Source organism: Emydura macquarii, unplaced genomic scaffold (genome assembly GCF_026122565.2).
Source record: "Emydura macquarii macquarii isolate MOO-44397 ecotype Brisbane River unplaced genomic scaffold, CSIRO-AGI_Emac_v2 contig_1604, whole genome shotgun sequence".
NCBI lineage: Eukaryota > Metazoa > Chordata > Testudines > Chelidae > Emydura > Emydura macquarii.
In genome coordinates, this window is record NW_027131741.1 from 218,145 (window position 1) to 279,645 (window position 61,501).

Consider the following 61,501-nt stretch of genomic DNA (forward strand, 5'->3'; position numbering starts at 1 on the left):
TCAGGCCAGGGGAGGAATATATCACAAAGCTCCTACTTGGAAATTTCAGTGATCCCCTGATAACCAGGCCTTCTGACGCACAAATGCTGTCTCCACAACTGCTCTAGGACTCTCTCCAGCTTCCTGGGAGCACAGGTTCATCGGAGATGTGTTATCGGGTCTTCTCAGAGTAGCCACTGGCCATGGGATCTGCTGAAGGGGCCATTGTAGAGGGTGGAGGCAGCTGGACTGAGAAGGGAAGGGTGGTTAGAGTAGCTGGTGAGCCACAAAACCAGTCACATACTGGATGCGAGGTTTAGACTTTTCCATACCCGGAGTGCAGCCAAAGACTCAGACAGTGCCACTTTCATTCCTGTTATGAGGAAGAGGTAGACAAAATGGCTCCAGTTTCTCTTGGGGATCGAGGCAGCTGCATCTGGACACACACGTAAACCCATTGTTTCCCCTCTGATCTTCCTTCAGAGATGATTTCTCAGGTTAGAGGGGGACCAAAAACGTAGCGTGTGTCATCTGGATTTCTTGAGAAATTGAAAAGATTGCAGTGTCTGGGCCCTCATTCAGTCCCCTGTCAGCAAACGAAAGTCTGGGGAATTCTTTGCAGCTGGTAGCTTTTCTATCCTTGGGTTAGTAGCTGACTGATTCTCTTTACACTCTGTGATGTCAATCTGCAGCCTTTCTCCGGAGTGATACAGGAACTGGGACCAGCCTATACAATATTCATTGCCTGGTCTCTCACTTTCTGGTACAGTACAGTACAGTAGTGGTTTTCAACCTTTTCTTATTTGTGGACACCTACTAAATTTCAAATGCAGCTGTGACTACCTTTGGAAATTTTACACATAGTCTGCAGACCCCCAGGAGTCCCTGGACCACAGGTTGAAAACCACTTGTTTAGTACAGAATAACCCCAGCTCCTGTTATTCAGCTAAAATGGGGGTTTCAAGGTCAAATGTGTAGGAGAGTAAAGAGTTAAAAGCTGGACAAGTAATCAGGCCTCATCCACACAGAATGGAGTCATGGCACAGGCAAAACCTTGTTTCTGTTACTTGGTGTGAATTTTAGCTAGAGTCTGTTCTCTCTCTTCTTTCCCTCTCTTCCTAGCCATCTGCACAAGGAATGAAACTAACAAATAACTCTTCTCCCTTCTGTTCAAGGTCTTTGGTGGGAATATAGCATTATCTTCTTTCACTCCCTTGCATACAGTATATTTTATGAATGTTAGTAAGTTTCAAGGTAATGTGTCTGCTCTCTGTATGGTAATCCTGTAAACAACAAACAGGGGCAGGTATAATTCTATTTATTACGGAGCTGTTAATATTTATTTTTTAGGTGTCCACGTAACCAACTAAGTGTCTATAGGGAGTTGCTAAAAATGTATACATTTACATACTGTTATGGATAAAGAATTGTAAAGTAACCTCCTCATTGCTCACTCGCAGCGTCGAGGTGGAATGAGCAGGCAATAAAGGGTTCCGTCTCCTCAATCGACCCCTGGGACACCCTGTTTGGTTATTTCTAACAAAATGCATGACTATTCATGGACTTCACATTGCATTTCAAACGTAAAAGTTTGACCTCCTGGGCAAGCCCTGAATGACTCATTGATATTTCATGGGTCTTTTCCAGCCCAGAGCACACTGCACCTCTTGAAATGGGACCCATTGAGAAATCCTGACTCAGGGCATTCGGGTTTTCACATTCCGAGCTCGCTTTCTATCTAGGATTTCAATAGACCTGGAATGATACCGCATTGGCCATGAGCACATGGAATGGGGGATCCTCCAGCTACATAGTGCTGCCTGCTGTCTAGCCCCTGTCACTGCATCACACCCACAGCCCAGCAGAGTCAGCTGCTGCTGCACAGAACATCTGCCCATTTCAATAGCAGGCAGCCTTTACCCTTCCCTTGGCGTTTGAAAGATTTAAAGACACAGAAACCTGCCAACGTACCCAATGCCTGTGAGAAGAGTAGCAGCTGCCAACAGAGATCTGCACCCCAACGGAGAAGGAGTCAGCAGAGAGCTTGCACGGGCAGCAGGCAGTGTCTGCTCAGACAAGCTGCAACTGTCCTTATGAAGTGTGTTTGCCCATTTCCTTGGGGTCCACTTGGCCACCTGGGACTCTTAGCTGATTGGTTCAGTGTGTGCCAGCTTTAACCCCGTCACGGCCAATGGCAAACTGCAGGAAGCCCAATCACAGGGGATGCACGGTGAAGCCACCAAACTAGACAGCAGCAGAACCCCTGCCGAAGGCTCTATTCCTGCAGCGCTGTGCGTACGGCTCAGACGAGTCACAGGACTCCCTCGAGGGAGGCTGAGTGATTCCGATGATGCTGTTACAGCAGTAATCTTGCTGAAATGCAGTAAATCAGACTAATAATATTTATGTAGGGTCAGATTTCTCCCGGACAGCCTCCTTTCCTGCATTACTAATCCAGCGTGCAAACCGAGGAGAAAGATTCCACACAGCTCCTACCTGGAAATTTCCTTCAGTTTGTTCCAGTAGGGAATGTCCCTTCTCTTCTGCCTGAGGAATAAAGGGGGGGAACCAGCGTCCATGGATCCCCAAATTATGCACAGATCTCAGTGATCCCCTGATAACCAGCCCTCCCACTCACAATCTCTTTGTCTCCACAACTGCTCTAGGACCCTCTCCAACTCACTGGTATCACAGGTTGATCGGCGATGTTCTACCATGGCCTGTCACAGTAGCCACTGCCCACAGGATCTGCTGAGGGGGGCATTGTAGGGGTGAAGGAGGCTGCATGGAGATGGGAAGGCTGGCTAGAGTAGCTGGTGAGGTATAGACTGGACGGGAGGTTTAGACCTTTGCCTACCCAGAATGCAGCCATAGACTCAGTCAGTGCCACCTTCATTCATGAGACGAGGGAGATGAATAGCTTCCAATTTCTCTTCCTGGAGCTTGGCAGTGCCATGGCAACTGAAATTTCTATGAAAAGCCACCCAAGTGGGAGAAATTCTGTAGGCTCTGAAGTACAGGAGGTCAGACTGGATGGTCTAATCATCGCTTCTGGCCTTAAATTTTATGAATCTATGAATTATTGCCTTGAGCAGATCAATATCTGGGATGCAATTTCAAAATGTTGTTACTCTGAATGCTTAAATGCACTGAACAGGAAGATACGCTGACCAAGAAGAATCGGGATTATCTCAGTAAAAGCAGAACATATAGTCTCTTTATCCTCTAAACCAGGTATTTTCCTGCCTTGAGGTGGAATCTCACAATTCTCCCATTCTTTCAGCTGGGTACAACACCTTGTCTATGCCAAATGCTTATCACGATGCAAGTCAAACTGGACACCTGAGTCTCTTCCCTTTGGTTGCTTGAGACCAGAGCTATACAGTCACCACCAGCCTCCATCAAACATATGGGTTTATTGGCAGACAGCACAAAGCATTAGAGAAAATGGTTATAAAATAACAAGCAGCTGTCATTGTCTGCACTGTGTCTCTGAGAGAGCACCTTCCCATTTGTTTGCCCCTTTCTGGAGGAAGCAGCCTTTTCTCAAAGCCTCCCTGGGTGAGCCTGGGCCCAGTCACCATCGTACTCAGCTCTGTCTGTGTTACGGGGACAAGGTGTGAAGCTGACCTTTGCCCTGAGGCTGCTCTCTCCATGCCAGGCCATATAAGATTACGCCCCCATGGCCTTTGCTCCATTGTTTAGCAGTTAGACCCATTCAGCCCCAATGGCTTGAACCTGGTGTGTGGCCTGAAACCCTTGGCTTCCCCGTGACACTCCAACCCTCCCCTCAGAGATCCAGCACCTAAACCTTACTGTGGGAAGCAGATCAACAGTCACCCACGAGCACCCCCACATCTGCCCATGACACCCACATGCTGGAATCACTCGGATTCCCAGAGGCCAGCTGTCACGGGAGGCTGTGGTAAGAAGTCTGGGACAGCAAAATATCAGGGTTGTTGCTATTTGGAACCCTTGCAGACCTGAACTTAGGGTCTCTCCTGCCCCGCTCAGCAGAGTATCTGAGCACCTTGAACATATTCATCCTCCCACACCTCTGTGAGGCAGGGCAGGGCAGGGCAGGGCAGGGATGTTATCTGCTTGTGCAGAAGCTCAGAAACACTCAGTGGCTTGTCCACAGGCACACAGGGCAAGAGAATCAAACCCAGCTCTTCTGAACGGCACAGCAGTGCCCAAACCACAGGACCAACCAGCTAGCTGGACAAGCTGAATTCTCCCTGACCCAGAGCTGTCCCACTGCCAACATCATCTGCAAATCCATCTCCCTGAGTTCTCATCAAAGGGAAGTACCAGAAGGGAAGGGAGACCTTTTGGGGTTTCCTCCATTTGCTCCCATACTGGTGGAGGACATTATTTGAAGGACAGTATTGCCTGGGAAAGTGGAACTTTAAGGAAATCTGGCTGGAGGGACATGTCCTGAATTCAGGAGAGTTGGAAAAATACACAAGGGGTGCTCTGGATGAAGGATGGAAGAATCCCATTCACTGATATAGGCTAGGGACCAACTGGCTAGGCAGCAGATCGGCAGAGAAGGACCTGAGGGTTACAGTGGACAAGAAGCTGAATGTGAGTCAGCAGTGTGTCCTTTTTGCCAAGAAGCCTAATGGCATATTGGCCTGGTAGAAGCATTGTCAGCAGATCAAGGGAAGTGATTATTTCCCTGTATTTGGCACTGGTGAGGCCATGTTTGGAGTACTATGTCCAGTTTTGGGCCCCCCACTACAGGAAGGATGTGGACGAATTGGAGAGAGAGCAAAAAAAAAAACCGATTAGGGGGCTGGAGCACATGATTTATGAGGAGAGGCTGAGGGAACTAGGCTTCTTTAGTTTTCGGAAGAGAAGAATGAGGGGGGATTTGATAGTAGATTTCACTACCTGAAGGGAGGTTCCTAGGAGGATGGAAGAAGACTGTTTTCAGTGGTAGTAGATGACAGAACCATGAGCAATGGTCTGAAGTTGTAGTGGAGGTGGGGAGTCTAGGCTGGATATTAGGAAAAACTTTTTCACTAGAAGGGTGGTGAAGCATTGGAATGGGTTACCTACAAAAGTTGTGGAATCTCCATTCTTAAAGATTTTTAAGGTGAGGTTTGACAAAGCCCTGGCTGGGATGATTTATTTGGGGTTGGTCCTGCTTTGAGGAAAGAGTTGGACTAGATAACCTTCTGAGGTCCCTTCCAGTACTAATTTTCTATGATTCTATGATTTGCAGATTGCTCCAAATTATTTAGGCATAGTCCAGTCCAGAGATGTCCTCAGAGGGAGCTAATCAACACAATGAACAAGCAGCTTAATGGGAGATGATGTTCGATGCCCATTGGAGGGAAAAACTTGAACTCCTCAGACACCTTACAAGATTCTAATTTAACTGTATGAACTCAAGACGGGGACCTGGTATCATGGTACACAGCTCTGTGAAACCCTGCTCAAAGTGCAAGCATGGACAAAAATGAAGCAAAACCAAAAATACAATGCCATGAGATCAATCAGTCAATGTTTCACCCTCCTCTGGACTCCTCAGTGCAGTACTGAGCACCCTTCTCAAACACAATGTTGCAAAAGCGGGGATCAGGGAAGGGTAACGAGAATGATGAAGGGCCTGGGTAACTCACATAGGGAGAGAGGTTGAAAAGACTGGGGTTGTTACCTTAGAACGGAAAGGAATAAGAGGAGATTTGAGAAGAGTCTATAAAATACTGACTGGTAGAGAGGATATCAAGAATGTGTTCTTCCTTCTCATAACACAAGTCAAGAGGACATTCAATTAAACTGAAACATGGCAAATTCAAAGCAGATTATAAAAAAGGAAACTTTCTTCACTAAGTGCATAATTAGACAGAGGAACCCATTGCAACAAGATGAAGTTGAGGTCAGGAGCGAAGCAAGAATCTTTTGTTACAATAGTTACAGCTAAATAAATATCTTGGAAAGCCTGTACACCTGCGTGTTTCAGGAACAACCCAATCTGTGGCTGTTGGGCATTAAGGTGACACCCTCATGATGGTCAGGTTATTCCCCCAACATCTTCTTCGACATCCCATGGCTTTGTCACTGTGACACAGAGGACACTGGACTAGATGGACCCTGCAATTCCTCTGTTGTAAAGGAGCCAACTTTTCCCCATGGAAAGAGCCATTATCATGTCAGGGTGGCAGTTTGTGCTCTGTTACGTCCCTTGTTTCTTTTGGTGATGCACTTTCTTGCAGGCATCCAGTTTTCTCTGAGATATAAAAAAGGTACAGTGTTTTCGTCATTCTGCCTTGTTAACTGACAAGGGTAAGCAGAGATACCCATCAGCAACCCACCTGCTTACCCTTCACATGCTTGAATACTGATAATGTTTGCAGATGCCACAAAAATTGGTGGATTGTAAATAAGGAAAAGGACAGGTCACTGATTCACAGAGATCTAGACTGGTTGGTAAAGTGGCTCGAAGCAAACAATATGTGTTCTAATATTGCTCTGTAGATGTATGTCTCTATGAACAAAGAAGGTAGGTGATGCTTTTGCAATGGGGGACTCTATGGTGGGAACCAGTGACTCTGAATAAGATTTTTGGGGGTGTGAAGGGATAATTAGCTAAACATGAGCTCCCAGTGTGACCCTGTGGCCAAAAGAGCTAAAGTGACCCTGGGACGATAAACAGGGAAATCCCAAGGAGAGGTAGAGAAGTTATTTTACCTTTTTCTTTGTCACTGGTGCAATTCCTGCTGGAATAATGTGTCCAGTTCTGGTGCCAACAATTAAAGTTGGATGTTGATTCACTGAAGAGGGGTCAGAGAAGAGCCACAAGAATGTTTAAAAGATTATAAATCCTGCCTTACAGTGATAGACTGAAATAATTCAATTTAGTTAATTTACAGAGATGGTTAAGGGGTGACTTGATAACAGTCTACAAGTACCACATAGGGGACAAATATTGAATAATGGGCTTTTCAGGCTAGCATAGAAAGGTCTAACACCATCCAATGCCTGGAAGTTGAAGGTAGACAAATTCTGACTATAAATAAGATGTGCACCATTTAAATATAGAGAGTAATTAACCATTGGAGAAATTCACTATGAGTCATGGTACTTCTCCTTCACTAAGAATTTCTAAACACAGGTTGGATGTTTCTCTATAAGCTCTGCTCTAGGAATTCTTATGGGGCAGGTCTCTGGCCTGTGCTATACAGGAGATCAGACTAGATGATCACAATGGTCCCTTCTGACCTGGGGCTTTGTGAACACGTCCCTGCAGAACATATAGGAGTCAGCTGGACGTATTTTGCCTGCAAGCTGGGGCCTGACATTACTGAAGGCTTTTAACTCATGACAGTGCTGAATTTAGCTCCACGGGGGAAAAAGTCTGATATGACTTTGGAATTTTGAGACCGACACTCTAGGTTTTTTTTTTTTTCAGACGGCTGAAGCATCCCGTGAGACACGGAATGGATGAACATTTCAGATGAGAAAAATATTGACGTGACCCCATAAAATCTCCACCCTGAGGAATGCATCTAAAACTGTCCCCATTAATGGCTAACAGAGCTGACTAAAAAATTATCCCAGAAAGTCTCAGATTTAGCGTCTGTGTCCCAGTGGCTCACTGTGTCAGCCAGCGGCCAGCGTGTCACCTGCACCTGGCAGCTGTATTTACCTAACTTACATGACCCAGCATTCCCAGCTCTCATTATATACTGTGCACACTTCTCAGCTTGCTCGTTGTACCTGTGTAGCAGACTCCAAATCCCCACACGGTATCTGCGGGAGCAACAAGAGCAGCGGCACAGCACAGGTGCCTTGGCATCTGCTACTCAGAGTGTCACATTTCTCACCGGAGAGAAACAGTCACTTTTGTCCCCCTAGCCAAGGGAGCAGGTGGGACGGGGGCACCTCACCCCTGCAGAGAAAGAGTTGTGGGGAGCTTCGGGCAGCTCGGAGGTTGTGCAGGCCACGGGTGACTGGGAAGCCAGGAGAAGACGCTGTTGCCCAGCGTAGCGTTGGAATCAGAACAGCTTGAGAGGGGGAAGGAGATTATAGACAGGCTCTCAGATCCAATGGGAGATGGAACCAGCTACATAGCAAAGATCAATGGTTCTTTCCAGTGGGGAAATGACTCAAGTTCTGTAATTAACATTCAACAACCATAAAAAAACCTGAAAACATAAATAAGTAAAGGTTGTGACACCCAGGCTGCAATTCTCTGGCTCACCAGGGGAAAGAGGCCCTGAGACCTGCCCAGACACACTCAGGGCCAGGAATGCTCCCAGCACTGGCCTGGGACCAACAATAATAAAGAAAAATTGAATTTCAGCACTGCTGCCCACCTGTCCGTGTGCACCTCCCTCCCCTCCCCGATAACCCACTGCCCTGCCACACAGTCATCCCACTCACCCAGGACCAACACCAGGTACCTGACACACCACACAGTGACAGCTCACAGAAATATCGACACAGCTTAGTTTCAACTTTGTGTCTGCCTGTGCTGGAGAAAGGGGGGATGGAGGAGGAGCTGCCTGAACAGCCTGTCTGGGGGTGGAGGGAACCCCAGAGTAGCTCACGTGTGCAGGGAAGAGGAGAGGGACAGACCCGAGGGGAGGGGAGAGAGGACATGGAGACTAAAAGGAGCCAATGCGAGTAACTCTCCTGAAAACCACACAAAGCTTTAGTGTATACCCGCCAGTTAGAAACCCAGACACAACTTCCTGATGTTGTTCTCCATGCTGGCAATTGCTGAAGTTTCCATGAGGCTGTTGTAGGACTGGTCACAGGAGGAGGGATGGGCTGGATGGGGACAACCAGAGACAATCTACTACAGTGTGTCCACATTACCTTACAGTCTGAGACACGCCCCTGCCCTGGGATATTGCAGGAGTCCTAGTTACACCTCTTTGGTGTGTGAATTAGGCAGGTTGTCCATTCCCTATTTCGGCCTGTTTCAGGACTCCGCGCCACTGCGATCTGGATACTGCACGTCCCACCCCACACACACACACACTGTGTGTGCCTGGATCTCCCCCAGCCAGATTTCCAACATTGCCTGGTTTCCTGTAAGACATAAATATACTTTTATTTTTACTGTATTTTGTTACTTCTCGTCCTCTACAGAACCCAAGACACAAGGGAACAGACAGAGCAGCTGGCCCCCTCCCCCACATTGTTACCTAATTATTTTGAACTTCTAACCTGTGAATTTAAGACTGTAAGCTACTCTCCTGTCAGTTCTTCTTTAGTCCAGATGAGCTCACCCATCCTTAGAGGCCGCCGGATGACTCCAGTTCGAATCACTGGAGGCACATGGCCGGTGAAAATCAGGCCTTTTATTTTAGTCTCTAAATGTGCATTTGCGGTGAAATCCTGGCCCTGATGGAAGTTTTGCCATTGATCTGAATGGGACCAAGATTTCACCCTTAGTGTGGAACTTTAGGCTCCCTGCTGTGAAGATCCTGGCTTCAGGTCCTGCAGCAGCGAGAGCTATTCTGTTAAGGTGCTGAAAGAGTCTGAAGGAAGATTCCCAGTTTATGTGGCTTCCTGAGACGGCATGAAAGATGGGGATTTCAAAACACTGGGGCTCTGATTTTGCCCTCAGTGATGCCAGTGTCAATCTGCAGTGAGCCACTGAAGGCAGAATGTGAGAGCAGAATCTGGCCAGTCTCTAAAACCCTGTGTGACCCATTCATGTTGTGAAATCATGATACCGACTGCAGAGGCTTTGTGTACACTTCTTAACATGTCAGTGAAGTTGCTGAATTGGAAAACTTCAGAGAACCAGAGGAAACCAGAGAACTTCAGAGAACCAGAGGAAAAAACACAGACCAAAAAAAGGCAGATACTGAGACAGATAGATGAGGACAGTAAAAGAGAAAGAAATGAACTTAAAAACAAATATTTGTCTAAACTATTTACAATAAATCTTTATTTCCAACTTGACCAGGTAAATCCTTTGCTGTTTCTGACAATACTAAACAGTTCAATTCTTTGTGATGGAGATTTCCTGCCCAGATTGTTCATGAGCTGAACCGTTCCTGAACGCCTGGCACTAACTTTATTGCAGAAACAGGCAACTCACTGGAATCTCACACAGCAGAGTTTTGTGTATTTTGTGTCTTGCCTAATAGCCTAGGTTGCCGTAGCAATAGAGTCAGACTATTAGGGGATAGCTCAGCCAGTCCTGGATGGTGTTAGTGTTAGTTCAATAAAGACCCTCCGTGTGTCTAACACGGTTATCCTGTGCTGTTTCTATCTCTGAATACAAGCTATTAAAAGGAACTCAGCATAACAGAGAGGACATGTCCCATCTGTGACCTGAGAATGAGTATATGAATCTCACGTCTCACACTCGCAATGCTGAACAGGGACTTTTATAATGCCACTGTAGAGCACATAGCCAAAAAGCGCACAGGACCCACGGAAGAGCAGACCAGGCCACCCTTGCCACACTGGTGTCAGAAGTGGGATTAGTGCACAGCGGCTAAGAAAGAGAGAAAAAAAAGGGGAGAGGGGAATTTTCTTCCCCTCCTTCCGCCATAATGGAAGAGGTAGTAAAGGCCCTCATAGAGGCCACGGCAGCCCAGCAGGAGACCAACCACTTGCTGATCAACCAGGCCAACTAGGATCGGGCTCTCTTGCAAGAGGTAGTGCCCCAGCTGAAGACCCTGACCCCCAGACCCCAGAGCCTGACGGAACACAGCCACTACAGGCCACCAGTTATTTACAAAAGATGACGGCTGAGGATGATGTCAAGGCGTACCTCCTTACTTTTGAGAGGATAGCTGCACGCAAGGCTTGGCCCCTGGCCCAGTGGGCTGGTATTCTCGCCCTCTTTCTATGTGAAGAAGCCCAAAAAGCCTATTATGACCTACCTTCAGCAGCGGCAGCCAACTATCGCCAACTGAAAACGGAGATCCTGGCTCGATCAGGAGTGACTGCGGCTGTGCGGGCCCAGAAGTACCATGACTGGAGGTATCAGGAAAGCAAGGCCCCACAGTCACAGCTGTTCGATCTTGCCCAGAAGTGGCTGCAGACGGAGATCCACCGACCAGAGAAAATCCTAGAAATTCTCATCATCGACCGGTACATGAGGGGGTTGTGATACGACCCGTGCCCAGGGTAGCCAGCTGATAATGCCAAGGTCAGGGCAGGCTGCAAAAGGAGAGCGGATTCTCCTCACGCTGGTGGGTGACACTGAAGCCCGGCTTCCCAACCAGCCACGAACTGCTTCTGATTACCCCTCACTGGATATCAAGAAGCCAGTCCACGAATGCCCACAGCCCCCTTTACTGCATTTCAGCTCCAGGCTCCCAAATCAGCACCAGGTCCAGTAAAGAGACCAGTTACTAGAACGCTCTGCTCTTTACTAAAAAGGTTCCCTCTGACCCCAAAGGGTCAGCCACAGCACCAGTTCAATATAAGTTTGGATCTTACCTAAAATACCACGCTGTAAGCCAATCCTTTAGTATCTAAACTAAAGGTTTATTGTAAAAAGAAAGAAATAAACCATGAGAGAAATGTTAAAGGGTTAAAGTAAATCACAGATATACAAATGATTAAAAGTCCATATACTTCAGGTTTCTGGAAGAAATGTGGATTTGCAGGCTTGTATAGTTTCCTCTGGTTCACATCCAGTACCTGGATGGGTCTAAGTCCTTCGGTTCATCTGCAAGATGAATTGATCCAGAGATAGGTGTATGTCTTCAGACTGGACAGGAACAAAGACAAAGATGGATCCTGTGGTTTGATCTTATAAACCCCCTCCCCTGGCCATGCGGCCTGTGGGCAGTCACAAGTCCCAAAATGGAGTCCATAGTCACATGGGCCAGTCCTGGTGACTCCTCCGGTGTGCCTGGGGTCCATAGTCACATGGGCCAGTCCTGATGCTTCATCAGGTAGGCTGCCTGCAATAGAGTCCAGAGTCACGTAAGCAGGTTCTGGTGACTCAGTGGTGATGCTGGCCTCTCCCTCAGGGCCCCTTGCACCTGGGAATGCCTTAATGGGCCATTATGTAGACCATTGTTCTGCAGCCTTCCTATCTGGGGTGTTGCCCAGGCAGAGCAATTTGAAATACAGATATCTCAAATACATCTATAACTTCCATTTCACATATTACACATGAACATAAGTATTATCATCTTATTTAGCACATTATAACCTTCCTAACAGTACCTGACATGGCATATCCCACATGGATTATTATGATTCTGCCATGCTGATGTCACACAATATACTGAATGCCCCCCCACTCAAGCCAGCCCGCATGACAGGGGTTACCATCAGACTTCCGTGCTTGGGTAGGTCAGAATGATCCCTCTTCCTACGATGAGTTGGTTGCCCTAATATAACGATGGGTAATGGCCAGAGAGGACTTGCCCCGTGGCAAATGACCTATCCCAGTTCCTGGAGCCTGGACCACTGAGAGCCCGGGGAAGACCAGGTGGAGGACGAGAGAGACGGAGGGCCCACCGAAGGCTACTAAGAGATGGGGCCACTTGGGAAGGCAGAACGGGGGCAGACCCCCTAGCCCAAAGGACAAAGTGGTACCCTGAGCTCCCTACCGGTGCTATGCATATGGGGAGTGGGGGCACATAGCAGCCCCAATGTCCCAATGCGGAGGAGCCCATGCAGTGTAACCTGGGACATAGGGCAGACTCCTGAAGCCTAATCCACCTTGTGGGGATAGCATTAACCCCACATAGATATACAAAGCCCGTAAAAGTAAACGGAGTCGAGACTCTGGCATTGGTGGACTCTGGGAGCGCCATCACCCTCATTTCAGGGAAATTTGTGAAGCGTAGCCAACTGTTACAGGCTAAGAGCACGGGGGTGACAGGTGTCCATGGGGCGGTTAGCTATTACCCGATCGTCCCAGTGAATATTGAGGTTCAGGAAGGGGTCACAAGGGTGACAGAGGGGGTGGTTCCCTGGCTCCCGTATCCTGTCCTCATAGGAAGAGATTTCCTGGGGTTTGGAACTCTACTTCCGCCGGAGGGCTCGGAAGAAGGGGAGGGCCCTGAAACTACTGGGCTAGCTCCCCTCGATAGACACCCACCGATACTCTCCGAGATTGCCCAAGATCTATTCCTGGCCCCTGGGGCGGGCCGAAAGGAGGGCCACTAAGGCTCTGGGTACCAGGATTTTGTCCCAGGGCATAAAACCCGCTTTGGTAGGTAGACAGACCCAGGCCGCAGTTAGAGAAGCTGCCTCAAGAGAGGAAGGGCCTGAAGCAGGCCCCGAGCCAGGTCTCCCCACCCCAGAGGAAAGGGCGGAGACGGGCCTACCGGAGCGGGACAACTTGGCCCGGTACAAGAGAACTTCGGCCGAGATCAGACCACGGACCCAAGATATGACAATGCCTGGGTGGAAGTGGCAGAGATAGATGGGGTGCCCATAGAGGGAAAAACCCGCAGACTGGGTCCATACTTTATGATGAGGAGGGCCTTGCTGTATCGGGTCATGGAGGTGAATGGAGAGAGGGTGCCACAGCTCCTGATGCCCCGGAAGCACCAACGGGCTGTGCTGAACTTGGCCCACAGACACTTCTTTGGAGGACACTTAGGCATGGAAAAAACCCTAGTTTGGATCCTGAGGCAGTTCTTTTGGCCTGGTGTACATGAATAAGTTCGGCGCTATTGTGCGAGCTACCCTGAGTGCCAGTTACACAGGTCCGCTTCAGGGCCACTCTAGTGCCCCTCCCCATCATCGAAGTCCCGTTCGAGCAGATTGCCATGGATCTAGTGGGTCCCTTGGAAAAGACGACCAGGGGGCACCAATACATCCTCGTCATCCTCGACTATGCAACCAGGTATCTGGAAGCCGTTCACCTGCGGAATACTACCTCTAAGGTGATCGTGATGGAGTTGGTGAGGATTTTTGCTCGAGTGGGGCTACCCAAGGAAATATTGATGGACCAGGGGACCCCGTTATTGTCCATACTGATGAGGGACTTATGCACTCTGCTACATGTACGGACCCTACGAACTTCTGTTTACCACCCTCAGATAGACGGCCTTGTGGAGAGGTTCAATAGGACTCTCAAGGCCATGATAAAGAAGGTGGTGAGTCGAGATGGGAAAGACTGGGATGCCTTGCTGCCATATCTCATGTTCGCCATCTGGGAGGTTCCCCAGGCCTCCACAGGGTTCTCCCCCTTTGAACTCCAGTATGGATGCCACCCCCAGGGCATCCTGGACATCGCCAGGGAAATTTGGGAAGGAGAGGCCACCCCAGGGCAAAATGTAATTGATCATGTGCTTCAGATGAGGGACCGGATAGCTCGAGTCACCCCCATTGTACGGGAACATTTAGAGAAATCCCAAGGGGCCCAGCGGGTCTACCATAACTGCCAAGCAGTGATTCGGCAATTTTAGCCATGAGACCAGGTGATGATACTGGTACCCACTGCAGAAAGTAAGCTACTGGCACAGTGGCAGGGGCCCTATGAAGTGAGTGAGCCCGTGGGGGAAACCAACTATAAGGTATGAAACCAGGGCGCCGCAAGCAGGAGTAAGTCTACCATATCAACTTATCGAAGCCCTGGAAGGCCTGAGAAGTATACATGGCCCTACCCCAGGCAGTAGAACCACTAGAGCAAGTAAGGATATCCCCTGATCTAATGCTGAATCAAAGGTCCAAGGCGACAGAGACGATAGAAAGGAACCAAGATGTATTTTTGACTAAGCCGGGTCAGACAACGGAGGTTTTTCACCAGATCATCACAACCCCCTGGGCCAGGGTCACGATGAGGCCCTACAGAGTTCCTGAGGCTAAGAGAAAGGAAATTAAGGCAGAGGTAGAAAATATGGTGGAGCTGGGGGTCATAGAAGAATCTCATAGCTAGGGGGCTAGCTCAATCGTGCTGGTGCCTAAGCCCGACGGCACTACAAGGTTCTTCAGTGACTTTCGCCTACTGAATGAGGTTTCTCAGTTCGATGCATACCCCATGCCCCATATAAATGAACTCGTGGACCGATTGGGCAAGGCCCGGTTCCTGACCACCCTTGTTTTGACCAAGGGGTATTGGCAAATCCCTCTAGCTAAGGAGGCAAAGGAAAAGACTGCTTTCTCCACACCAGATGGGCTGTTCCAATACACTGTCCTCCCGTTCGGACTACATGGGGCCCTGGCCACCTTCCAGTGCCTAATGGATAAGCTGCTACGGCCCCATACTGAATATGCCACGGCATACCTGAACGATGTGGTCATCCACACCCCAGACTGGGAAACCCACCTGAGGAAGGTGGAAGGGATTTTGAACACCCTGAGACAGGCTGGCCTCACTGCAAATTCTGCCAAGTGTGCCATAAGTCTTTCCGAGGCTAGGTACCTCGGATACGTCATAGGGTGGGGTGTGGTATGGCCTCAACTAAGCAAGCTGGAAGCAATCCAGAACTGAATCCGAAAGAAGCAGGTCCAGACCTTCTTAGGGGTGGTGGGATACTACGGGTGGTTTATCCCCCACTTCCCCTCCAGAGCCAGTCCTCTGACTGACCTGATTAAAGGCCTGAGGCCCAGACATGGTGCGATGGACCCCTGAGGCGGAAGAAGCCTTCAGAGACTTATGGATGGCCCTCTGCAGTGTCCCCATACTCCTCGCCCCAGACTTTACAAAAGAATTTATATTTCAAACCGATGCCTCTGAAGTAGGCCTGGGGGTGGTCTTGTCACAGATGGTAGGGGACGAGGAGCACACGATAATGTACCTCAGCAGAAAACTTCTCCTGAGAGAGCAGGGATATGCAGGTGTAGAAAGTGAATGCCTTGCCGTCAAGTGGGCTATGGAAGCCCTCCGTTATTACCTGTTGGGACACCACTTTACCCTCATGACTGACCTTGCGCCCTTCCAACAGAACAGGGAGAAAAATGCACGGGTAACCAGATGTTTCTTGTCCCTCCAGCCCTTCCGATTCATAATACAACACAGGGCTGGAAGTCACCATAGAAATGCGGATGGCTTGTCCCGGGTTCGCTGCATGATGTCCCATGTTGCCCAACCCGGTGGGATTGAGCTCAGGGCAGGGGGGATGTGTGAAAGGGCTACAGGAGAGTAGTCTATTTGCAGACCAGGAAGTGGGCGGAAGGTGTCGAGGGAGCCAGCGGATGCCACCCAGAAGAACTCTGCCCGGATATGCGAGTGAACAAGGGAACAGAAGTAGGCCCCACAGTCACAGGGCGCCTCCCCAGCCAATCTCCCCTCCCTGGTGTTATAGATGGCGACTTTGGCCAGGGCCAGGAGGAGGTTGACGAGGAGGTCCCGCAACTTCGTGGGGCCACGGATGGGGTGCACATAAACGAACAGGTGTGGGGAGAAGTGCAGCCAGAACCTCAGCAGGAGGTTCTGGAGGAGCCGGAACAGGGGCTGCAACGTGGCGCACTCAAGGTAAATGTGCACCAGGGTCTCCCTCACGCCACAATAGGGGCAGGTGTCGGGGCAAGGGGTGAACCGCACCAAGTACACTCCCATGCTCACGGCTCCATGAAGGAGCCGCCAGCTGATGTCCCCGGTCGGCCATGGGGTCAGGGTGGAATACAGACTGGCCCACCGGGGGTCCTCGCCCTCCAAAGGTGGTAACAGGTCCCGTCACTTTGTGTCAGGGCGGGACACAAGGGCGAGGAAGTGAAGGGTGTGGAACACGAGCGTGTACAGATGGGCCCGTGGCACGGTTCGGAAGGGGACCAGCTGCAAGTCGTGCAGCTGGATCGGGGCGTGGGGAAGGGACAGCTGGGGGGGCTCGCGGGGCAAGGGTCTGATGGAGAACGCTGGAGGGCTGGGACTGGGGGTGGGGTGGGGAGCACCCTCTCGCAGGACCCGCTCGAGGTGAGCCCGAGCGGCAGGGGGCAAGGCTGCCTTCACCTCCTGGAGTACGCGCCGTGGGGTTCGGAGGGTGGAGAGCCCCATGCACCAAGCCAGCACCTGGGGGTCCACCCAGTCCCCCTGGTCATAGTCCTGGAGGTCTCCGATCTTGGTGACCCTCACCAGGACCAGCTTCCGTCACACCGAGGGGGCCTCTGCCACCTGCACACCGAGTTGGGGGTTGCGTAGCATGGGCTCCGCGAGGAGATCTGCCCCCTCGGGGACAGAAGGGGGCCTGGAGTCCTAGAGCAGCCTCCAGGTCCGGAGGAGGTCCTGGTAGAAGACCAGCAGCTCGGAGAGGTCTCGTGGAAGACCCCTTGAATGGAGATAAAAGAGCTGCTAGTCGTATCAGAGCCCTCAGAGGCGGCGGAGGAAGGCGTGAGCCAAGTGGCTCCACGCCGGACTACTTGCACCTTAAAGGAGTCTCTTCAGGGCCTGGAGACGGAAGGTGTGGACCTGGCTGTGGATGCAGCACAGGCCCTGCCCTCCCTCCTCCAGGGAGAGACTCAGGATCCCTGCAGAGACCCAGTGCAGTCCTGGCCAAAAGATCTCCAGAACTATCTTCTGGAGGTAGGCCAGGAAGCTCAGGGTCAGGACCAGGTTGTTGATCCAGTGCCAGAGCATGGACAGGACTAGCTGGTTAATCACCAGTGCCCTCCCCCGAAGGGAGAGGCACCGGAGTAGTCCCGTCCATCTCCGCAGCCGCCTAGACACCCTGTCCTCCAAATCCTGCTAGTTCTCTGCCGGGGAAGGGTGGGTGACAGAAAGGTAAACGCCCAGATAGAACAGCGGACTCGCACTCCACTGGATGGCTTGAAGCACGGGTGGGAGGAGCTCGCCCACCACCTGGCCCCTACCATCAGGCCAGAACTCTTGGCCCAGTTGACCTGGGCGGAGGAGGCCGCCGAGTAGATGACCAGGCAGGCCTCCAGCCGCGCCAAGTCGCCCGTGTCCTGGACCATGAGGAGCATGTTGTCGGCATACGCTGACAGGACCAGCCTCAGCGCTGGCTCATGGAGCACCAACTCCATCAGCCTCAGAGAAAGGGCTTGATGTCCAGAGTGTACAGCTGGCCCGAAAGTGGACAGCCTTGATGCATGCCACGCCCGAAGCTGACCGGTGCGATCAGGGTCCAGTTGAGCTTGACCAGGCACTCCGCGGAGGCATTCAGCACCCGGAGAAAACCCACAAAGCTGGGCCCGAAGCCGAATGCCCGCAGGGTGCCCAGGAGATACCCGTGGTCCATCCTGTCTAACGCCTTCTCCTGATCCAGAGACAGGAGGGCGAACACCAGACCATCCCTACACCCCAGCTCCAAGAGATCCCGGACCAGATACAGGTTGTTGAAGATGGTGCAGCCCGGGACGGTGTAGGTCTGGTCTGAATGGACCACATCCTGCAGCACGGACCCCAGCCTCAGCGAGATGGCTTTGGCCACGATTTTGTAGTCCATGCAGAGGAGCGAGATGGGACACCAGTTATTGAGGTTGCAGAGGTCCCCCTTCTTGGGCAGCAGGGCAAGCCCGGCTCACCTGCATGAGAGGGGGAGCACTCCGCTGTCCTTGGACTCGGCCCAGACGGTGGCGAGGTCCGGGCTGAGGACATCCCAGAACACGCAATAGAACTCCACAGTCTGCCTGTCCAGGCCCGGGGATTTGTTGGTGGGCATGAGGTGGAGGGCTTCCGAGAACTCAGCCAGAGTGAGAGGTAGTTCCAGCTGGTCCCGGGCGCCCGCGCCGACCGTGGGAAATTTGGTCTAGAGCATCCTGCGGGCAGCGGCGGCGGTCGGATCCAGGAAGAAGAGGCCAGCGTAAAAGGCCCGGGCCCTTCTGCACATCTCCCCCGGATCCGTGAGGGGGGCACCGTCCTCTGCCAGGAGGCAGGTGACGTGCTTCCGGGGTCCCTGTCTTTTCTCCAGGGTGTAGAACCTTTGTGACCGACCATGCGACCCTCCAGTGGATGCAACAGAACAGGGAGAAAAATGCACGGGTGACCAGATGGTTCTTGTCCCTTCAGCCCTTCCGATTCATAATACAACACAGGGCTGGAAGTCGCCATAGGCAAGTAGGCAAGGCAATTAGGCCAGCTGAGGCCAATCAAGGAACTTGCCCCAGCAGTCAAATGCCTCCCTGTCAGGCAAATGGGAGCAGCTGACAGGGAGTTAAGAGGAGGAGCAGAGCTGCTACAGGGCTTAGAGCAAATGCTGTTGCTACCACAACCCAAAAGGTACCAGAGGCAAGGGGGCACCTGTCCAGACATGGCCAGGGATCCTAGGCACACAGGACTGAGGGAGAACCCCCACCCCCTGGTTCCAGGAAGTGGACCATGAGCAGTGGGGGCGAGGACAGGCGACCCAGGGAAGGGAGTAGCTCATGGACTGAGCAGTTTTGAGACTACTCCGCACAGGGTCCCTCGGTCGGGGCCCGGGGCAGAGGGCGGGATTGGGCTCCCCTCTTCCCCCACCCAGGCATATCACCAGCATAGCTGAAAAGGGTGCAGGACCCACGAAGAGCAGAACAGGCTGCCCTCGCCACACTGGTGTTAGCAGTGAGATTAGTGCACAGCGGCTAAGAAAGAGACAAAAAAAGAGGGAGAGGGGAATTTTCTTTCCCTCCTTCCGCCATAATAGAAGACGTGGTAAAGACCCTCATAGAGGCCACAACAGCCCAGCAGGAGACCAACCAGAACAGGACGCCCTCGACACAATGTCCAGAGTGCAGCCATAGACTCAATAAGTGCAACCTTAATTGATGTTATGATGAAAAGGCAGATGAAAAGGATCCCATTTCTCTTAGGGATCCAGGCAGCTGCAGCTGGGCAGTGCCATGGCAATGGAGTTTTCCATGAAAAACGATCAGTTTTCTGTGAAAACCCACCCCCAAAAGTGGATGAAGAGAAACATTTTTATTTAGGTCAAAATTTCATGCACTCCCAGCTTCTGACAGCCAGAGGTTGAGGGACCCCAGAGCATGGGGTTGCCTCCCTGACCATCTTGGCTAATAGCCATTGATGGACCTCTCCTCCATGGACTTACCTAGTTCTTTTTTGAATCCCCATTATGGTTTTGGCCAACGACTTTCACAGGTTGGCTGTGCGTTGTGTGAAGAAGTGCTGCCTTTTATTTGTCTTTAGCCTGCTGCCTATTAAATTTATATGGTGACCCCTATTTCTCATTCATTTCTCCATGTGGAAGCAGTTCCATACCCCAATTCTTTTTAGTTGCCCTTTTCAGTACCTTTTCTAACTGCAATATATCTTTTTGAGATGAGGCGACTAGATCTGCTCGCAGTAATCAAGATGTGGGTGTACTCTGGATTTATAAGCAGGCAATAACATATTTTCTGTCTTATTATCTATCCCTTTCCTAATGATTCCCAACAGTCTGTTAGCTTTTTTGGTTGCCACTGCACACTGAGAGGATGTTTTCAGAGAATTATCCACAATGACTCCAAGATCTCTTTCTTGAATGTTAACGGCTACTTCAGATGCCATCATTTTATTTGTTTAGTTGGGATTCTCTTGTCCAATGTGTATTACTTTGCATTTATCAACATTGAATTTCATCTGCCATTTTGTTGCCCAGTCACCCAGTTTTATGGGATCCCTTTGTAAGTCTTAGCAGTCTGCTTTGGAGTTGACTATTGTGAGTAGTTTTGCATCATCTGCAAATTTTGCAACCTCACTGTTTACCCCTTTTTCCAGATCATTTATGAATATACTGAACAGTACTGGTCCCAGGACAGACCCCTGGGGAACACCACTAATATCTCTATCCATTCTGAAAATGGCCATTTATTCCTATCCATTTTTTCCTATCTTTTAACCAGTTACTGATCCAGGAGAGGATCTTCCCTCTTATTCCATGACTGCTTACTTTGCTTAAGAGTCATTGGTGAGAGACCTTATCAAAGGCTTTCTGAAAGTCTAAGCACATTCTATCCACTGGTTTATCCTTGTCCACATGTTGTTAAGTCCATCAAAGAATTCTAATAGATTGGTGTGCCATGATTTCCCTTTAGAAAAACCATGTTGGCCCTTCCCCAACAAATCATGTTCATTTATGTTTCTGGTGATTCTTCTCTTTACTATTTTTTCAGCCAATTTGCTTTGTACTAAAGTTTAGTTTACCCGACTGTAATTTCCAGGATTACCTCTGGAGCCTTTTTAAATAATTGGTGTCGCATTATCTATCCTCCAGTCATCTGGTAAAGAAGCTCATTTAAATGATAGGTTACATACCACAGTTACTATTTCTGCAATTTCACATTTGAATTCCTTCAGAACTCTTGAGTGAATCCCATCTGGTCCTGGTGATTTCTTACTTTTTAATGTATATATTTGTTTCAATATCTCCTCCAAGAACAACTCATTGTGGGACAGTTCCTCAGATTTGTCACTTAAAAAGCATGGCTCAAGTTTGGGAATTTCCATCACATCCTCAGCCGTGAACACTGATGCAGAGAATTCATTTATTTTCTCCACAACAGTCTTATCTTCCGTGAGTACACTTTTAGCATCCTGATAATCCAGCTTCCCCACTGTTTTTTTGACAGGTTTTTTACTTTTTGAGCTTTGGGTAACAGTTCTTCAAATTCTTTTTTGGCTTTTCTGATTATCCAATAAGGAATACATCCGAGAGTGCTGAGGGAGTTGGCTGATGTGATTGCAAAGCCATTTGCCATTATCTCTGAAAACTTGGGTTATTGGGGGAGGTACTGGACAATTGGAAAAAGACACATATGGTGCCCATCTTCCAAAAAAAAGGAGGATCCAAGGAACTAGAGACCAGGCAGCATCACCTCAATCTCTGGAAAAATCATAGAGCATGTCCTCAAGGAATCCATTTTGAGGACTTGTAAGAGAGGGAGGTCATCAGGAACAGTCAACATGGATTCACCAAAGGCAGGTCATGCCTGACCAACCTTAATGACTTCTATGATGAAATGATTGGCTCTGTGGATGTGGGGAAAATGGTGGACATTATACGTATTAACTTTACCAAAACTTTTGATATGGTCTTCCCAGGGTCCCCAAATGGGGAGAAAAAACCTACATTTTAGTGGGGCCCTGAGTCTCTGCGGGGCCTAGCCCAGGCTGCAACCTCCATTGCCGGGAGGAAAAAATTTTCATTGCTCATGAGATTGTATGTATGGAATGAGGGATTGTGGTATGTGTTTCGGAGTGGGCCCATGTTACAAGTTTGTACTCAGCCCCAAAAAATTATGCTTGAGCCCTGTGTGTCCCACGGTATCCTTGCCAGCAAATTAAAGAAGAATTGGTTAGATATCAGATTATAAAGTGGATAGAAATCTGGCTAGATCATTGGGCTCCATGGGTAGTGATCAATGGCTCAAAGTCTAGTTGGCAGCCGGTAAGAAGCAGAGTGCCCCAGGGGTCAGTCCTGGGGCCGGTTTTGTTCAATATCTTCATTAATGATCTGGAGAATGCGGTGGATTGCACCCTCAGGAAGTTTGCAGATGATGCTAAACTAAGGGGAGTAGTATGTATGTAGGAGTGTAGGGATAGGATACTGAGTGATCTATGTTGATTCTGGACACTTTGTGATCAGTGTGGATACGAGGGAGACATGGTACGCCCGATTTGCAGATCAATAAGTTTTAATGTGCTAAATATACTAGTTAGATACAAAGCCTAAAATTCACTACAATATATCATACTCACTAAGCCTAGAGAGCTAAGCAGTTACTCAGAAGTCTGTATACAGGAATGGCTTTCTTCAGGGGCCCCGCCAGGGAGTCAGTGGATTCTCTGGTCCAACCGGCAGCACCTCCTGCGGAGTCAGGTGTTGATGGAGCGTCCCCCTTTGTCTAAGTGGTGACTACTTATACACCTCCATAAACAACCTTCACCTAATTATCTCTCTTATTATCATATATGCTAATTACTTACATTGGTTTCCACCCTTAACTACATTCCATTCTTACCATGATAACTGGGGTCATCAAAAAAACATCTGGTGATAGGAGGGGCGGAGTAAAAATATGCCCCTTGGCAATAAAACAGTGCACCCCCAGACGTTCAAGGTAAACTTGTTGTTCCCATCACTGTTATCTAAGTGCAGCTGCAAGAATACAGTGTGTGTATTTTGTCTTATTATGTGCCGTGCTGTGCAGAAACTGAGACATCTATAAGGTTATTCAGTCTCTGCCAACTGGAAGATGTGATGCTACAGGGGTCAGAAAAGCCAAGCAAGCAACTGAAGCTATGCTAGGCCTGTAGGACAGTGGTCAAGCAACTCAGATTGTACTGGGCTTCCAACAAGCTAGACAAATTGGAGAATTGGGCCAAAAGAAATCTGAGGAGGTTCAACAAGGACAAGTGCAAAGTCCTGCACTTAGAACGGAAGAATCCCATCCACTGCTACAGACTGGGGACTGACGGGCTAGGTAGCAGTTCTGCAGAAAACAACCTGGGCGTTACAGTGGACAAGAAGCTGGATATGAGTCAAGAGTGCCCTTATTGTCAAGAAGGCTAATAGCATACTGGGCTGCATTAGTAGGAGCACTACCAGCAGATCGAGGGAAGTGATTATTCCCCTCTATTTGGCACTGATGAGACCTCATTTGGAGTATTGTGTCCAGTTTTGGGCCCCCCACTAGAGGAAGGATGAGGACAAATTGGAGGGAGTCTAGCAGAGGGCACCAAAATGAATAGGGGGCTGAAGCACATGATGTGAGGAGAGGCTGAGGGAAACGGGCTTGTTTAGTCTGCAGAAGAGAAGAATGAGGGGGGGATTTGATAGCAGCCTTTAACTATCTGAAAGGCGGTTCCATGGAGGATGGAGCAAGGTTGTTCTCAATGGTAGTGGATGACAGAACAAGGAGCAATGGTCTCAAGTTGCAGTAGGGGAGGTCTAGTTTGAATATAAGGAAAATCTTTTTCACTAGGGGGGTGGTGAAGCATTGGAATGGGTAATTTAGGTTGGTGGTGGAAACTCCATTTTTTGAGCCCGGGGTTGAACTAGATGAACTCCTGACATCCCTTCCCTCCTTAATATTCTATGATTCAAACACCCTCACCATAGGTAGCTTCCCAGGCCTGATAATGGCCTGTTATATGTCAGCTCTATGTTCTTGGGGAAGCAGGGCGCTGTACCCAGCCTGTATGAATCACAATGGACCCCCCTTTCCAGCCACCACTTCAACCAGAACTGATCAGAAGAAAGACTTACACAAAGCAATGAACAGGCAGTGGGAGACACACATAATCCCCTCTGGACAAGGGTAACAGGATTAAGGAAACTCCCCTAGCCTCATTGGCATTAAAGATGCGACAAGGAGGCATCTCCATTAGCATACAGAATGAAGAACTGAGATTCCAAGGCAGGGACGGCATTGAACTCTGGGACCAGAGAAGCAGGGAAGTACAACATGATGGGGGATCTCTGCTCCAGATGTTAATGATCCCACACCTGCACACACCCTGCTCAAAAGTTATCAGACCAATTCTAGTCTTAGATCCTTATTGATACCCAAAATGCTGAATCGACCTGGTTGTATTGTGAGCTCCATCCAAGTAACATCGCCCATAGCCAGGAAGGATCATTTCCGAATGTCCAGACTAAACAAAACGACTCTGGTTCACTCCCTTGAGTCATCGTTTACCCATAAACAAATCGAGTTTTCCCCCTTGCACCATTGTTATTTCCCTACAAAAACCCGTACCCAAGTTCAAAACTCTGTTCTGCTGCCTGGATCCAAAAGCTGCCTCGGTTCCAATGGGAGTTCACCTTTTCCTGAGTGATCGTATTGGGGTCTCTGCCTGTCTCCAGCACACCAGACCCTCCGGTCTCCTAGGAGCCTTTGACCGTTTCAAGCTGCATTGAATGGCGAGACTCCAACTCTCTCTCTCTCTCACACTGCAGGTATAACTTTCCAAACCTGACTTGATTTCCTCAGTACCCCAATAAAAACTGTGTAATATTGTAAGTGTTTTCTTTATTGGTCTCTCCTTGTATGCCTATTACTCTATAGACCTGGCAATGAAATAACTTTTATAATTGAGCCGGTTGCCAGGTTCTCTCCATGCTCTTTACTCCTTCATGTTCTTGCCTTCCCTATCTTGCTCTGCAGCAACGCTTCTTATACCTAAGCCGAAGATCCCTGTAACACCCCAACATCCTCTGAGGTTTGCTCATTAAGGGGGGTTACAACCAGAATAATTGTAGAGTGAAGCAGGGATAGCGACATGCTGAACCTGGGGCATATAAAGGTGGCAGCTTGAAAGTGTTGCTCTGTCCAGACTGTGGAGTCCAGGTGAATATAAGGGTGGCAGCTGGAAAGTGCTGATAGACCAGGTCCGCTCAGGCACTCTCTGTTAATCTGTGAGTGTGTGAGTGTTTGTTTGAATCTGTGGCTGGAGGAACCCAGCCCTGGGAAACTTAGACCCTGCAGGATAGCTCCATTGGGAGGGGACCTGCACAAGGGAGAAGTAAAGCTCCATATGAAAACACAAGTGACACAAGCAGTAGATGAATAGAATCACAACACCCCCAACACCCTAATAAATGAGCGTATCCCACGGTGATGGGCAAATCTGGTAACTGGCCCTTGGAAGGTTTAATGGATGAGGAAACATTAAAAGAACTAATCAGAAACCAAGGTCGGCCGATGAATGTGAGAACTGCTTATAGGTATTTGAGGGGCATAAGCACAGAAGTGGGGAAGGAATTATTTAGGGTGCTCTTGCCAGAGGGAAGAGGAGGTGTATGACTAGGCGTTGTGAGAGGAAACTGCATAAAGGGACATTCAGGCTGCTTACAGTTCTGTTGCCCCTGCTGATATTTGCCCCTGGGAGCCAGGATTGTCTGCTTGGGTCACAGGAAGGGGGGAAGCTGTGGAGACAACGGCAGTGTTACACTGACTTCAAGGAAGAGAGAAATAAACATCAGGGTCTCCTAAACTCCTCTTTTGCTGACTTCTACAAGAAGTAGTCCTTTCCCCTGGTTTCTGGGAAAGGCCCAGCACACAGAAAAGTTCATCTGGAAAAAAGCATTCCATGAGTAAAACCAAACCGAGCCTGCGCTCTAAACACCTGGCTTCTTTCCTCCCCCGCTCTCTGAAGCAAAAAACCATTTCAACTGTCCTGAGAGCTGTATATATGGGGCTCTGGCTTCACCCCCTGACTATAATAACCACACCCAGGGAAGGGGCTCCTGTTATAAATGGCCTGCTATCCATTTTGAATCCAGACACAGTCTGTGCTGCAGAGAGTGGTGGGTGGGAGGCAAGGGTTTATGTTCTGCTGGGGGAGGAAAAGGAAGAACAGAGAGGGGATATCATGTGTTTAATTAGTCTGTAGCTGAAGAGCAAATGTGGGGAAATTCAGAGGGCTTCTCTTGTGTGGTCTCCGGAGCAGCGGCTTCCATTGGATTTCTTAGGAAGAGAGAGGATGGTCTCATGATTAAGGCAGTTCAATGCTGCCCTGGAGAACTGGATTCTATTCTTCCCTCTGCTACAGAGTTCCTGTGTGATGCTAGGCAAGTCACTTAAAGCAAACCAGTCACTAATTGGGATCCTCATATTCTGGGTGTTTCATTTGAGACCCTGGCTCTGATTCGCAGAAGCGCTGAGCATTCACCACTGCCACTGGGAACTGTGTTTTGAACGCATGAAGTGCTGTGTAATGCTAAGTATTCTGAAGAATCCCATCCTCGATGTCTGAGATTGGCCAACCCAAAGTAGAGGATACACTTCGCCTCATTTCCCCATCTCTACAATGGACAGAATAGCTGACAATCAACTCATTAATGTTTGTGAAGCACTCATAGGGAAATTAAGGCAGATACTTCAGCGATAAGCCCCATAGGAAAGCCCAGGAGGAAATGAACTACCCTGTCTTCAGTGCAGGGTTTAAACAGTGTGTAGTGAATAAGGTCAGGGTTAAAAATGCTGCTGTTATTGCAGGTGTTTTTTGGACCGTCAGAGGACATTGAGTGCATGAGATGTCAGCTGTGAACCAGACGGTCCTCAGCCACTTGGCCTTCATCTTCCCAGGAATTGCTGGGCTGGCGTATGGCCTCCCTCTGTGCTCAGTGTATGTTATAGTAATCTTGGGGTAACTGCATTATCCTAGCTGTCATATGGATAGATCACAGTCTGCACCTCCCTGTGTACTATTTCCTTTTGATTCTGGCATTGGCAGACTTGGGCTGATCTGACTCCACCCTACCCACCATGCTGAGCATCTTCTGCTTGGATTCCTGATCCATCCATTTCAATGCCTGAGTTATCCAGATGCACTTCATCCATGCCTTCTCCGCCGTGGCCGAGGTCATTGTTGCCATGGCGTTTGACTGCTTCATTGCAGGAGTGACATCTGGAAGGCCAAAGCACAACTGGAGCTGCAGTTAGCAAGGGACGTGAAGGGTAAAAAGAAGGGTTTCTACAGATATATTAGCAACAAGAAGAAGGTCCTCACTGAATGGGGGAGGTAACCTAGTGACAGAGGATGTGGAAAAAGGCCAAGTATTCAAAGCTTTTTTTGCCTCTGTCTTAACAGACAAGGTCAGCTCCCAGACTACTGCCCCGGGCAGCACAGTATGGGGAGAAGGTGAGCAGTGCTGAAAAAACTGGTTCAATACTATTTAGAAAGGCTGGACATGCACAAGTCCATGGGGCCGGGTGCAATGCATCCGAGGGTGCTGAGGGAGTTGTATGATGGGATTGCAGAGCCATTGGCCATTATCCTTGAAAATGCTTGGTGATCACAGGAGGTCCTGGATGACCGGAAAATGACAAATATAGTGCCCATCTTTAAAAAAAGGGAAGGAGGATCAGGGTAACTACAGACCAGTCAGCCTCATCTCAGTCCCTGAAAAATCATGAAGCAGGTCCTCAAGGAATCCATTTTGAAGCACTTGGAGGAGAGGAAGGTGATCAGGAACAGTCAGCGTGGATTCACCAAGGGCAAATCCTGCCTGACCAACCTGATGGCCTTCTATGATGAGATGATTGGTTCTGTGGATGTGGGGAAAGCGGAGGACGTTATATTACTTGACTTTAGCAAAGCTTTTGATACGCCTTTGCCAACAAGTTACAGAAGTATGGGTTGGATGAATGGACTATAAGGAGGATAGAAAGCTGGCTAGGTCATCGGGCTCAACATGTTGTGATGAACAGCTCAGTGTCTAGTTGGCAGCCTGTAATAAACGGAGTGGCCCAGGGGTCAGTCCTGGGGCTGGTTTTGTTCAACATCTTCATTAATGATCTGAAGGATGGCGTGGGGTGTTGTATGCATAATGACACTTGTGTCCTGGCATCCAGCATGAGTCTGACCCTTGTGACAGATCCTTAGCGATTCCCTCTCCTTTAAGGCTGCGATTTTCAAAGGTGCCTCAAGGAGCTGAATGTAGAAAATCACAGTGTAAACGTGCCCAGTAGGAGGCTGCATTAAAATGAAAGCTCTGGTGCGGTCAGCCAGGGCAGGCGTGCAGAGACCCTGGCTGCTCTTTGACATCATGATGAGGTGACTGGCTCTGTGGATGTAGGGAAGGCGGTGGATGTGATATACCTTGACTTTAGCAAAGCTTTTGATACGGTTTCTCACAGTATTCTTATCAGCAAGTTAAAGAAGTATGGGTTGGATGAAAGGACTATAAAATGGATAGTGAACTGGCTAGAGCATAGGGCTCAACGAGTAGTGATCAATGGCTCCATGTCTAGCTGGCAACCGGTCACAAGCGGAGTTCCCCAGGGGTCGGTCCTGGGGCCGGTTTTGTTCAACATCTTTATTAATGATCTGGAGGATGGGGTAGATTGCACCCTCAGCAAGTTTGCGGACGACACTAAGCTGGGGGGAGTGGTAGATACCCTGCAAGGTAGGGATAGGATACAGAGTGACCTAAACAAACTGGAGGATTGGGCCAAAAGAAATCTAATGAGGTTCAACAAAGAAAAGTGCAGAGTCCTCCACTTAGGAAGGAAGAATCCCATGCACAGCTATAGACTGGGGACCGACGAACTGGGCAGCAGCTCTGCAGAAAGGGACCTGGGGGTAACGGTGGATAAAAAGCTGGATATGAGTCAGCAGTGTGCCCTGGTTGTCAAGAAGGCCAATGGCATATTGGGCTGCATTAGGAGGGGCATTGCTAGCAGGTCACGGGAAGTTATTATTCCCCTCTATTCGGCATTGGTGAGGCCGCATTTAGAATATTGTGTCCAGTTTTGGGCCCCCCAATACAAAAAGGATGTGGACAAGTTGGAGAGAGTCCAGCAGAGGGCAACCAAAATGATTAGGGGGCTGGAGCACAGGACTTATGAGGAGAGGCTGAGGGAACTGGGCTTGTTTAGTCTGCAAAAGAGAAGAGTGAGGGGGGATTTGATAGCGGCCTTTAACTACCTGAAAGGGGGTTCTAGGGAGGATGGGGCTAGGCTGTTCTCGGTGGTGGCAGATGACAGAACAAGGAGCAACGGTCTCAAGTTGCAGGGAGGGAGGTCTAGGTTGGACATTAGGAAAAAGTTTTTTACTAGGAGGGTGGTGAAGCACTGGAATGGGTTACCTAGGGAGGTGGTGGAATCTCCATCCTTAGAGGTTTTTAAGCTGCGGCTTGACAAAGCCCTGGTTGGGATGATATAGCAGAGGTTAGTCCTGCTTTGAGCAGGGGGTTGGACTAGATGACCTCCTGAGGTCCCTTCCAACTCTAATATTCTATGATTCTATGATTCTATGATCAGACCAAGGAAATTGTCTCTGCCTCTCCCGCTCTGGTGCAGGTAAGTGTCCTGCTGCACTGAGAAGGCAGAATGCAGTGAGAATGGCAGAGGCACATGGACGTTTCTGAAAAACCATATATGGTGCGACGTTACGGATCAGAGTGAGAATCTGAGAAGAGGTCAGATGACAATAGCAGGAAAGAGAGTGACCTGCCTGCAGTAAAGGTTTACCGACACAGCTTGCAGGTCCCAATGAATTCAGTGGCTTAATACCAGCTAAGGATAGTGTTGAGTAGCCCTTTAAGTGACCCAATCTTTCTCTATTCTCTGTGGTACGTTTATTAGCATTTTATCCAGTTTAATATGCCAAGAGAAATGCCCTCTTTCCTTTCTATTGGGGCTTATCCCACAGCCTGACCCATCTCTGTGTCACGAGATTTTCCCTGATAATTGACCTAAATTTTCCTTTTCTTTATTTCATCCCATTCTTTCCCGTTCTTCCAGTTTTACTTATGCCAGGTCATTGCTCTTCTCCCTGATAAATTAGACTCAGACGACGTCTCAATCCATAGTGTAACTGAATATGATTTATAACCGAATGCATGTACTACTGCAGAATTGTCCCAGTGGCCTGCTGCTCCTTTTGCAAACATGTGGCAATCACCAGAACCACATGCAAATGACATAGTTATTCGCTTGTAACTCTTCAGGCAAAGCTGTAAGACGCTGGCAGGCTACTTACATATTGCCAAGCTCTTTGATCTTCTGACAGGGTTTAGAAGACTGCAGGCAACACCTAACAAGGGAAAGGGGACACCCTATCAGAGATGCATTGTGCACCACCTCAGGAACCCTTGACATAGTCTGTAGCAGTGTTACCCATGGTTTCTCGACCCCGTAACTCTTAGTGTCTATAATTTGGTGTCAGGAAATAAACCAAAGGAAACACAGTACCTCTGCCTGCTATAGCTGAAAAAGACAAATTCAAACCAAGTGCTTTTAATTTCAAACTATGCTTCTGGTCTCCAGCAATTCCATTGGAAGCTTCTACCAGTCTTCAGCACATACAAATACAAGAGGTGATTAAAGTGCCCCAAAACTTAAGTTTCCCACACAAGTCTGAAGCAATCTTTGGGCAGTTTATGAGTGAATCACTCACAGATTTCCGAATGGCCAATTCTTCGTCTGCGCCTGGGACCCTTCCAAATGTGTCCAGGAAATGATCCACTGACTCAGACTCACTACCTCCCTCTTCTACCCAAACAGTTACAGATACATGTCAGTCAAGAACACGTTACACAGGTGACCAAACAGATCAATCCCTGGGAAGAGGCAGGAGCTACAGACAAGTAACTACAAAAAAAAAAAAAAAAGTTAAGCAAGTCTAAAGCTAGACAATGAGGGTTGGAAGGGATCTCAGGAGGTATCTACTCCAACCCCCTGCTCAAACAGGGCCAACTCCAACTAAATCATCCCAGCCAGTGATTTCCCAAGCCACACCTTAAAAACCTCTAAGGATGGAGATTCCACCACCTACCTAGGTAACCCATTCCAGTGCTTCACCACCCTCCTAGGGAAATTTTTTTCCTAATATCCAACCTAAACCTCCACACTGCAACTTGAGACCATTGCTCCTACTTCTGTCATCTGCCACTACTGAGAACAGCCTATCTCCATCCTCCTTGAAACCCCCCTTCAGCTATTTAAAAGCTGTTATCAAATCCCCCTTCATTCTTCTTTTCTGCAGACTAAACAAGCCTAGTTCCCTCAGCCTTGCCTCATAAGTCACGTGCCCCAGACCGCTAATCATTTATGTTGTCCTCCACTGGACTCACTCTAATTTGTCCACATCCTTTCTGTAGGGGGGGCCCAAATCTGGACACAATACTCCAAATGTGGCCTCACCAGTGCCGAATAGAGGGGAATAATCACTTCCCTCGATCTGCTGGCAATGTTCCTATTAATGCAGCCCAGGCCAGGGTTGCCAGCCTTGCAGTTTGGTTTTTACTGACATGAAGATCTGAACTTGATTTTTTTTACTGACATCACTAAAAATACCATAAGCAATACAATATATCATAAAAGTGTGTACTCACTTTATGAACATTTTCACGACCAAATTACCTATGGTGTCATTACAAATATAAACTCTGTGCTCGCGATATTCCGTACACAGGGATTTGGAATTCTGCAGTTGTTTTAGCTGCAGTTAGTTGATCGACCAGTTTCTTTAGGCATGTGCAATAATAGAAAACAGGAAATTGAAGTCATGGTCATTGTAGTTTTATGATACAAGAAGTGATTCTGAATGACGACAATAAATGTCAATATGCAGTATGTTTTATTTCTACCCATTTTCATGGACATTTTCATTTATTTATGGGTTTATGGACAGTGTTAATATTGTACATTTTTTAACTGACTGACCAGAAATTTACAGACAGTTGGCAGACGGTTGCAATGGAGAGAATTTACAGACGGTTGCAATGGAGAGAGTTAAGAACTGCTATCTGTAGAGATTGAGGAGACAATGAGTTGGGAAGCTCTTCCGAGTTTAAAGCTATTACTAGATGCCCTCAGCACTCAGATCTGTGTGGTGTTTATCTCTTTAAATCAGCATTAAGAACCAAATCCTCGTCTGGTGTAAATCAGCATCGCTCCCTGGACTTCAGTAGAGCCACACAGATTTACTCCAGTTGGGAATCTGGCCCTGAGTCAAAGAAGTTAGTAATGGAAACCACTTTCAGACTGCCCAGTCCCTGTCTCTGGGAATGCAGGGTTGAGCCCGAGTGAGTTTGCACAGCCTGCATTTAACAGACTTCAGCTTTCTGCCCTTTCTTTGGGAGATTCTTTCCTTCGTTAATAGAACAAAGTTCATGTAGCTCATGAAGTTGGTGCGATATCAAGTCCTAATTTTGCCTCACTGAAGTTCATCCCCAGACTTTCTAGTCAAGCCCATGTGCATGTCCCTCTGCTGTTTATACCCTGCAGATAGTTGTAGAGTTTTGGGCTGGCTTTGGGACATTAATCACCTAACCCTGCTATTAGCTTATTTTTACTATAGTTTGTTCAGGGCACCCGGAACAATACCCGTCTCTTGGCTATGTCTGAGTAATAGTTGCTTCTCTTTCCTTCTTTAGAAAGTGAAATGACCTACAGAGTTTGCTTATGCTTGCAGTTTTCTCTTCTGCTGCTTGATTTTCCATCATGGTGTAGAAAGCAATCAGCTTTGGGATCTCTCCGAGGCAGACAGACTCTCTCTCTTATCTGCATTTGCTCTCTCCTCTACCGTACATAACACCGTTTCCGTTAAAAATGTCAACATTTGCCACCAGAGGGTTTGGTGTATCCACGATGAGGTGGGAGGGTTGCACTGCTCTATCCATACCAATATCGTCAAAGCAGTATATTTTTTATATGGACACAAACCCTTAATTTAAGTCAAAAGTGTTGAGGGTGATCTTTTCGAAAATACTTGACTTTTCATATCAGTCATTGATTACATTGGTTTATTTGTGTATTTATTTATCTTTGGATTTCATAATGATCAGTGTGATCTTTCCTACTTCACAGACATTGGGGTAAATCCTCCCTGGTCAAACAATACTGAAAACAATCGTAAATTCAATAAGGAAAATCATAGAATCATAGAAGATTAGGAGTAGAAGAGATGTGTATTTCCTCTTTGGATTCAACCCATGGGTCTCATTCTGTCCTGATGTACAAAGTCCTCCGCTACGCCACTGATGTTCATCTGATTGCGTAGGTGTGACTGGGGGCAGTTCTCTGATGCATGAATCAAATTGGGCATGGTAATCAGTATTAAGAAAACAGTTGCCTACATCACCTTTGGCAAACTTTACCTCACGTGTCTGGAACAACAACCTGCTACCCCTGAATACAAAGGTCTCCATTTTCAGACTTGTGTTCTCTGTATCCTGCTTTACAGCTGTGAAAGCTGGGTCATGTACTCCACGCAGGAGCGGAGATAGAACAACTTCCACCTTCACTGTCCCAAAAACATCCTTAAAGTCTCTTGGGACCAACAGGTCACTCATAACAAGATGCTTGAGAGAACCGGCCTACAGTCTATGCTGAAAAACTGGACACTTGTGGACTTCGGTGGCTGGGACACGAGGAGCGCGAGCCTCAAGTTCGGCTGCCGAAGGTAGTGCTCTGTGGGCAACTCAAGGACTACCCGTGACACAGAGGAAGGCCAAAGCTCCGATACAGCGACAAGGTCAAGAAGGGTCTTAAGAAATTCAGCATTCCCCTGACAACGGGGAGAGCCCTGTCTACAACCGCTCACTCTGGAGAAGCCAGGTCAAGGCTGGTGCAGTCATCGCAGAGAGTCATAAGAGAGCCCAGGCTGAGGCCCATAGGTGAGCCAGGAAGCAGAATGTGCTCCAACCTCTATCTGACAAGTGGACCTGTAGCCACTGTGGGAAGGTCCTGCTGCTCACGCATTGGCCTCTTCTCCCACACTATAGCCAAGCACTACTGACTTACTTTGTTGTGTTTCCTTTCATCTGTCAAGATGTTGGATGGTGATATGAACAGGGGGCAGAACAGGAATATTTCAGCTCTTCTATTCTATTCAGTACCTTGAGAGTGAAATAAATCATGGCTTAGGCCAACATTTTCTAAATGGATTTCAGGTGCCCAACATGAAACACATTTTAAAGAGGCAAGACTTGCAAAAGTCTGAGGATCCACTCGCTGAAAATCAGATACCTTTAATGAGTTTAATTCACACTAAGCCACATCCTCAGTCAGTGTGAATAGGAGAAGCGCCTTTGGCATCAATGGAAGGACGTCAATTTCCACCATCAGAGGATCTGGACCATTGACATCTAAGAGGCATGAAGCTGTACTACAGCATTTCTGGCAGTCTCTATGGCTTCTGGTTCTAAACGGTGAACAAGGTTTTTATTTCAGGGCTCTGACACGAAAAGGAACATTACTGGGACATTATGTCAACATCTTCAGTCATCAGATATTCATCCACATAGGTGCCCTTGGAATGTGGGAGCAAACTCCTGGATGGCTTTCCCGCTGTGTGTCCCATGCGTCCTGACAGTGGTAGGGAACAGAACCTATCCTCTTTGTTATCAGGACAGAACAAAGCCTCCATGAGCCTTTGTACATTTTCCTTTTTTTACTAGCCCTCGCCAATCTGCGCCTACATTGCCAACAATGCTGAGTGGCATGTATAGGTTTAATGCCAGGGAAATTGCTTTTGACTCATGCATCACCCAGATATTCTTCATCTATACCTTTGGATGAATGGCATTTGACTGCTTCATTGCAATATATGATCCTCTGAGAGAGCTCGCTACTCCCCAATTCAGTAATAGGGAAAATAGGAGTAGCAATTTTATTTAGGGGCATCTGCGCAGTCTTCCTACTCCTCTTCCTTATTAAATGCTTCCCCTTCTGCAGACCCAATGTGCTCTTCAGTTCGTATGGTTTGCATCAGGATGCTATGAAACTGACTTATGCAGACAAGAGGGTCAACAGCTTGTATGGCTTGATTATAGTCTTTTGCACATTAAGGTTGGATGCCATGATCATTCTTCTGTCTTACATTCTGATCCTAAAGACAGCAATGAATCTTGCATCCCAGAAAGAGCATTTCAAGGCCTTGGATTCCTGTGTATCCCACATTTGTCCTAAACCAAACAGTTCTGTAGAGGGATATGCAAAATTCTCCATCCAAAGAACATCCAATCATAACACTGCTTCCAAAGGAGAGATTCTTCTCAAGGAAAAGGGAGAGTTTCTCTTTGTAGATTATGATCAAACCATTCGCTGTCTCGAAGCATTTCTCTGTTTGTAGTTATTTTCTTATCTGTACTAATATTTTTTCTGTGTTCTGTTCTCATTGTACCTTTCAGAAAGAATTTTCCCAGATAATTTTGGCAGTTTTTGAACCACCCAAAGTGAGATGGTGTTTGGATCCAGAGTTTTGTTTCACACTGTTAGAGAGATGGGGGCCAGATTTGGGTTTCCATTCAGAACACACCAAAGTTTCAGGATGAGCAGAGCTGGAAATGCCATCTGGCCTCTCTTCTCAAATACTTTCCAAAGCAGAACCATGTAATAATTTTTGTTCAGAGGCCAAATTTCATTTTGGCCAGGTTAATAACATTGCACTGATAAAATTTAAGGAAATCATTGTGGAATCAGTGCTCCTTTCCCATTTCCTTGCTGTTGTTGCTAGGACATTGAACATGATTTATTGAAAATCTTGCTATAAATATGAAGGCAGTTCTGTTTTTCCAAAGGCAACGTTAAATGTAATTTCAACAGCTGTAAAGATCACTTCAGAGCAGCTATTGAAAGACATGAAGAGGGGCTTAATCCTCGACTAATTATTAAGTATCATTATATGTACTGCCATAGTACCAGCTAGCTATCGTCATGGACCAGGACCCCATTGGGTGAGGCACCGCATAAACACACAGCAAAAACACAATCCTCGCCCCAAAGAGCTTGGAATCTCTGCACACAGATCTCCCATTGCCTTCAGTGGTGTCACATGAGGGGTAGATTTAGCCCATTGGGCCTCATACTCTCACCCCAGTGAAAATCGGGAAATAACCCCACCGAATTTAAAGGACCAAATTCTGCTGTTGGTGACAGCAGTGCAAATCCAGAGTCACTGCACTCACTTCAGTAGCATTACACTTGACTTACACTGCTGTAAAGGAGATCAGATTCACCCCATATTCCACTTTGAATCTCACATTCATGCACGGGAGACTACTTTGCTTGCTCCCAGCAGAGGTAGGGGGTATTACTGGAGAAGAGGAGGAGAGCACAAAATGAGAAACAATGGCTTTTTCATTACCTCTCTCCTCCAACATCTCTACTGACCCAAGATTGCTTCAAAGACTTTGAACTGGAGAGATTGTTCCCAGGCTGGGAAGGAAATCCATCCTGTGTACCAAAAACTGTGAACTGCCTGCACCATCCAATGGGATGAGAAAAGCTGTTTGCTTCAATTCTTACTTCACTTGGTAAAGTTTAGGAATAAGACGGCTTGTTTTTTTTTTATTTCTTTCACAGTCAATTTTGCTCTTTATTTCTCATGACCTGATCAGTTTAAATCCTTCTTGCTGTAGTTAATACACTTATTTCACTGCTTTATCCTAACCAGTGAGGTTGGGTAAAAGTATGTGGGAAACTCTGCTTGAAACAGCAAAGCTGGTGCATAATTATTACCCGTTGATGGAAAAACGGATTTACATGAGCTTGCTTTGTACAGTGAATGGACTGGACAGTACAAGATGCACATTTCTGGGGTGCAAGGCTGGGCCTAGAGAAGTGGCAGTTGTTGCCCTGGGTGTATTTCATGAGGGGCTGGGAGAGCATTCACACAACGTTGCATGCTGAGGTCTATGAGTGACCAGAGCTTGGGGGGTTGTATTGTTCATCAGTAAAGCAGTGCAAAAGCCACCCTGAGCTGGTGAATGAAGGGGGCACAGCCTTTCAAAGAGTCCAGATTGTACACTGGAATATGTCACACTGCGCTGTAGAGAAACCCCTCCACACACACACATACAGATACACACACAGCTCACCCAAACCCCCTGTAGCCCCCAAAAGCTGGGCCCAGCTCTCAGGAGATAGTGCCCAGCCAGTTGCTCCTACCCTGTGCCAGACTCCAACTGCTAATCCTGGCAGGGCTACTTAGGTGCAGGACTTCCTCTTTCCCTACACGGAGCAGCTCCTGGGGCCAGGTAAGATCCACTTCCTGGAATCTCCCCTGGCTGCACAAAGCTCCACCCCTCGTTCCTGCCACCATCCTCCCAGCCTGCAGGGAGAGGGGTCACTATACGGGGCACTCCCTTTACCTAGTGAGCCATTTTCCTTAAGGACAACCCAGCATATCATCAACATGAAGAGCTGGATGGACGGACAGTGGCACATGCTACCCTTTGCACAAGACGGGGTTGCTACCGGGAGGGGAGGGGCTAAAGGAACTTTTGGGGTGCTTATATCCCTTGAAAGGCCTCCCAACGCCACCTCTAACTGATTTTTTGGTCTGGTGGCAATTGTGAAAAATGGGGGAAAAAATTGGTTTAGGCTAAACCAAATCTTAAATTTTTACGGATTTCTAGTGACTCCATTTCAAGTTTGGTCAAGGACCAGCAGAGCAGTGCACAAAACACAGGACCAGCCTCCCAGCTGGTTAGGCTAGATTCTCGCTGTCTCAGAACTTCCTCCTGCACAGTGGAGACTGGGTGTAGCAAGAAACCAGTTACAGGTGTTTGATTCTCTGGAGTTCGGTGATGAACTGACCCTTCACTTGATGAATACCCTGATTATCCTTGCACGAATTGCTTGCATTTTCACGCTGTACACGATTGGGTTCATCACGGGTGGGACCAGCATATAGACGTTGCCCAGGACAATCTGAAATATCGGAGGAGCGTTCTTCACGAATCTATATATCACAGCTAAGGCAATGTCTGTTATGTAGAAGAGAAGGACGACACAGACGTGGGAGACACAGGTATTCAGGGCCTTGAGGCGCTTTGTGTGGCACACAGTGCTCAGCACTGATTTAAAGATCATCACATAGGATAGGAGGATGAGCAGTAAGTCCAACACCCGTGAAGAGACTGTTAAAAAGAAACCATAGATGATGTTGACTTTGAAATCCGAACATGCCTTCGTCATGACATCCTGGTGCATGCAGTAGGAATGGGAGAGGATGCTGTCCTTACAGTATCGATGCTGTTTCAGAATAATTGGGAGTGGGAATATTAGGACAACCCCTCTTAACAGAGACACCAGTCCCATCTTAGCTATTCTCGGAGGGGTTAAGATGGAAGCATATCTCAGCGGGTTACAGATCGCCACAAAGCGGTCAAAGGCCATGGACAAGAGCACAGAGGATTCAATGGACGTAAGCGAGTGGATGAAATACAACTGGGCAAAACAGGCATCGTGGCTGATCTCCCTAGACTGAAACCAATAGATGCCCATTGTCGTTGGTAGGGTGGATAACGATAAGCCAAGGTCTGTAACGGCCAACATGGAAAGGAAAATGTACATGGGCTCATGAAGGGATGGATCTGTTTTTATAATGAACAGAATGAGTGAATTTCCTAATATGGAAATAACGTACATTAAGCAGAAGGGGATGGATATCCACACATGGACGTCTTCCAGGAGAGGTATTCCAGTGAGAAGGAACACTGCAGGTTGGAATTTGGTGTCATTGACAGCTGGCATGGTATCCTGAGTGGGTCCAAGGAGTTTTGAACTTTACTTTCTGAAAGGAAAAGTAATAGGAGACTAGATAATATTGAAGGAGATATCATTGTGCTCTCAGTGCATGTCTAGAGTCTTCCAAAAGACCAAGGAACATCAACAAAACATACTCTTGGATTTACACATGATGATTACTTGTTGTGTTCATTCCCACTGAAGTATCTGGCATTGGCACTGTGGAAGACAGGATACTGGACTTCACGGGCCATTGCTCTGACCCTGTGTGGCTGTTCCTACATTCTCACGTACACCACCGATAGGAATGTCAGACTATCAGACCTGTAGTGCATTTAGTCCCTTCTCCTGTGGCTTGGAATAAAAGTTTCAGAGGAAGGTGGAAGAAGTCATGCAATAGCAGCTGTGAGAAAAACTGCTCTCAGGGGAAAACTCCTCCTGACACAGAGAAAGCAGGAAGGTTTATGACCCTCTCAAGCTATTTTAAAAACCCCTCACTACTGTAATTGGATTTTCTGGTTCCCCATATCAACCGCCAGTCCCTCCTTGAATCCTACTAACCTCTTGGTCCCATTGATATCTTGTGGCCGTATGTTCCACAGCCTTCTTCAGCACTCTGTGATTTTATAATTGTGACCTTGTGAGTGCATGGTGAATACGGTCATTGCATTTATCTGTCCTGCACTGATGCTATTTATAAATGTGTTTCATTGCCTCATTATATATATTTTTTATATTCTCTAATCCCGAGAGCCCAAATTACACCTCTTTGTACTGCCTCTTTGTAGTACACAGGAAAAAATCTAAGGGCCACGTTCTGAATTCAGAAACTTTGACTGAAATGACATCACTCCAAATTTACCTGTGTAAATTTGATGACAATCGAGCTCTATTAATTTTCACTTACCAAATGCTCTCAGTGATACATTGTGCCCCAGAGAATCCCTCCAAAACAAGCTGAATGATTTGCCCAGCCAATGTTGACTGGAACCAGACATGTTAACCATCCTAAAAGCTTTTCTTTATCCTCACAGGACCCATATCCTCTCCTCATGAGAGGGGTCTGTAGATCTTTGGCAAGTTCCAAGCGAACACAATGAGTTACTTCAGCTGGGCGGGGGAGGGATTGGAGCCCAAATGGTGAATAGTGCAAACACCAGTATGACAGGTGCTGAGCAAGAACTGCTTAGTCTGCCCTTTGTCATGTCAGCTCCAGTTAAGGGAGGTAAATTAGAGATGGCTGGAGAGAAAATTGCACCTAGTTAGAGAACCAGAGACAGCTGCCTGCCCATTTAGCCTTGGGACTGCATTAAGTGCTGAGAGGAGGGAAGCCAGGGGAGGGAGGCAGGAGGTGGAAGTAGAGCGATAGCTCCTCCCTCCTGGGTGCAGATGCTAGAAGGCAAACTTGCTAGAGTGAAAAGGTGGTGGGAGCACAACCTATAAATAAAACTGCACCAGTGGTTACTGAACTGAGGGCCTCCCTCTGACTTTGTGAATGCAGCAGAAGCAGGGCAGGCACTGCAACACTCTGCTACAACTGGTTTTGCACTAATATCCACTTGAGAGTACAAGTTGCATCAGACATGCTCATGTAACCAGTGATTAGGGTAAAGTACATACAACCACTATATGAGCCCCTTGACTGCACCTCATCTCTACTCTTTGCTGAAACACAGACCAGCTGTTCTCTTGTTTCATAACTTTTTGGAATGTCTCGCCCAATTGTATCAGTATTATTGTGTACATAATTCTGAATGTCAGTGTTACAAGCAGCTTCTGGTCTCTTACCAGGAGACATAATCATACAACTGCTCACTGAATGAAGAGTTAGTAGCACAAACCCATTGAAAACAGAATTTGGAATACCTCTGAAATATTTTCTAAAGCAAAAGCCGTTAAGTAGTAAAGTTACTCCTGCACCAACCGCTCTGCTGTTGGCTTTCGATAGACATGCATGTAATCAATGTCTGTTTTGTAGTAATTGTATTACGATGAAAAGTTTTGGCATAACATTTATAGAACCATACTTTAGCTCACACATGTGAACCCATTCTTTCCCCTCAGATCTTCTTTCAGGGATGATTTCTCAGGTGAGAGGCGGACCTAAAATGTAAAGTGTGTCATTTTGATTTCTTGAGAACTTGAACAGATTGTAGCCTGTTGGCCCTCATTCAATCCCCTGTCAGCTAACAAAAGTCTGGGGAATCCTTTGCTGCTGCTACCTTCTCTATCCCTGGGTTCATAGCTGACTGGTTCTCCGCTGGTTCTCTAATGCCAATCTGTAGTCTTTATGCAGAGCAGTGAAGGCTTTGAGATATACAATATATATACAATATATTGTACAATATATTGCACAATACAATATTGTATACAATATATATATGCAGGCTTTGCATATACAATATTTATTCCCTGGGCTCCCACTTTCTAGTACACTGGTTTTCAACCCTTTTTCATATCTGGACCCCTACAAAATTTCAAATGCAGGTGCAAATAACTTTGGAAATCTAACACATAGTCTGCAGATCACCAGGGTCTGGTCTAGTCAATTCTCAACCACCAGGTGCAACCATTGCTCTAGTACATTGTAACGCAGCACCTGTTACTCTGCTATGATTAGGGTTTGTGGGAAGCAGGTTTCAAAGTGAAATGCATGAGTATTCATGGAAATCAAACTTCATTTCACAGATGAAAGTCATCTATTGCTTTCTCTCTCTCTGACTGTCTGTGCACTGTATTATATAGTCCTAGTTTAATAGCAGGCTGCTGGAAAACAAACAGGAAGGGAAACAATAGCTGAAGAAAAGCCATCTCTCACTGCAGGGAGATTAAGAGAGAGAACCTGAGCTGCATGCTGAGAGGAATCTATTTCCAGGCTCCAGCCAAGTTACACAGCTTGTTTCGCCAGTGCTAGGAGTCACTTCAATGGTTGGCAGCTGGTGCTGTGAAACACTTTAGACTCAGACACACACACACATCATGTGGGAAGTCAGAAGATGCTCATTCTCCTGAGTCCCAAAGCACTGGGGTGATTGAGATAAGAGTCGCGTACAGACTGTTGTTTTAAAACCTTTTTATTTTGCTATGTGAGGTATTTCTTCCTACTGTTCAGATTAAACAATAATTTGTTTCAATAAGACTGGCTGGTCACCACAGGTCACAGACTCCCAAAGGGAAGAAACGAAGTTTGACCTGCTGGGCAAGCCCAGTTGACCCACCCTGTGCTGTAACTCAGGATCCAGTCTGAGGGTGGGAGAATGGTGGGAATCCATCCAGGAGAGGGAAAGGGACGAGGCTGACATCTGGCATTCAGAGACCAGAGAGGGGGGCAGAGATGCAGTATTACCTGTAACTGTGAGGAGCATCTACAGGACAGAAATTCCCACAAGCAAATAAACCTGAGCTGATTTGGGCTATACTCATATTCTATGGGCTCTTCTCTGGCCCAGAGCACACGGCACCTCTGGAAATGGGACCCATTGAGAAACCCTGACTTGGGGCATTGGGTATTTGACACTCTGAGCTCCCTTTGAATATGAGATTTCTGTGAACCTGGAATGATCCCCCATGGATCCCCTAGTGCTGCCTGCTCTCTAACCCCTGTCACTGAGTAACACCCACAGTCCAACAGAGTCAGCTGCCTCTGCACAGAACATCTGCCCATCTCAACAGATTTTACCTTCCCTTGGCGTTTGAAAGATTTAAAGACAGAGAAACCTGCCAACGTACCCAATGCCTGCGAGAAGGGAAGCAGCTGCCAACAGAGATCTGCACCTTAACGGAGATGGAGTCAGCGGAGAGCTTGCACAGGCAGCAGGCAGTGTCTGCTCAGACAGGCTGCAACTGTCTTTATGAAGCATGTTTGCCCATTTCCTTGGGGTCACTTGGCCACCTGGGACCCTCAGCTGATTGGTTCAGTGTGTGCCAGCTTTAACCCCGTCATGTCCAATGGCAAACTGCAGGACACCCAATCACAGGAGATGTATGGTAATATCACCAAAGTGGACAGCAGTGCAAGTCCTGCCACATGCTCTGTTCCTGCAATCCAGGCTGTCAGCTCTGTGTGTATGGCTCAGAGGAGTCACAGGGCTCCCTCGAGGGCGGCCGAGTGGTACCGATGATGCTCTTACAGCAATAACATAATAGTAAATCAGACTAATAATAGTTATGTAGGGTCAGATTTCTCCCCGGCAGCCCCCACTCCTGCATTACAAACCCAGGGTGCAGGCTGAGGAAGGAAGAATCCACACAGCTCCTACCTGGAAATTTACCTCAGATTCTTCCAGTAGGACAGGGCCCTTCCCTTCTCCGTGAGATATAAACAGGGTGACCCAGCATCCATGGATCCGCAAAGCTATGCACAGATCTCAGAGATCCCGGATTGCTAAACCCTCCGACCCACAATCTGTGTGACTCCACAACTGCTCTAAGACCCTCTCCAGCTCCCTGGGAGCACACAATAATTGGCAATGTGCTACCGGGGGCTGTCACAGTAGCCACTGCCACGGGATATGCTGAAGGGGCCGTTGTTGAGGATGGAGGCGGATGCACTGAGAAGGGAAGGCTGGTTAGAGTAGCTGGCGAGGAACAAAACCCCAGTCACAGACTGTGGGAGAGGTTTAGACTTTTCCATACCCAGAGTGTAGCCAGAGACTCAGGCAGTGCCACTTTGATTGCTGTTATAAGGAAGAGGAAGATAAAATGGCTCCAATTTCTCTTGGGGATCAAGGCAGCTGCAGCTGGGCATCAAATCAAAGAATCAGGGTTGGAAGGGACGCCAGGAGCTCTTCTAGTCCAAACCCCTGTTCAGACCAGAAGCAGCCCCAACTCAATCATCCCAGCCAGGCCTTTGTTAAGCCAGGCTTTAAAAACATCTAAGGATGGAGATTCCACCACCTCCCTAGGTAACCCATTTGAGTGCTTCACCACCCTCCTAGGGAAAATGTTTTCCTAATATCCAGCCTAGACCTCCCCCACTGCAGCTTGAGACCATTGCTCCTAAGGTTGGACAGGCGTGACTTTCCCTTGTTCAGTCCATGCTGACTGTTCCTGATCATCTCAAAATGTTTCCTTGAGGACCTTCTCCATGATATTTCCAGGGATTGAGGCTGAGCTGACTGGTCTGTAGTTCCTTAGATCCTCCTTCTTCCCTTTTTTGAAGATGGGCCCTATATTTGCCTTTTCCAATCATCTGGGACCTTCCACAATCGCCACTGGTGTTCAAAGATAGTGGCCAGTGGCTCTGCAATCACATCAGCCAACTCCCTCAGTGCTGCCGGATGCATTGCACTTTCCCTGACCTTCCTCTTGTTACTAACATAGCTGCAGGAACCCTTTTTTTGTTAAGCTTCACGTCCCTTCCTAGCGACAACTCCAATTGTCATTTGGCGTTCCTGATTTCCCCCCTGCATGATTGAACAGGATGTTTATACTCCTCTCTAGTCGTCTGTCCAAGTGTCCACTTCTTGTAAGCTGCCTTTTTGTGCTTAAGCGCCTATAAGATTTCTTTGTTAAGCGAAGCTGTTCGCATGCCCTATTTGCTATTTTCTCTGTACACACGAATGGTTTCTTCCTGAGCCCTGAATAAAGTTTCTTTTTAATACAGTCGCCTCCCTTGGACTCCTTTTACCCCTCAGATTGGCCTTCCAGGGGATCCTGCCCATGTGCTCCCTGAGGGAGCCAAAGTCTGTTTTTCTGAAGTTCACGGTCCATATTCTTCTTTTCTCCTATCTTCCTTTGTCAGCTGTGCCATGGCAACTGAATTTTCGGTGAAAAAATCATCAGTTTTACATGGCCCCACCCCAAATGGATGAAAAAGAAACATTTTACTATGGGTGAAACATTTTTCATTGATGGAAAATTCTCTGTTTTCCAGTCAAGCTCTAGCTCAAACCGTGAGCCCGTCACTCTTATTATCGGACCCCTAGGTGTCAGCACCAACCCCCCCATTGGCCTCCGGTACTGAGTAGTTCTGGGACCTCTTGTGGTGGGGCTATGCTTGGTCTATGGAAGAGGGAGCCCCTGGAAATGGCCTGTCTGTGGCAACCCATCCATCTGTGGAACAATCTAAGAACACAGGAACGGCCCTATTGGGTGAGGCCAATAGTCCATGGAGCCCAGTGTCCTCTCTGCCAGCAGCGGCTGGTGCCAGAAGTTTCAGGGGGAGTGAACAGAACAGGGCAATTTAGTGAACCATCCATCCCCTGTCACCTAGATCCAACTTCTGACAGACAGAGGTTTAGAGCACCCGGAGCATGGGGCTGCCTCCGTGACTAGCTTGACTGATAGCCATCAATGGACCTGTCCTCCGTGGACTTGTGTAATTCTTTTCTGGGCCCAGTTATACTTTTGTCCTTCACAATATTTCCTGGCAAAGAGATCCACAGGCTGCCTGCCCGTTGTGTGAAAACGATCTTCCTTTTTTTTTAATTTAAACCTCCTGTCCATTAATTTCATTGGCTGACCCCTGGCTCTTGTGTTATGTAATGGGGTAAATAACACTTTCTTAGTCACTTTCTCCACACCAGTCACGATTTTATAGATCTCTATCAGAACCTATTAATAAGCCTCATCTTATTAATCTCTCCTTATATGGAAGCTGTTCCATCCCCCTAATGATTTTTGTCATCCTTCACTGTACTGTCTCCAATTTCAAATATATCTTTTTTTGAGCTGGGCGACCAGAACTGCACGCAGTATTCAAGATGTGGGAAAACCATGGGCTTAAACAGTGGCATTATGATGTTTTCTGTTTTATTATCTATCCTTTTCCTCATGGTTCTTAACATTCTATTAGCTTTTTTTACAGCTGCTGCACATTGAGTGGATGCTTTCTGGAAACAATCCACAGAGCTTCCAAGATCTCTTTCTGGAGTGGTTACAGCTAATTTAGATCCTATCATTTTATATGCATAGTTGAGATTATGTTTTCGAATGTGCGTTCATTTACATTTATCAACATTGAATTTCTTTTGCTCTTTTGTTGCCCAGTAGCCTAGTTTTGTGAGATCCCTTTGTAATGCTTTACAGTCAGCATTGGGCTTAACTATCTTGAATAGTTTTGTATCATCTGCACACTTTGCCATCTCACTGTTTACCCCTTTTTCCAGATCACTTATGAATGTGTTCAACAGCACTGGTCCCATTATACACCCCTGGGGGACACCTCTATTTACCTTACTCCATTCTGAAAACTGGCCATTTATTCCTACCCTTGTTTCCTATCTTTTAACCCGTTACTGATATACGGAGGACCATTTCTCTTATGCCATGACAGCTTACTTTGCTTAAGAGCCTTTGGTGAGGGAACTTGTCAAAGGCTCTCTGAAAATCTAAATACCATATATCCACTGGATCACCCTTATTCACGTGTTTGTTGACCCCCCCTGAAATAATGCTAGTAGATTTTTGAGGTATGATTTAGAATCATAGAATCATAGAATCATAGAATATTAGAGTTGGAAGGGACCTCAGGAGGTCATCTAGTCCAACCCCCTGCTCAAAGCAGGACTAACCTCATCTATATCATCCCAACCAGGGCTTTGTCAAGCCTCAGCTTAAAAACCTCTAAGGATGGAGATTCCACCACCTCCCTAGGTAACCCATTCCAATGCTTCACCACCCTCCTAGTAAAAAACATTTTTCCTAATGTCCAACCTAGACCTCCCGCCCTGCAACTTGAGACCGTTGCTCCTTGTTCTGTCATCTGCCACCACCGAGAACAGCCTAGCCCCATCCTCCCTGGAACCCCCTTTCAGGTAGTTAAAAGCCGCTATCAAATCCCCCCTCACTCTTCTCTTTTGCAGACTAAACAAGCCCAGTTCCCTCAGCCTCTCCTCATAAGTCCTGTGCTCCAGCCCCCTAATCATTTTGGTTGCCCTCCGCTGCACTCTCTCCAAATTGTCCACATCTTTTTTGTAGTGGGGGGCCCAAAACTGGACACAGTATTCTAAATGCGGCCTCACCAATGCCGAATAGAGGGGAATAATCACTTCCCGTGACTAATGCAGCCCAATATGCCATTAGCCTTCTTGACAACCAGGGCACACTGCTGACTCATATCCAGCTTTTTATCCACTGTTACCCCCAGGTCCTTTTCTGCAGAGCTGCTGCCCAGCTCGTCGGTCCCCAGTCTATAACTGTGCATGGGATTCTTCCTTCCTAAGTGGAGGACTCTGCACTTGTCCTTGTTGAACCTCATTAGATTTCTTTTGGCCCAATCCTCCAGTTTGTTTAGGTCACTCTGTATCCTATCCCTACCCTCCAGGGTATCTACCACTCCCCCAGCTTAGTGTCGTCCGCAAACTTGCTGAGGGTGCAATCTACCCCATCCTCCAGATCATTAATAAAGATGTTGAACAAAACCGGCCCCAGGACCGACCCCTGGGGAACTCCACTTGTGACCGGTTGCCAGCTAGACATGGAGCCATTGATCACTACACGTTGAGCCCTATGCTCTAGCCAGTTCTCTATCCATTTTATAGTCCATTCATCCAACCCATACTTCTTTAACTTGCTGATAAGAATACCGTGCGAGACAGTATCAAAAGCTTTGCTAAAGTCAAGGTAAATCACATCCACTGCCTTCCCTACATCCACAGGGCCAGTCACCTCATCATAGAAAGCAATCAGGTTGGTCAGGCATGACTTTCCCTTGGTGAATCAGTGTTGACTGTTCCTGATCACCTTCCTCTCCTCCTAGTGCCTTAAAATGGATTCCTTAAGGACCTGCTCCATGATTTTTCCAGGGATTGAGGTGAGGCTGACCGGTCTGTAGTTCCCTGGATCCTCTTTCCTCCCTTTTTTGAAGATGGGCACTATATTTGCTTTTTTCCAGTCCTCAGGGACCTCCCCCTGTTGCCACGAGCTTTCAAAGATAATAGCCAATGGCTCTGAAATCACCTCAGCCAACTCCCGCAGCACCCTCGGGTGCATTGCATCCGGCCCCATGGACTTGTGTATGTCCAATCCGTCTAAATAGTCTTGGACCCGTTCCTTCAGCACTGTGGGATGTTCGCCTCCTTCCCATTCTGTGCCACCCAGTACAGCAGTCTGGGAGCTGATCTTGTCTGTGAAGACAGAGGCAAAAAAGGCATTGAGTACTTCCACTTTCTCCACATCCTCTGTCACTAGGTCGCCCCCCTCTTTCTCTAAGGGGCCCACACTTTCCCAAATCTTCCTCTTGTTGGCAACATGCCTGTAGAAACCCTTCTCGTTCCCCTTCATGTCCCTTGCTGGCTGCAACTCCAATTGCGCTTTGGCCTTCCTGATTTCATTCCTGCACGTTCGAGCAGTGTTTATATAATCCTCCCTAGTCATCTGACCAAGCTTCCACTTCTTGTAAGTTTTTTTTTTGTGTTTAAGTTCGCCAAGGACATCTTTGTTAAGCCAAGCTGGACGCCTACCATATTTGCTATTCTTTCCGCACATCGGGATGGTTTGCTCTTGTGCCCTCAATAAGGTCTCTTTAAAAAACAGCCAGCTCTCTTGGGTTCCTTTCCCCCTCATATTAGCCTCCCAGGGAATCCTGCCCATCAGTTCCCTGAGGGAGTCAAAGTCCGCTTTTCTGAAGTCCATGGTCCGTATACTGCTGCTCTCCTTCCTTCCTTTCGTCAGGATCCTGAACTTGACCATCTCATGGTCACTGCTGCCTAGGTTGCCACCCACTTCTACTTCCCCTACCAAATCTTCCCTGTTTGTGAGCAGCAGGTCAAGAAAAGCACGGCCCCTAGTTGGTTGCTCCAGCACTTGCACCAGGAAATTGTCTGCAACACTCTCCAAAAACTTCCTGGATTGTTTGTGCTCTGCTGTGTTGCTCTCCCAGCAGATGTCAGGGTGATTGAAGTCTCCCGTGAGAATCAGGCCCTGTGAACTGGAAACTTTCCCTAGTTGAGCAAAGAAAGCCTCATCCACCTCATCCTCCTGGTCTGGTGGTCTATAACAGACACCCACCAGGACATCACGCTTATTGTTCTTGCATCTAAGCTTAACCCAGAGACACTCAACTGACTTATCTCCAGTTTCATACTGGAGCTCAGAGCAGTCATAGTGCTCTCTTACATACAGTGCAACTCCTCCACCCTTTCGACCCTGCCTGTCCTTCCTGAACAGTTTATACCCATCCATGACAGCGCTCCAATCGTGAGAGTTATTCCACCAAGTCTCAGTTATTCCAATCATGTCGTAGTTTCTTGACTGTGCCAAGACTTCAAGTTCTTCCTGCTTGTTTCCCAGGCTTCTTGCATTTGTGTACAAGCACTTGAGATAAGTAGCCGAGTGGCCTACTTCCACAGTATGAATCGGGAGGCCTCCCCTGCTGCACCCTCCTCCTTCTGCTGTACAGAAATCATGTTGACTCTTCCCTAACAAATCATGTACATCTACATGTCTGGTAATTCTTTACTATAGTTTCAACAAGTTTGCCTGATATGGAAGATAGGTTTACTGACCTATAATTGTGGGGATTGCCTCTGGAACCTTCTTTAAAAATTGTTGTCACATTCGATATACCCAATTCATCTAGTATAGAAGCTGATTTAAATGATAGGTTCTATTACAGTTAGTAGTTCTAAAAATTTATTTTTGCGTACCTTCAGAACTCTTGGGTGAATCCCATCTGGTCCTGTGCTCCGATATTACTGTTTAATTTATCAATCTCCTTATGACAAGTGCTCCATGGGAGCTATGGTTAGTTTTTAAGCCCTGAGTGAAGGATACCTGTATAGACAACTGCTGGCTCCCATCTTACTTCAGGCCCATCGTCATTGTACACGGCTTTGGTGCTGCTAAATGCACCAGATAGCAGATCCAAGTGCCTATTTTAGACTTTAAGTTCCCAGGGATCATGTCTTGCTTTGTGTGCTTTACATCGCGAGGCACACGCCATGCCCTGACGAAGACTGAAAAATAATAATAAATTCTGCTGTATACCCAGAACCCATGACAATCAAGTGAGATTGATCTTGACGTATTTTATTTAAACTATACATAATGCATGCATGGAGATCCTGGCCACCAGCTGCTGTTGCTTAGGAGATTAGGAAGATTCAACAAAAGGACTGGAAGACGCATAGCTGTGTGCAAGAGGAGCACAAAAAGGAGAAGAAATTTGATCTCTTTTACTTAGAGGTTGTTTCCTTCTGCTCCCGTCCTGTGGCTGGGAAAAGGAAGGAGAGTCTTGTGGGTAAGACAGGGCACCAGGATATAGGCAACTCACATTTAATTCCGAGCTCTGTGTGACCTTGGACCTTGACCCTCAGAGCAGTGCGTAAACCACAGGACCAGCCTCTCAACTGTACCGGCTGGATGTTCTGCTGCCCCAGAGCTGCCCCCTGCACTGTGGAGAGCGGGGATAGCAAGGATCCAGTTTCAAGGCTTTAATTTTCTGGAGCTGCTGATTAACTGAACCTTCACTTGACGAACACCCTGATTATCCTTGCACGAATGTTTTTGGTTTTTACGCTGTACACAATTGGGTTCATCAGGGGCGGGATCAGCCAAGAGACTTTGCCCAGGACATTTTGAAGCAAGGGAGAAGAGCTCTTCATGAATCTGTATATCACAGACAAGCCAATCCCTGGCATATAGGAAAGAAGGACGACGCAGATGTGGGAGACACAAGTGTCCAGGGCTTTGATGCGCTCCGCATGGGAAGCAATGCTCAACACCGTTTTGAGGATCATCACATAAGATAGGAGGATGAGCAGGAAGTCCAACCCCACTGAAGAGATTGTTATAAAGAAGCCATAGATGATGTTGGCTCTGATATCCGAACAAGCCAACGTCATGACCTCCTGGTTCAGGCAGTAGGAATGGGAAAGGATGTTGGCCTGACAATATCGGTACTGTGTCAGGAGAATGGGTAGTGGGAATATTAGGGCCACACCTCTTAAAAGAGACACCAGTCCCATCTTGACTATTCTTGGTGGGGTTAAGATGGAATCATATCTGAGTGGTTTAGAGATCGCAACAAAGCGGTCAAAAGCCATGCACAAGAGCACGGAGGATTCAGTGTACATAAGCGAATGGATAAAGAATAGCTGGGCAAAACAGGCATTGTGGCTGATCTCCCTAAAGTTAAACAAGAGTATGCCCAGTGTTGTCGGCATGGTGGATATTGATAAACCAAGGTCTGTGATGGCCAGCATGGAAAGGAAAATGTACATTGGCTCATGGAGGGATGGATCTGCTTTTATAATGAACAGAATGAATGAATTTCCTAATATCGAAGTAACATACATTAAGCAGAAGGGGATGGAAATCCAGACATGGACATCTTCCAGCCCAGGTATTCCAGTGAGGAGGAACACTGCAGGTGGCAATTTGGTGTCATTGACAGCTGACATGATGCACTGGGCAGGTCTAAGATGTTTTGAATTTCACTTCCTGAAAGGAAAAATAACAGGAAACTAGTTGATATTGAATGAGACATCATTCTGCTCTCAGTGCAAATCTAGAGACTTTCAGGGACTCAAGCAAGATCAGGATAAACATAGTCTTGGATTTACACTTGATGATTACCTGTTCCCTCTGCATTCCCTCTGAAGCACCTGGCATATGCCACTGTTGAAAGACAGGATCCTGGGATCATTGGTTTCAACTATATTCATTCTTATGTACACCACCTATACAAAGACAGGAATTCCCAGACTGCCTCAGACCTATAGTCCATCTAGCCCAGTATCTAGTGGCCAGTACCAGAAGCTTCTGAGGAAGGTAAAAGAAGCCCTGTGAGATAACCTGTGACAGGAGAAAGCTTCCTCCTGATACGCACTGGTTAGACAAATTTTATGGTGTAAATCAGTAAAGTTAATTGCTCTCCTAAGACTATTAAAAAGATCCTCACTACTGTAATTGAAATTTCTGATTACCCATATAAACACCAAGTCCCTCTTCGAATTCTACTAAACTCTTGATCCCATTGATATCTTATGGCTGTGAGTTTCACAGCCTACTTCAGCACTCTGTGATTCAATAATTGTGACCTTGTTGACCACATGGTGAATATGGTCACTATATTCATCTGTCCTGCACTGATGCTTTTTATAAATAGGTTTCATTCCCTCATTATATTTTTTTTAAAAAAATTCTACTAGTGAGACCCCAAATTATGCCACTGCCTCTTTGCAGTACACAGAGTAATTTCTTAGGGCCAGGTTCTGAATTCAGAAACGTCAACTGCAACTGCAACACCATCACTCCAGATTTACACGTGTAAATTTGATTAGAATCAAGCTCTATTAACATTCACTTACCAAATACTCCTGGTGATACACTCTGACCTCCAAGAATCCCTCCAAAAGAATCTGAATGTTTTGCCCCACCAATGTTGTCTGAAGTCTAAAGTCGATCATCCCACAGGCTTCTCTTTATCCTCACAGGACCCCCGATCCTCTCCGCATTTGTGGGGTCTGTAGATCTTTGGCAAGTTCCAAGCTAACACAGTGAGATACTTCAGCTGGGTGGGGGAGGGATTGGTGACCCAAATGGTGAACAGTGCAACACCAGTGTGACATGGTGCTGAAAAGAATTGCTTAGTCTGCCCTCTGTCATGCCAACTCCAATTTAGGGAGGGAAATTAGAACTGGCTGGAGAGAAACCTGCACCTAATAAGAGAACCAGAGACAGCTGCCTGCCCAGTTAGCCTTGAGGTTGCATTAGGAGCTGAGAGGTGGGAATCCAGGAGCGGGAGACAAGAGGTAGTAGTAGAGCGATAGCTCCTCCCTCCTGGGTGCAGATGCTAAAAGACAAGCTTGGTATGGTGAAAAAGTGGTTGGAGCACAACCTGTAAATAAAGCTGCACCAGTGGTTTCTGAACTGAGGGTCTCCCTCTGACTTTGTGAATGCAGCAGAAGCAGGGCATGCACTGCAACACCCTGCTACACTAATATCAATTTCTGCAAATTACTGCAGCAATGGTCGTGTAACCAATGAGGGGCTTAAATTATATACTTCCACTATATAATCGCCTTGACTGCACCTCATCTCTACTCTTTGCTGAAACACAGACCAGCGGTTCTCTTGTTTCATGACTTTTTGGAATGTCTTGAACAATAATACCAGAATTGTTGTGTGCATAATTCTGAATGTAAGTGTTACAAACAGCTACTGGTCTCTTACCAGAAGACATAATCATACAACTGCTCACTGAATGAAGACTTAATAGCACAAACCCATTGCAAACAGAGTTTGGAATACCTCCGAGATATTTTCTAAAGCAAAAGCCGTTAAGTAGTAAAGTTACTCCTGCTCCAACACCTCTGCTGCTGGCTTTCGACAGACATGCATGTAATGAACATTTGTTTTGTAGTAATTGTATTTTGATTAAAAGTTTTGGCATAACATTTCTAGAACCATATTTTAGCACACACATTCTTTCTCAGGTGAGAGGGGGATCTAAAATATAAACAAAATGGGAAACAAAAATTGGGGAATCCTTTGCAGCTGCTACCTTCTCTCTCCCTGGTTTCATAGCTGACTGGTTCTCTGCTGGTTTTGGGATGTAAATCTGCAACCTTTATTCAGAGTGGAGCAGGCTTTGGAATCAGTATATACAATGTTTATTCCTTGGGCTCTCACTTTCTAGTACATTGGTTTTCAACCCTTATTATATCTGGATCCCTACAAAATTTCAAATGCAGGTGCGAATAAAAGGGTCTGGTCTAGTCCATTGCACAACCACCAGGTACACCCACTGCTCTAGTACATTGTAACCCAACACCTGTTACTCTGCTATGATTTGGGTGTGCGGGAAGAGAGTTTCAAAGTGAAATGCATGAATATTCATGGAAATCAAACTTCATTTCACACATGAAAATCATCTATTGCTCTCTCTCGCTCTCTGACTGTCTGTGCACTGTATTATATAGTCCTAGTTTAATAGGAGGCTGCTGGAAAACAAAGAGGAAGGGAAACAATAGCTCAAGAAAAGCCAGCTCTCACTGCAGGGAGATGAAGAGAGAGCACCTGAGCTTCACGCTGAGACCATCCTATTTCCGGGCTCCAACCACGTTACAAAGATTTTTTTGCCAGTGCTCGGAATCAGTACAAAGGTTGGGCAGCTAGTGCTGTGAAAAATGTGCTTTAGAATCACACACACACACACAAACACAAAGCTTGGGGAAGTCAGAAACTGTTCATTCTTCCTGAGTCCCAAAGGAGTGGGGGTGCTTGAGATAAGAGTTACTTACAGATTGTTGTTTTACAACACTTTTACTCTCCCATGTGATGCTTTTTTTTCTACTGTTCAGATTAAACAACGATGTGGTTCAATAAGACTGTCTGGTCACCACACGTCACATACTCCCAAAGGGAAGAAGCAAAGTCACAGAATAAGTTTGACCTGCTGGGCAAGCCCAGTCGACTCACAATGTGCTGTAGCCCAGGATCCAGTCTGAGGGTGGGAGAATGGTGGGAATCCACCCAGGAGAGGGAAAGGGACGAGGCTGACATCTGGCATTCGGGGACCAGAGAGGGGGGCAGAGATGCAGGATGCCGTGTAACTGTGAGGGGTTTCTATAGGACAGAAACTCCCACAAGCAAATGAACATGAAGTGATTTGGGAAATTTCGCTCTTCTCAGGCCCAGAGCACATTGCACCTCTGGATATGGGACCCATTGGGAAATCCTGACTTGGGGCGTGGGGGTTAGGGGTAGGGTTCTGTGTCCCTGGAATAATCCCCCATGGAACAAGAACAGATGGAGTGGAGGATCCCCCAGATACCTAGTGGTGCCTGCTCTCCAGCCCCTGTCACTGAGTCACACCCACAGCCCAACAGAGTCAGCTGCCGCTGCACAGAACATCTGCCCATCTCAACAGCTGGCAGCCTTTACCCTTCTTTTGGCATTTGAAAGATTTAGAGATAGAGAAACCTGCCAACGTACCCAAGGCCTGCGAGAAGGGGAGCAACTGCCAACAGAGATCTGCACCCTAACGGAGAAGGAGTCAGTGGAGAGCTTGCACAGGCAGCAGGCAGTGTCTGCTCAGACAGGCTGCCACTGTCCTTATGAAGCATGTTCCTTCATTTCCTTGGGGGCCACTTGGCCACCTGGGACTCTTAGCTGATTGGTTCAGTGTTTGCCAGCTTTAACCCAATCATGTCCAATGGCAAACTGCAGGAAGCACAATGGTCTGTCCGCAGGGACCCAGTGGCCAATGCCAGGTGCTTCAGAAGGAGTGACATTACGAAACATTCAAGGAACTAAACTCCTCTATCACAAGGAAAAAGGAACCCAAGCCCAAGTCCTTTCCCAAATAATGACTCTGAGCCATGCTTTTTCCGTGAGCTCTCAGTATGACACAGAATGAGCTAAATGACCCACAGGAACTTGGGGCCTGAAGGACCTCCTTGTCTGTGAGACCAAGCCCCGGCTTTCACAAGTGACCCCGGTATATCCTCAAAGCAGACGCCTGTCAAGCTCCATTTTAAAATTAAAAAAAGGGGATAGAAATGAAGACATGGACGTCTGCCTACACAGGTATTCTGGTGAGAAGGAACACTGCAGGTTGCAAATTGGTGTCATTGACAGCTGGCATGGTATACTGTGTGGGTCCGAGGAGTTTAGAACTTTACTTTCTGAAAGGAAAAGTAATAGGAAACTAGATAATATTGAATGAAACATCATTCTGCTCTCAGTGAATGTCTAGAGTCTTCCAGAAAGCCAAAGAAGATCAACAAAAATATAGTCTTGGATTCACACATGATGATTACCTGTTCTGTTCATTCCTTCTGATGCCTCTGGCATTGGGCCTGTGAAAGACAGGATCCTGGGCTAGATAGACGGTTGGTCTGACACAATATGTCTGCTCTTATATTCTTATTTTCACCATTGATAGGTATTACCAGACTGGATCAGACCTGTAGTCCCCTTAGACCAGTATCCAGTGGCCAGAACTAGTTTCTCCAAAGGAAGGTAGTAGAAACCCTGCAATAGACAGCTATGAGATAACCTGCTCCCAGGAAAGGTTTCCTCCTAAAACACACTAATTAGACATCTTTTGTGTGTAAATCAGGAAGGTTTATAGCCCTCCCAAGACTTTTAAAAAAATCCTTACTTGTATAGTTCGATATTCTGGTTGCCCATATAAGCATCCAGTCCCCCTTTGAATCCTCCTAAACTCTTGGTCCCATTGATATCTTGGGGCTTTGAGTTCCACAGCCTACCTGAGCATCGTGTGATTGTATAGTTGTGACCTTCATACAGACACCATTCTGGTCTTCCTCTTCTGACTGTGGCCCCATTGTATTATTCCAGGTGTATAAAAACATGGTGAAAATGTTCTTTGTATTTATCTGTCCTGCACTGTTGTTTTTTATAAATGTGTTTAATTTACATATTATATATATATATTTTTATTTTCTCCACTCTCGAGAGTCCAAATTACGAAACTGCCTCTTTTCAGGACATGGGATAAATACTTAAGGAAAGGTTCTGTGTTCAGTAACATTGACTTTAACAGCATCACTCCAGCTTTACAGGTGTAAATTTGATAATAACCGGGCTCTCTTAACTTTCACTTACCAAATGCTCTTGGTGAAAGGTTGACTGTGCGTTGTGTGAATAAGTACTGCCTTTTGTTTGTCTTTTGCATGCTGCCTATTAATTTCACTTGGTGACCCCTAGTTCTCATTCATTTCTCTTCATGTGGAAGCAGTTCCATACCCCTAATCATTTTTGTTGCCCTTTTCAGTACCTTTTTCAATGGCAATGTATCTTTCTGAGAGGAGGCGACCAGATCTGCTCACAGTATTCATGATGTGGGCGTACCTTGAATTTATAAACAGGCAATAACATATTTTCTGTCTTATTATCTATCCCTTTCCTAATGATTCCCAACAGTCTGTTAGATCTTGGAGTCATTGTGGATAGTTCTCTGAAATCATCCCCTCAGTCTGCAGTGGCAACCAAAAAAGCTCTTTCTTGAATGTTAAAGGCTAATTTAGATGCCATCATTTTATTTGTTTAGTTGAGATTCTCTTTTCCAATGTATATTGCTTTGCATTTATCAACATTGAATTTCATCTGCCATTTTGTTGCTCAGTCACCCAGTTTTGTGGGATCCCTCTGTATCTCTTTGCAGTTTGCTTTGGAGTTAAGTATTGTGAGTAGTTTTGCATCATCTGCAAATTTTGCCACCTCACTGTTTACCCCTTTTTCCAGATCATTTATGAGTATATTGAAAAGTACTGGTCCCAGGACAGACTCCTGGGGACACCACTATTTATCTCTATCCATTCTGAAAATGGCCATTTATTCCTATCCATTTTTTCCTATCTTTTAACCAGTTACTGATCCAGGAGAGGATCTTCCCTCTTATTCCATGACTGCTTACTTGGCTTAAGAGCCATTAGTGAGAGACCTTGTCAAAGACTTTCTGAAAATCTAAATACACTGCATCCACTGGATTATCCTTGTCCACATGTTGTTAACCCCACCAAAGAATTCTAATCGATTGGTGTGCCATGATTTCCCTTTACAAAAACCATGTTGGCTCTTCCCCAACAAACCATGTTCATTTATGTTTCTGGTGATTCTTGTCTTTACTATTTTTTCAGCCAATTCGCTTTGTACTGAAGTTTGGTTTACCCGCCTGTAATTGCCAGGATTACCTCTGGAGCCTTTTTTAATAATTAGTGTCACATTAGCTATCCTCCAGTCATCTGATATAGAAGCTCATTGAAATGATAGGTTACATACCACAGTTACTATTTCTGCAATTTCACATTTGAATTCCTTCAGAACTCTTAAGTGAATCCCATCTGGTCCTGGTGATTTATTACTGTTTAATTTATATATTTGTTTCAATACCTCCTCTAAGAACAACTCATTGTGGGACGGTTCCTCAGATTTGTCACTGAAAAAGAATGGCTCAGGTTTGGGAATTTCCATCACATCCTCAGCTGTGAACACCGATGCAGAGAATTCATTTAGTTCTTTTATTCCTTCCGCATGCATCAAACCCTCCCAGGGCCTGTTAAAAGAAGGGGGATGGGTGTGAGCACTGATTATAGGTATTTGGGAGGCATAGGCGCAAAAGGGGGATGGGAATTATTTGTTGAGCTCTTGCCAGAGGGAAGAGGAGGTGTATGACTGGGCGTCATGAGAGGAAACTGCATAAAGGGACATTCAGGCTGCTTAGAGTTCAGTTGCCCCTGCTGATATTTGCCCATGGGAGCCAGAATTGCCCACTTGGGTCACAGGAAGGGGGGAAGCTGTGGAGACAACTGCAATGTTACACTGACTTCAAGGAATTGGAAATGAGCATCAGGGTTTCCTAAACTCCTCTTTTGCTGACTTGTACAAGTAGCCCTTTCCCCTGGTTTCTGGGGAAGGCCCAGCACACAGAAAAGTTCATCTGGAAAAAAGCATTCCATGAGTAAAACCAAACCGAGCCTGCGCTATAAACACCTGGCTTCTTTCCTCCCCCGCTCTCTGAAGCAAAAAAACATTTCAACTGTCCTGAGAGCTGTATATATGGGGCTCTGGCTTCACCTCCTGATTATAATAACCACACCCAGGGGAGGGGATCCTGTTATAAATGGCCTATTCTCCATTTTGAATCCAGACACAGTCTGTGCTGCAGAGAGTGGTGGGTGGGAGGCAAGTGTTTACGCTCTGCTGGGGGAGGAAAAGGAAGAACAGTGAGAGGGGAGATCGTGTGTTTAGTTAGTCTGTAGCTGAAGAGCAAATGTGGGGAAATTCAGAGGGCTTCTCTTGTGTGGCATGCGGAGCAGCGGCTTCCATTGGCTTTCTTAGGAAGAGAGGGGATGGTCTCATGATTAAGGCAGTTCAGTGCTGCCCTGGAGAACTGGATTCTATTCTTGCCTCTGCCACAGAGTTCCTGTGTGATGTAGGCAAGTCACTTAAAGCAAACCAGTCACTAATTGTGATCCTCATATTCTGGGTGTTTCATTTGAGACCCTGGCTCTGATTCGCAGAAGCGCTGAGCATTCACCACTGCCACTGTAAACTCTATTTTGAACACATGAAGTGCTGTGTAATGCTAAGTATTCTGAAGAATCCTGTCCTCGGTGTCTCAGATTGGCCACCCCAAAGTAGGGGATGCTCTTCGCCTCATTTCCCCATCTCTACAATGGACAGAATAGCTGACAATCAACTCATTAATGTTTGTGAAGCACTCATAGGAAAATTAAGGCAGATACTGCAGCGATAAGCCCCATAGGAAAGCCCAGGAGGAAATTAATTACTCTGTTTTCAGTGCAGGGTTTAAACAGAGTGCAGTGAATAACGTCAGGGTCACACGCTGATCAAAGGGGCAAAATCATATTTTGAATAGCTGCTCATTAAGTGTGCACTGTCCATTCTATGCACTGAATGAGGCAGAGGTCCTGTGGAAAAATGATATGTGACGTAATAAAAATTGTATCATAATGCGTACATCCAAGGAGGGCTGGCAGGCAATCTTAATTCTGTCACCCCCTAACTTCTAAGTGCATGACTTTGTAACCTTAGTAATGTTCTTTTAATGTAGCATGTTTTGTATCTGACATGCAAATGAATAATGCTGCTGTTATTGCTGGTGTTTTTTGGACCGTCAGAGGACATTGAGTGCATGAGATGTCAGCTGTGAACCAGACTGTCCTCAGCCACTTGGCCTTCATCCTCACAGGAATTCCTAGGCTGGCGTATGGCCCTCCCTCTGTGCTCAGTGTATGTTATAGCAATCTTGGGGTAACTACATTATCCTAGCTGTCATATAGATGTATCATAGACTCCACCTCTCTATGTACTATTTCCTTTTGATTCTGGCATTGGCAGACTTGGGCTGATCTGTCTACACAATACCTACCATGCTGAGCATCTTCTGGTTGAATTCCAGATCCATCGATATCAATGCCTGTGTTATCCAGATGAATTTCATCCATGCCTTCTCCGCCATGTCTGCGGTCATAGTGGGTCCCTTACAGAATGGGGGAGGCAAACTAGTGACGATGATGTAGAAAAAGCCCAAGTATTCAATGCTTTTTTTGACTCTGGCTTCACAGACAAGGTCAGCTCCCAGACTACTGCCCCGGGCAGCACAGTATGGGGAGAAGGTGAGCAGTGCTGAAAGAACAGGTTCAATAGTATTTAGAAAGGCTGGACATGCACAAGTCCATGGAGCCGGGTGCAATGCATCTGAGGGTGCTGAGAGAGTTGCATGATGGGATCGAAGAGCCAATGGCCATTATCCTTGAAAACTCGTGGTGATCAGGGGAGGTCCAAGGTGACTGGAAAAAGACAAACCCGGTGCCCATCTTCAAAAAAGGGAAGGACGATCAGGGTAACTACAGACCAGTCAGCCTCACCTCAGTCCCTGGAAAAATCATGAGGCAGGTCCTCAAGGAATCCATTTTGAAGCACTTGGAGGAGAGGAAGGTGATCAGGAACAGTCAGCATGGACTCACCAAGGGCAAGTTATGCCTGACCAACCTGATGGCCTTCTATGATGAGATGATTGATTCTGTGGATGTGGGGAAAGCAGAGAATATTATATTACTTAATTTTAGCAAAGCTTTTGCTACGCCTTTGCCAACAAGTTACAGAAGTATGGGTTGGATGAATGGACTAGAAGGTGGGTAGAAAGCTGTCTAAGTCATCGGGCTCAACAGGTTGTGATCAACAGCTCAGTGTCTAGTTGGCAGCTGGTCACAGGTGGAGTGCCCCAGGGGTCAGTCCTGGGGCCGGTTTTGTTCAACATCTTCATTAATGATCTGAAGGATGGTGTGGGCTGTTGTATGCATAATGACACTTGCATCCTGGCATCCAGCATGAGTCTGACCTTTGTGACAGATCCTTATCAATTCCCTGTCTGTTAAGGCTGGGATTTTGAAAGGTGCCTCAAGGAGCTGGATGTAGAAAATCACAGTGTAAGCATGCCCAGTAGGAGGCTGCATTAAAAGGAAAGCTCTGGTGTGGTCAGCCACGGCAGGCATGAGACAGACCCAGGCTGCTCTTTCACATCAGACCAAGGAAATTTATTCTGTCTCTCCCGCTCTGGTGGAAGTAAATATCCTGCTTTACTGAGAAGGCAGAATGCAGTGAGAATGGCAGAGGCACATGGACGTTTCTGAAAAACCATATATGGTGCGACGTTATGGATCAGAGTGAGAATCTGAGAAGAGGTCAGATGGCAGTAGCAGGAAAGAGAGTGCCCTCCTTGCAGTACAGATTTACCCCACAGATTGCAGGCCCCATGGCTGGGGAGCCACCAAGTTGTTCTCTTGTATTTTCTCCAGCACAATACTCCTGTCTGAAGGTTTCCTGGTGTCACTGAAATCAGGGTGCTCCAGCTGAGGGACCAAACACGTCACACTCTCAGATCACACTGTCAGATCCTCAGCTGCTGTAACTGATGTCACACCAATGAATTCAGTGGTTTTATACCAGCTAAGGATAGTGTCGAGTAGCCCTTTAAATGACCCAACCCATCTCTATTCTCTCTGTCACATTTACTTGCATTTTACCCAGTTTAATATGCCAAGAGAAAGGCCCTCTGCCCTTTCTACTGGGGGTTATCCCACAGCCTGACCCATCTCTGTGTCACGAGATTTTCCCTGATAATTGACCTAAATTTTCCTTTCTTTATTTCATCCCATTCTTTCCTGTTATTCCAGCTTTACTTATGTCAGGTCATTGCTCTTCTCCCTGATAAATTAGACTCAGACGACGTCTCACTCCACGGTGTAACTGAATCTGATTTATAACTGAATGCATGTACTACTGCAGAATTGTCCCAGGGGGCTCCTGCTCTGTTTCCAAA

General features: G+C 47.0%; 3 protein-coding genes across 3 annotated transcripts in view; all 3 read right to left on the bottom strand.

Annotated features, from left to right (window-relative positions):
* Nucleotides 1-6,251, bottom strand: part of LOC137157856 (olfactory receptor 51G2-like) — a 10,965-nt gene extending 4,714 nt beyond the window's left edge. The window contains exons 1-2 of the mRNA XM_067555292.1: nt 6,168-6,251; nt 4,876-4,908 (exon numbers count right to left, since the gene is read on the bottom strand). Of these exons, the coding sequence (XP_067411393.1) occupies nt 4,876-4,908; nt 6,168-6,251 (117 nt within the window). The remainder of the gene's footprint in view (nt 1-4,875; nt 4,909-6,167) is intronic.
* A 31,558-nt stretch (nt 6,252-37,809) lies between these two features.
* LOC137157865 (olfactory receptor 51G2-like) lies at nt 37,810-38,745 on the bottom strand. The gene has a single exon (XM_067555302.1). The coding sequence runs from the start codon at nt 38,743-38,745 to the stop codon at nt 37,810-37,812; it is 936 nt and encodes a 311-aa protein (XP_067411403.1).
* An 11,402-nt stretch (nt 38,746-50,147) lies between these two features.
* LOC137157866 (olfactory receptor 51G2-like) lies at nt 50,148-51,083 on the bottom strand. The gene has a single exon (XM_067555303.1). The coding sequence runs from the start codon at nt 51,081-51,083 to the stop codon at nt 50,148-50,150; it is 936 nt and encodes a 311-aa protein (XP_067411404.1).
* Between the last annotated feature and the right edge of the window lie 10,418 nt (nt 51,084-61,501).

Excerpts from the sequence above, each read along its gene's own strand:
- LOC137157866 (XM_067555303.1), bottom strand. The coding sequence starts at position 51,083 with ATGTCAGCTGTCAATGACACCAAATTGCCACCTGCAGTGTTCCTCCTC.
- LOC137157865 (XM_067555302.1), bottom strand. The coding sequence starts at position 38,745 with ATGCCAGCTGTCAATGACACCAAATTCCAACCTGCAGTGTTCCTTCTC.